General features: G+C 47.7%; 2 long non-coding RNA genes across 3 annotated transcripts; both read right to left on the bottom strand.

Moving 5' to 3' along the window:
- Positions 1 to 15,289: 15,289 nt before the first annotated feature.
- Positions 15,290 to 66,488, bottom strand: LOC119977860. 2 transcript variants are annotated; one of them, XR_005463299.1, is made up of 4 exons: positions 66,403 to 66,488; positions 44,112 to 44,255; positions 41,939 to 42,112; positions 15,290 to 16,228 (listed from the first exon to the last, which is right to left on the bottom strand). It is a non-coding gene; the product is annotated as an uncharacterized LOC119977860 (long non-coding RNA). The 2 variants fall into 2 exon arrangements; XR_005463300.1 differs by lacking the exon at positions 66,403 to 66,488 and adding an exon at positions 66,179 to 66,389.
- Positions 28,222 to 28,877, bottom strand: LOC119977862. The gene is made up of 3 exons (XR_005463301.1): positions 28,810 to 28,877; positions 28,462 to 28,597; positions 28,222 to 28,348 (listed from the first exon to the last, which is right to left on the bottom strand). It is a non-coding gene; the product is annotated as an uncharacterized LOC119977862 (long non-coding RNA).
- Positions 66,489 to 72,089: the final 5,601 nt, after the last annotated feature.

The raw sequence follows: 72,089 nt of genomic DNA, 5'->3' as shown, positions 1-72,089 counted from the left end.
AAATGGGTCTGACTCTTACCCTGTTCAACCTGCTGCCTTTAATATACTTATAAAACAGCTTTAAATTTTCCTTTATTTTATTTAATGCCAGTACTTTTTCATGACCCCTCTTCACTCTGCTAATTTATTTCTTAAGTCACCCCCTGCACTTTCTAAATTCCTCTAAGGATTCTGCTGTTTGAGCCCTCGGTATCTGCCATAAGCCTCCCGTTTTTCCTCAATCCAACCCTGGATATCCCTGGATATCCAGGCTTCTCTAAACTTATTGCTCCCGCCCTTCACTATCACGGGAACATGTTTGCCCTGTACTCTCTCTATTTCCTTTTTAATGAATCCCACTGCTCTGATGCAGATTTTTCTACATGTTAATGTTAATCATTTACGGGATGTGAGCGTCGCTGGTTAGGCCAGCATTTATTGCCCAACAAGAGTTGCCCTTCAGAAGGTGGTGCTGAGCTTCCTTCTTCAACCCCTGCAGTCCCTGAGGTGTAGGTACATCCACTGTGCTGTTAGGGGGGACTTCCAGGATGTTGCTTGTGTTTGCTCCCAGTTAATCTTGGACAGATCATGTCTTATTTTATTAAAATTAGCCCTCTCCCAATTAAGAACCTTAATTTCCGGTCTCTTTTTTTTTTAAATTTAGATTACCCAATTATTTTTTCCAATTAAGGGGCAATTTAGTGTGGCCAATCCACCTACTCTGCACATTTTTGGGTTGTGGGGGCGAAACCCACGCAGACACGGGGAGAATGTGCAAACTCCACACAGACAGTGACCCAGAGCCGGGATCGAACCTGAGACCTCAGCGCTGTGAGGCGGTTGTGCTAACCACTAGGCCACCGTGCTGCCCTATTTCCGGTCTCTTAATGATGTTGTGATCATTGGACGTTGGTCTCCTTATGCACCAACTGAATCCAGAATGTTACCTTAGCTCATTTTGGACCTGAGACGGAGGGAAATGTCGGAGCTCTATTGCCTGGGCATCTGCCTCTTTATATTGGGTAGTGATCACCTTACTGACTGACCCATCCCTCCCACTGACCAAATGTCCATTCTCCCGCATGTCCTCTAGCCGACGGCTCCGGCCCATCCTGGGCGGCTCCCCTCTCCTGACTCCCAGGAGAAGACCTCAGAGGAGAGCTCCGAGGATGCGATTGTTGTAGTCGCGGCACAGCTGTACCTCCCCCAACGCAGATCCGTACCTCGGTGGGACAAGTTAGTGGACGGGTTTCGGGGGCACAATCTGGTGAGCACCACACAGCTGCTCTGGTGTACATCAGGTGGAGGCAGGAATCCCCCCCCCCCCCCCCCCCCCCCCCCCCCCCCCGGCGAGGCAGCAGTCGGAGGGCTGCTGGGTCCCAGCACCCAGCTGGGTCCCAGCCTGATGCTGAGCCTCTGGAACAGGGTTACCCGGAGTTGATGGAGACGTTAGGGAGCGGCCGGAACATTCGGAGGGAGATATCAGTATCTCTCCAGCAGATCCAGAGCTGATTGGAGGAGTCCAAGAGGCTATGGGCACAGGAGATGGCACCGGCACTGAGGCCAACACTGATAGGGTGGCGACCACAGTGGGGAGCATGGTGCAAGATGTCGGCAGCACAGTGAATGTGCCCAAGGCGTTGCGCAGTCGGTGACGGCCACGACTGAGGGTCTCGGCAGAATGTCCAACTCGCTGGGGGACTGTATGTTTTCGAGAAGGAGTTAGATACAGCTCTTGAAGCTAGTCGGACCAAAGGATAAGGAAGGAAAGTGGGAACAGGTTATTGTGGTGGATGCTAGCCATGATCAGAATGGAAATAGGAGCAGACTTGAAGGGCTGAAATGCCTCCTCCTGCTCCTATGTTTCTATGTTTCTATTGCACAATTAGAGAGGTGGTCACACCACAAGCTAAGACTCCATGGGGTAGGAAGGATGTGGGTGACCATCTGGCAAAGCAAGAGGACTGGGCAGGCAGTGCAGGAATCGCCTGTGGCTATTCCCCTGTATACAGATATACTTTTGGGAGGAATGGCCTGTCAGGGGAAAGCAGCAGCAGCCAAACTTGTGGCACCACGGTTCAGCTTCGGGGTGGGGAGGGAGGGGGGGGGGGGGGGGCACGGTTCAGCTTTGGGGTGGGGAGGGAGGGGGGGGGGGGGGGGGGGGGGGGGCACGGTTCAGCTTCGGGGTGGGGGGGAGTAAAAAGTGGAATAATCATCAGAGATTCAATTGTAAAGCCGAATAATGTTACAATCCCAGCTGATGTTGTAACTGGACGGGAAGATGCCAGGACAAAATCCTGGCTCAAAAGTACTTAATCAAACATGGAGGAACTGAGTTACAGAACCACAAATTAGTTTTAACAGCAAGAAAAAACATTTTTTAAACATGGAAAAATTGGATTGTAACACAACACTTCTTTACTCCCTCCCCCTATAGTTTAACAAGATTAAAATGGAATGATAAAGTCCATTGAAGCTACAATGGTCTCATTGACACACAAAATGTCTGTGGTCAAATGCACACTTCTCTCTGAAACTCCAGGTCAAGGTCTGTCGGTGGCTCCTCAGAATCCCACCAGGTAATTGTCACCAAAGTGCCCCCAAAACATGCTTCAAAATCTTCTCTCATAATCATGTTTTCCATTTACGATGGCGCTGCCCCCCACCCCCCAACTCCCACCCCACTCTCCCCATCCTCTACATACCCCCCAGACCCCACCCCCCAACTCCAACCCCACTCTCCCCATCCCCTACATACCCCCACCCCCACCCCTCAACTCCCACCCCACTCTCCCCATCCTCTACATACCCCCACCCCCACCCCCCAACTCCCACCCCACTCTCCCCATCCTCTACATACCCCCCAGACCCCACCCCCCAACTCCAACCCCACTCTCCCCATCCCCTACATACCCCCACCCCCCACCCCTCAACTCCCACCCCACTCTCCCCACCCTCTACATACCCCCACCCCCAACTCCCACCCCACTCTCCCCATCCTCTACATACCCCCACCCCACCCCCCAACTCCCACCCCACTCTCCCCATCCTCTACATACCCCCCACCCCCTACCCCCCAACTCCACCCCACTCTCCCCATCCTCTACATACCCCCACCCCCAACTCCCACCCCACTCTCCCCATCCTCTACATACCCCCACCCCCAACTCCCACCCCACTCTCCCCATCCTCTACATACCCCCCACCCCCTACCCCCCAACTCCAACCCCACTCTCCCCATCCTCTACATACCCCCACCCCCAACTCCCACCCCACTCTCCCCATCCTCTACATACCCCCCACCCCCACCCCCCAACTCCCACCACACTCTCCCCATCCTCTACATACCCCCCACCCCCTACCCCCCAAACTCCAAACCCACTCTCCCCATCCTCTACATACCCCCCACCCCCTACCCCCCAACTCTCACCCCACTCTCCCCATCCTCTACATACCCCCCACCCCCTACCCCCCAACTCCAACCCACTCTCCCCATCCTCTACATACCCCCCACCCCCTACCCCCCAACTCCCACCCCACTCTCCCCATCCTCTACATACCCCCCACCCCCTACCCCCCAACTCTCACCCCACTCTCCCCATCCTCTACATACCCCCCAAACCCCACCCCCCAACTCCAACCCCACTCTCCCCATCCTCTACATACCCCCCAAACCCCACCCCCAACTCCAACCCAACTCTCCCCATCCCCTACATACCCCCACCCCCACCCCTCAACTCCCACCCCACTCTCCCCATCCTCTACATACCCCCCAACCCCACCCCCCAACTCTCACCCCACTCTCCCCATCCTCTACATACCCCCCAAACCCCACCCCCCAACTCCAACCCCACTCTCCCCATCCCCTACATACACCCACCCCCACCCCCTCAACTCCCACCCCACTCTCCCCATCCTCTACATACCCCCCACCCCCACCCCCCAACTCCCACCCCACCCTCCCCATCCTCTACATACCCCCACCCCCTACCCCCCAACTCCAACCCCACTCTCCCCATCCTCTACATACCCCCCACCCCCTACCCCCCAACTCCAACCCCACTCTCCCCATCCTCTACATACCCCCAACCCCCTACCCCCCAACTCCCATCCCACTCTCCCCATCCTCTACATACCCCCCACCCCCTACCCACCAACTCCCACTCCACTCTTCCCATCCTCTACATACCCCCCACCCCCTACCCCCCAACTCCAACCCCACTCTCCCCATCCTCTACATACCCCCACCCCCTACCCCCCAACTCCCATCCCACTCTCCCCATCCTCTAAATACCCCCCACCCCCTACCCCCCAACTCCCACCCCACTCTTCCCATCCTCTACATACCCCCACCCCTACCCCCCAACTCCAATCCCACTCTCCCCATCCTCTACATACCCCCACCCCCTACCCCCCCAACTCCCACCCCACTCTTCCCATCCTCTACATACCCCCACCCCCTACTCCCCAACTCCCACCCCACTCTTCCCATCCTCTACATACCCCCCACCCCCTACCCCCCAACTCCCACCCCACTCTCCCCATCCTCTACATACCACCCACCCCCTACCCCCCAACTCCCACCCCACTCTTCCCATCCTCTACATACCCCCCACCCCTTACACCCAACTCCCACCCCACTCTCCCCATCCCCTACATACCCCCACCCGCTACCCCCCAACTCCCACCCCACTCTCCCCATCCTCTACATACCCCCCACCCCCTACCCCCCAACTCCAACCCCACTCTCCCCATCGTCTACATACCCCCACCCCAACTCCCACCCCACTCTCCCCATCCTCTACATACCTCCTACCCCCCAACTCCCACCCCACTCTCCCCATCCTCTACATACCCCCCACCCCCTACCCCCCAACTCCAACCCCACTCTCCCCATCCTCTACATACCCCCACCCCCAACTCCCACCCCACTCTCCCCATCCTCTACATACCCCCACCCCCACCCCCCAACTCCCACCCCACTCTCCCCATCCTCTACATACCCCCCACCCCCTACCCCCCAACTCCCACCCCACTCTCCCCATCCCCTACATACCCCCACCCCCTACCCCCCCCAACTCCCACCCCACTCTCCCCATCCTCTACATACCCCCCACCCCCTACCCCCCAACTCCAACCCCACTCTCCCCATCCTCTACATACCCCCTACCCCCTACCCCCCAACTCCCACCCCACTCTTCCCATCCTCTACATACCCCCACCCCCAACTCCCACCCCACTCTCCCCATCCTCTACATACCCCCACCTCCTACCCCCCAACTCCCACCCCACTCTCCCCATCCTCTACATACCCCCCACCTCCTACCCACCAATTCCCACCCCACTCTTCCCATCCTCTACATACCCCGACCCCCACCCCCCAACTCCCACCCCACTCTCCCCATCCTCTACATACCCCCCACCCCTACCCCCCCAACTCCCACCCCACTCTCCCCATCCTCTACATACCCCCACCCCCACCCCCCAACTCCCACCCCACTCTCCCCATCCTCTACATACCCCCCCACCCCCTACCCCCCAAATCCCATCCCACCCTCCCCATCCTCTACATACCCCCCCACCCCCTACCCCCAACTCCCACCCCACTCTCCCCATCCTCTACATACCCCCCACCCCCTACCCCCCAACTCCCACCCCACTCTCCCCATCCTCTACATACCCCCAACCCCTACCCCCCAACTCCAACCCCACTCTCTCCATCCCCTACATACCCCCACCCCCTACCCCCCAACTCCCACCCCACTCTCCCCATCCTCTACATACCCCCCACCCCCAACTCCCACCCCACTCTCCCCATCCTCTACATACCACCCACCCCCCACCCCAACTCCCACCCCACTCTCCCCATCCTCTACATACCCCCACCCCCTACCCCCCAACTCCCACCCCACTCTTCCCATCCTCTACATACCCCCACCCCCAACTCCCACCCCACTCTCCCCATCCTCTACATACCCCCCACCTCCTACCCCCCAACTCCCACCCCACTCTCCCCATCCTCTACATACCCCCCACCCCCTAACCCCCAACTCCCAGCCCACTCTCCCCATCCTCTACATACCCCCCACCTCCTACCCCCCAACTCCCACCCCACTCTCCCCATCCTCTACATACCCCCCACCTCCTACCCCCCAACTCCAACCCCACTCTCCCCATCCTCTACATACACCCCAACTCTACCCCCCAACTCCCACCCCACTCTCCCCATCCTCTACATACCCCCCACCCCCCAACTCCCACCCCACTCTCCCATCCTCTACATACTCCACCACCCCTACCCCCAACTCCCACCCCACTCTTCCCATCCTCTACATACCCCCACCCCCTACCCCCCCAACTCCCACCCCACTCTCCCCATCCTCTACATACCCCCCACCCCCCAACTCCCACCCCACTCTCCCCATCCTCTACATACCACCCACCCCCCACCACCCCAACTCCCACCCCACTCTCCCCATCCCCTACATACCCCCACCCCCTACACCCAACTCCCACCCCACTCTCCCCATCCCCTACATACCCCCACCCCCTACCCCCCAACTCCCACCCCACTCTCCCCATCCCCTACATACCCCCCACCCCCTACCCACCAAAATCCCACCCCACTCTCCCCATCCTCTACATACTCCCCCACCCCTACCCCCAACTCCCACCCCACTCTCCCCATCCTCTACATACCCCCCACCCCCTACCCCCCCAACTCCCACCCCACTCTCCCCATCCTCTACATACCCCCCCCACCCCCTACCCCCCAAATCCCATCCCACCCTCCCCATCCTTTACATACCCCCCCACCCCCTACCCCCAACTCCCACCCCACTCTCCCCATTCTCTACATACCCCCACCCCCAACGCCCACCCCACTCTCCCCATCCCCTACATACCCCCCACCCCCTACACCCAACTCCCACCCCACTCTCCCCATCCCCTACATACCCCCACCCCCTACCCCCCAACTCCCACCCCACTCTCCCCATCCCCTACATACCCCCCACCCCCTACCCACCAAAATCCCACCCCACTCTCCCCATCCTCTACATACTCCCCACCCCCCAACTCCCACCCCACTCTCCCCATCCTCTACATACCACCCACCCTCCACCACCCCAACTCCCACCCCACTCTCCCCATCCCCTACATACCCCCACCCCCTACACCCAACTCCCACCCCACTCTCCCCATCCCCTACATACCCCCACCCCCTACCCCCCAACTCCCACCCCACTCTCCCCATCCCCTACATACCCCCCCACCCCCTACCCACCAAAATCCCACCCCACTCTCCCCATCCTCTACATACTCCCCCACCCCTACCCCCAACTCCCACCCCACTCTCCCCATCCTCTACATACCCCCCACCCCCTACCCCCCCAACTCCCACCCCACTCTCCCCATCCTCTACATACCCCCCCACCCCCTACCCCCCAAATCCCACCCCACCCTCCCCATCCTCTACATACCCCCCCACCCCCTACCCCCAACTCCCACCCCACTCTCTCCATTCTCTACATACCCCCACCCCCAACTCCCACCCCACTCTCCCCATCCTCTACATACCCCCACCCCCACCCCCCAACTCCCACCCCACTCTCCCCATCCTCTACATACCCCCCACCCCCCAACTCCCACCCCACTCTCCCCATCCTCTACATACCCCCCACCCCCCAACTCCCACCCCACTCTCCCCATCCTCTACATACCCCCCACCCCCCAACTCCCACCCCACTCTCCCCATCCTCTACATACCCCCACCCCCACCCCCCAACTCCCACCCCACTCTCCCCATCCTCTACATACCCCCCACCCCCCAACTCCCATCCCACTCTCCCCATTCTCTACATACCCCCCCACCCCCTACCCCCGTGCCCTCAGTGATCCTTAACGTGCTTGGCCTTCTTAGTTCTACCAAAATGTCGAAGTGTTTCTCCTGTATGCACATCTGAGGTGCGGGCAGCCAGCTGCTTACCTGGTCCCATGGCCTTCGCTGCCCGTGGCGGGCATCCTCTGGGGGCTCTGGGGCCGGAGAGCCCATACTCAGCCGTGCCTCCCTGTCCCGGATGCTGACCCCAAGGCGTGGCCTCATCAGGTGGGGTGGAACTCAGGGAAGCAGGTGGCCATCGTCGCCACTCCATGGGACGGGTCCAGGGTGGCACTCAGCATCCCCTCCCCCCAGTCGGTGCCATAGGACCCTGGAGTTCACCATGGAATGGAGGGGCAGCTGATTCGAGCCCCGGCTGCCCCTGCATCATCTGGCTCTGTCAACCCTGGTGGCTCCCCATGGTCTGCACCATTGTGTCAATGCCCTCAGCGATGCCCCTCAGTGATTGGGCCACGCTCTGCAGCGCATGTGCAATGCTCACCTGAGAGCGGGACATGTCCCACAGAACCTCATCAAGTCAGCCTGGTACTGGGTGACGTCCCCCAGTGAGGTGGACATTCTGCCGAGACCCTCAGCCATGGCTGTCACCAACTGCACAACGCCTTGGACACCTTCACTCATGCTGCCGGCATCGGGCACCAGGCTCTCCATTGCGGTCGCCACCCGAGCAGTGTTGGCCTCGGTGCCACCCATTGCCGGCTCCATCTCCTGCGCCCGTAGCCTCTGGGACTCTTCCAATCGGCTATGGATCTGCTGGAGTGACGCTGCAATCTCCCCCTGAATGTCCCGGCTGCTCCCTATTGGCTGCATCAGACCCAAGTATCACTGGCTCAGCATTGGATTGGATTGGATTGGATTTGTTTATTGTCACGTGTTCCGCGGTACAGTGAAAAGTTTTTTTCTGTGAGCAGCTCAACAGATCATTCAGTATATGAAAAGAAAAGAAAATGCATAGTAGGGCAACACAAGGTACAGAATGTAACTACCCCATGAACACCGGCATAGGGTGAACCATACAGGGGTGTAGTATCAATCAGGTCAGTCCATAAGAGGGTCGTTTGAGAGTCTGATAACAGCGGGAAAGAAGCTGGGACCCAGCCGGGTCCAGGGATCCCAGACCCCCGACTGCTGTGTCGCCTGGGGGTTGCTCCTTCCACCTGATGTTCTACAGCAGCAGTGTGCTGCTCACCAGATTGTGTTCCCGATGGGGAGGGTGACAGCTATGCTGCGACTATTACAGGGGTATCCTCAGAGCTCTCCTCCGAGGTGGTCTCCTGGGAGGCTGGAGAGGGGGCCGCCCAGGACGGGCCAGCTCTGTCGGCTGGAGGACCTGCGGGAGAATGGACGTGTGGTCAGTGGGAGGGATGGGTCAGTCAGTAAGGCAACAACTCAGGTTTGACAGGTCCTCCAGGTGGAGGCTGGTGGTTCCTCACCTCTGCGGCATCCACAAGCCTCCGCATTGGTGACCGCTCTGTCCTCATCACACCAGTCAACTCCAGGGCCCACTCCTCGAAGGAGGTGAGGATTCTCAGGTCCAGCACCCCACCACCAGTCTGGGCCATCTTCCGACGGTTATGGGAGACTTTTCCTCAGGGGTCACAGAAAGGGCATCGGTAGCCACAAGCGTGGTTCACAGTGATGGTGAGGGGTGGGGTGGGAGGATGTGAAGGAGGGGTTGGGGACATTGAAGGGGTAGTGGTTGGAAGAAGGGCTGAGGGTTGTATAGTGAGTTGGGGAGTGGATGCCCTCTCGGGGGGGGGGGGGGGGTTGAGCGGGGTGGGGGGAGGTCGTTGGTGTCTACTCACTCGTGCTGCCCCCCCACCCTTTGTATAGGCATGGCGTCCCCTCAGGCCCCGACCCTTGGGAGTGCCACCCTGGCACCTGGACAGTGCCAAGGTGGCAGTGCCTCGGTACCTGGTGTCAGAGGGAGAGCTAGTAGGCCACCCTACCCTGTCCCCGATTGCCCAAGGGTCTCCAATGACCAGGAAACTCCTCCTTGTGCCGTTATGCTGGGCCCACATTTGTGTGGACCAATACTGAAGGAAGCCTGATCCGGGCCTGACTGGGAAGGACATTAGTTTCCAGAAGCCGAGGGTATCCGGCACAGACATATTTAAATATACCTACTGGCTCATTTAAATATACTGATCACCCAGTGAGGTTGAGATCCAGATTGTGATGTCTCCTGAGGTTCGGTTGAATCTCGTGAGATATCTCGAGCGCTGCAAATCTCGTGAGGCGCCTCTCATGAGATTCAACATCACGTTGCGACACCAAGTCAGGTGTGACGAGGCGGTTAAACCCCGCCCAGTGTTTTGGCCTCAACTATTTCTTGTGGTAGCGAATTCCACAGGCTCACCACTTACTGGGTGAAAATATTTCTCCTCATCTCTGTCCCAAATTCCTTACCCTGTACCCTCAGACTGAGACCCTGGTTCTGGCTTCTTCCACCACTTTTTCCATGTGGTAGACAGACTATTGGGATACCGCAGGGATCAGTGTTTGGGCCACAACTAAACATCCTTCCTGCATCTACCCTGTCCAGTCCTGTTAGAACTTTATAGGTTTCTGTGCGACCCCCCTGCCCTCCTTATTCTTCTGAACTCCAGAATATAAAATCCTAACTGGTTCAATCTCTCCTCAAATGTCAGTCCTGCCATCCCAGGAATCAGTCAGTCAGGACTCTCTCCACCTTGCGGATGCTCCAAGTGTCTTCAGGCACCCCCCCCACTTCTGAAATGCAGAATTCCGAAACTACAGCTGAAGACACTTCCTACCCACATGTTGGCACAGACATTAGGAATGTTCCTGGCTTCCCACGTTGGCTGACAAATCATCAGAGCCTGACAATCTACATCCCAGAGTGTTAAAGAAGTGGCCCTGGAAATATTGGATGCATTGATGGTCATCTTCCAAAATTCCATAGACTCTAGAGCAGTTCCTACAGATTGGAGGGTGGGAACTGTGACCCCACTATTTAAAAAGGGAGGGAGAGTAAAAAAGGGAGAATTACAGACCAGTTAGTCTGACATCAGCAGTGGAAGATGTTGGAGTTGATAATAAAAGATGTGATAATAGAACATTTGGGAATGGGATTGGACAAAGCCAGCATGGGTTTATGAAATCATGCTTAACAAATCTACTGGAGATTTTTGTGGATATAACAAGTACAATAGATAAGGGAGAACTAATAGATATAGGGCGGGATTCTCCCGTACCCGGCGGGGCAGGGGTCCCAGCGGGACAGAGTGGCATGAACCACTCCGGCATCGGGCCACCCCAAAGGTGAAGAATCTACCGCACCTTCAGGGGTTAAGCCTGCCCCGGAGTGGTTGGCGCCCCGCCGGCTGGCAGGATAGGGGCTTGGCAACATGCCAACTGGCGCCAAAGGGCCTCCGCGAGTCAGCGCATGCACGGGAGCGTCAGCGCGTGCCGGCGTCATCCCCACACATGCGCGGGAGGGTTCGTCTCCGCATCAGCCATCACGGAGGACCACAATAGTTGATGCGGAGTAATAGAGTAACCCCACGGCACAGGCCCGCCTGTAGATCGGTGGGCAGGGAGGATTTTTTTCCCTCGGTGGGGAGTCTAGAACCAGGGGACAGAGTCTCAAGATACGGGGCAGGCTATTTAGGACTCAGATGAGGGAAAATGCCTTCACTCAAAGGGTAATAAACTGTGGAATTCTCTACCTCGTGAGGCTGCAGAGGACAGGTCAGTGAATGTATAGAAAGAGGTAGATAATGTTTTTAGATTGTAATGGCATCAAGGGGTATCGGGAGAAAGCAGGAATATGGTATTGAGATTTAGGATCAGCCATGATCACACTGAACGATGGAGCAGGCTCAAAGGGCTAAATGGCCTCCCCTACCCCTAGTTTCTTTCTTTCTCAGTGGAGGAGGCTGTGCACTTGATGTTCGGGTTCAATGCAATACTAATGCTCAGCACGGACACTTCATGACAGAGACCATAGCACACAGGACCTTATGGGTCTTCCACAGATCTTCCCACACATCCCGCTGGACATCCAGCTTCTGCCACCTAATGGACAACTACAGAGGCTAGTCATCTGTCTTGGACACAGAATTGTCCTATTGACCAGCAGTGCTCCCACTGTTGGGGTCTGGGACGACCTCTCTGCCTCTACCAGCTCCTCAGGCCAATGTGAAGGGCCCTTGCCATTGTATGTTATCTGTGGAGCTGATGATCTCTCCAGAGAGGTGAAGTTGAGGTATCAGAGGGAGTGTACAAACCTCCAAATATCCCACCTACCCAACCCTTCAAGCACCTACATGTGGCAGAGTCCTGCAGATCACATATCGCACTGATCAACCATCTGAAAACTCAACAAACCTGAGTAGATGCAAGTCACCTCCGATCCTGAGGGACTGCTTAAGAAGCAGAAGGAGAAGAAGAAAGGAACCTAAAGCTGTGTTTTTTGTTGATGTTGCCAAGGAGAAACTTGTAGACAAAAAATAGGAGAGGACCAAGGATTGAATATTGGCAATTCTGATTGAGTTCTTCCAGTAAGTGACAGCTATGATAGATAGGGAAATGCAGCACATTTGATATATGTGGACAATGTGATGACCCATGTTCTGGGAAAAGTCTGTATTATATTTTGTGCAATGTCCCTTTAAGTCCAATAAGAACTGCAAAGTATTCTGAAAGAGCGTTGATAGGCTTCTTGATCATTGACAACATTAGGTTCCAAGAAACGCTAAATGACCTGAGGTTGCCATGGGGATGAATAGCTAAGTAGCAAAAGGTAAATAGGAAGCTACTTGCATGGGGATTGGGTCAGCCTATGTTATTGCTGTTAGGAAATTCAGAACACATTGAGAATTCCTGCAAGGACGGAACAAGCAAGAGTGTCTCCAAATGGAGCAGCTGTCTGTTTGGCAGGCTTTGAACAGACTCTGGTGTTGAAGATCTCTGAGCATGAAGCAGATACTGCATGATGCTGTGCACTGGAGAGAGCAGAGAGTTGAAGACAGGAAGAGCAAACAATTGTGGATTGAATACTGCTGCTATTTCAGAGTCCATCAGATCATTTAAAGAGATTGGAGAAGGGAGTTGCTGGGGTTTTGTGCCATCAAGTCTGTCATGATCTGAGTGCGGGAGGGTTCGTAGACATGCACATTGTTGGTAGTAACCATGTTCAGATGCCTTATTATTTGAAATAGCCTTCACCTGTTAATTAATGTTTGAATTATGTTGATTTCAGTTGGTTTCTTACAGTAAAAGTTTAAAAATATGAAATCTGGTTCTTTGATTTTCTTTCCTCCCACAGTCCAAGGATGTGCAGGTTAGATGGGGTAAAGGGGTCTTGGGGAGGGGGCTGGAGAGTAGGATACTCTTTCCGAGGGCCGGTGCAGACTCGATGGGTCAAAGAGCCACCTTCTGCACTGTAAGCATTCCATGGAATATGGCTGCTGGTGAATGTTACTCATGAGCTGAAATGATTGAATGGGAAGTAAGAGACCCTACATAGGGGAGGTCAAGTTGGAAAGACTGTGAGATTGCTCATGGTCCTATGTTTGTTTGAGAAGTAACGAGAGTGTCTGTAACTGCATATCTTTGTTGATTCAACTAATTACAGTAAAATTTATCTTTGTGTTTGAAATATCCTTCACCTATTAATTAATATTTTAATTAAATTGATTTCAGTTGGTTTGTTGCAGGAAAAGTTTTAAAATCTGAAATCTTGTCCTTCGATTTTTTTTCCATTGGCTTTGTGGGCGCTCCTCTCTTTTGAAAGTTTTAGCCTCTATCAGGCAGGCTTGTAACAGGACTGACAGAGGAGCTTTGATTAGACACCATATGGGAGACTATTGCAGGAAGTTGAGGGAAGGGAAATTAAGAGGAGCATTGAATTGCATTAAGAGGAGCGTTGAATTGGATTAAGAGGGAGGAAACAAAGGTTGGAAGTTACAAACTATTTTTCAGAGAGGTTGGACATAGATAGTAGTGCCCTAAGTGTTCTGTTCTGTAATCGGGCAGCACAGTAGCACAGTGGTTAGCACTGTTGCTTCACAGCTCCAGGATCCCAGGTTCGATTCCCGGCTTGGGTCACTGTCTGTGCGGAGTCTACACGTTCTCCCCGTGTCTGCGTGGGTTTCCTCCTGGTGCTCCAGTTTCCTCCCACAAGTCCCGAAAGACTTGCTGTTAGATGATTGGACATTCTGAATTCTCCCTCTGTGTACCCAAACAGGCGCTGGAATGTGGCGACTAGGGGATTTTCACAGTAACAGCGTAAATATAAGCTTACTTATGACAATAAAGATTATTATTTTATTTAAATTATTATTAATCACACCTGTTCAGTTTCTAACAATGGTTTAGAGATCGAAGGAGTGATGCTCAAAAATGAAGATAATATAAGATAGAAAACAATTATAAATAGACATGGAAACATGTAAGAGGCGATATAAGGTAACGTAATTCCCCTCACTCCACCCCCATTTCATTGTTGATCACAATTGGGTGCCTTACAGTTACTGACGGTGAATTGTCTCACAATTGTTTTTTCCCATTGCACTGGTTTAATAATGCTGAAAAACACTGGACAACCTTAGCAGATCTGGGTGATTCTTTGTCAAAGGTTCAATAATGTCCCCTGGCCTTTCAGGAAAAAAATCTGCTTCTTATTTTAGTATCAGTTTGCTTCGGAGGTGGTGACATAGTGGTGTTGTCACTGGACTAGTAATCCAGAGACCAGGGTAAAGCTTTGGAGACCCAGGTTCAAATCCCACCACGGCAGATGGTGAAAATGAATTCAATAAAAATCTGGAATTAAAAGTCTAATGATGACCCAGAAACCATTGTCAATTGTTGTAAAAAAAACCTATTCACTATTGTCCTTTAGGGAAGGAAATCTGCCGTCCTTACCCGGTCTGGCCTACATGTGACTCCAGACCCACAGCAATGTGGTTGACTCTTAAATGTCCTCAGGGATGGGCAATAAATGCTGGGCCCAGCCTGTGTTGCCCACATCTCATGAAAGAATAAAAGGATTTTCAAATTATTTCTGTATCCAGTTGCCCCCCCCCCCCCCCCCCCCCCCATGCTGTTAACCGAATGTTGATGGTGGCTGGTGTGAACAGACATTTTCATTGGTCATAATAAAAACAGCAAGTGCTGGAAATCCTGGCAGCTTCTGGAGAGAGAGGCAGAATTAACTTTCCGAGTCTGGGGACTTCTTCAGATTGAAATGGGCTGCTGAGAAAAAGCTTTACACATTCTCCAGTTGCTGTGGTCCGTGTTGTAAATCAGGAGCTTTGTGGAACCGCAGGGGGTGAAGATGTTGAGAAAATCATTCTGAAGGTGTGGGGGATTTGTGATGTGCATCCCCCCCCCCCCCCCCCCAGGGACTGAACCCGCAACGATTCTGTCAACAGTCCCCAGAACAAAGAACAAAAGCAACCCAACCAGCGCTAATGCACCTTTATTGAGTATCAAATCTGGACTGGATGTGTCTGCTGTGAGTCTATTTATATTAAATCCTGAACTAAACAATAATCTAAATGTAACAGCTGCAAACAACTCCAGATTTATGGAAGATAAACATTGGCCTTCTCCTGGGTCAACTTTCCAGTGTTAAAATTGTACTTCTACGTTTTTCTGAAAATTTCCTAAAAGTGGTCAATTCTTGTCTATTTGGGACAGTTTTCACATCAAAAAATTAACGATGTTCGCCCGGTTTGAAGTTTTTTAAATGGCTGAAAACTGGAGTGTCAATAATTCCGGTAACCGAGGGAGGGGAGAAATTCGAATGAAAGAGAAAAGAGATACCGGAGATTGAATTACTATTTCACTCATTTGAAAGAGATTGCTAACCCCAATCTGACTTAAATGTGTCTGTTTAGTTTGGTAACATTCCTCAAACCAGCCTATAATTTACAGGAAATACTTTCTTAACTCTCAATTTATCAAGTGTTGCCTTCCAACCAGTGTGTTCAGAATGTCAATGTTAAATCTCCAGGGGTGCAGTATGTTCAATATATTTTATGAAGGTGATATTTTTACGCCAAGTTCAGCCTTTTAGCAATAAATAACAAAAAGAAAAAGTCAGAAAGTCGCGTGGAAGCTGCCTGAACCGATATTGATGCCAAAGCAGATCACTGGAGAGCTTTCCCCGTCTTTATGGCTCTTCCCGTGGCCACCCGCCCCGTCTCTTTCTGTTGAGGTGGACGCCGCTTTCTTTGGCCGCGATTTTAACAGGACCCCGTTCAGCAAGTTCAGCTTTATCGCCGCCAGTTGGAGTTAATGCACAAAATCCGTCCTTTTCCCACCGAGAGATTTGGGTTCGAGGTTGCTGCATTTGGAAAATGCGTTTCTGTTGCCATTCTGCGGAGTAGCGTGAAAAGAACAGCAGGAAACTTGGGATGTCAAAAAAACCCGGGGGTCCCGGACACACTCTGCGCCGGGGTCCCGGACACACTCTGCGCCGGGGTCCCGGACACACACTGTGCCGGGGTCCCGGACACACTCTGCGCCGGGGTCCCGGACACACTCTGCGCCGGGGTCCCGGACACACTCTGCGCCGGGGTCCCGGACACACTCTGCGCCGGGGTCCCGGACACACTCTGCGCCGGGGTCCCGGACACACTCTGCGCCGGGGTCCCGGACACACTCTGCGCCGGGGTCCCGGGTGGAGCTTTACCATTCAGCTGGACCGAGGCCAAGCAGTGAATTCTATTATTCATCAAAATGTACAACATTAGTTACTTGATGGCGGAGCACAATATTAAAGAAACACAACCTTACTGAAAGTGATAAAAATCTTCAATAAAACTGTAATGAATCTTGCCCGCTACCTTTAATGAGCGGTTCTTTGACAGTTTGACATTAAACTCTAGCAGATGACATTAAGGTCTGACTACTCAAAGAAATCTGAAATTAAGGCTTCAGTACATGTTAATACAGCTATTAAAAATCCAAACCTTTGCACTCCAGGCTAGACAGCCGATCTAAGTACAAGTTTATAAAAGGTAATTACACTCACATTTAAATGCAAGGTGCGCGAGAAAGAAAATGGGGACGGGACTCGTTTAAATGTGTTCTTTTGAATATTTATTAAGCATAATATTGACAGGTAAATCATTTACCAAGTTTCAGTGAGTGCATAAAAGCAAAGAGATTGATTTTGCAATTACCCTTCACATCCATATCACAGGATTCTTATTAGTGCTGAATGTCCTAATTAAATACCTTACACCTCGTTTACACTCTAGAAAAAATTCTATTCAGATTGCATTTATCCAAATTGAACTCGCTAATTCTGACGTGCTGGAGTGTTGAAGAATCACCTAAATGGCAAAAAACAGCTGTAGCGAATATTTTATAAGATATAAAACGTTAGAATATCATAACCTCCGGGGGAAACACTCCGAAATCAGTTGCTCTGAAATCTCACCCCTAAAATTAGCTGCCCAGTAACCTCATCTGCACCCAGTATAATCACTAAAGAAAATATTTTTATTGTATTTTTCTGAAAGATCACTTTGTGTAGGATGCATACCTGAGACATTACATTTCCAAGGGATAATGACTTATGATTGGTGAACAAATATTTATCTGTTAGATTGCTTATTATAAGCTCCAGGGTCCCAGGTTTGATTCCCCACTGGGTCATTGTTCATGAGGAGTCTGCACATTCTCCCCGTGTCTGCCTGGGTTTCCTCCGGGTGCTCTGGTTTCCTCCCACAGTCCAAGTTAGATGGATTAGCCATGTTAAATTGCCCTTGGTGTCCAAAACGGTTAGGAGGGGTTATTGGGTTACGGGGCTCGGGTGGAAGTCAGGGCTTATGTGGGTTCTATGCAGACTCGATGGGCCAAATGGCTTCCTTCTGCACTGTATGTTCTATGTTGTATGTTCTGATCATAAATTGCTGGAGGTTTTGACGAGGTAACAGAAAGGGTTGATCAGGGTGATGTTGTTGATGTGGTCCTCAAAAGAAGTTTGCAAACCAAAGAGAAAATGCTGGAAAATCTCAGCAGGTCTGGCGGCATCTGAAAGGAGAGAAAGAGCAAACGTTTTGAGTCCAGATGACCCTTTGTCAAAGCTGTCAAAAGATGTTTGATACAGTGCCACACAAAAGTTGTGGACAGAGTTACAGCTCATGGAATAAAAGGGACAGTAGAAACTGGGGATCTAATAGAGTTCTTACATCTTGAGAAGGGGAAATTTACTCTAAGGGAGGCAAATGAGGGGTTACACAAGAGATGGAGTCTGTTTCTTTAGTATTTTCATAGATTATCATAGAATTTACAGTGCAGAAGGAGGCCATTCAGCCCATTGAGTCTGCACCGGCTCTTGGAAAGAGCACCCTACCCAAGGTCAACACCTCCACCCTATCCCTATAATCCAGTAACCCCACCCAACACGAAGGGCAATTTTGGACACTAAGGGCAATTTATCATGGCCAATCCACCTAACCTGCACATCTTTGGATTTTGGAGAACAAGTTACCGTCAAATGTTAGTGGGGCGCAGGGAGTTGGTGCAGGGCTTATTGTATTTGGGGGTGTAATGTTTTTGTTTTGTTTGTAAAATGTTAAAATGCTAAAAGTTCTAATAAAAATACTTTTCAAAAATTAACATGGCCAATCCACCCACTTGCACTTCTTTGGACTGTGGGAGGAAGTCGGAGCACCCGGAGGAAACCCACGCAGACAGGGAGAGAACATGTAAACTCCACACAGACAGTCACCCAAGGGTGGAATTGAACCCGGGTCCCTGGCGCTATGAGGCAGCAGTACTAATCACTGTGCCACCGTGCCAGCCTAGACTCCAGAAGCAACTGACCAATCAACAACAATAATGTATATTTAGAAAGTGCCTTTAATGTAATGAAATATCCCAAGAGTTTCACAGGAACATTATAAAACAAAGTATAACATTGAACCACGTAAGGAAAGATTAGGTCAGGTGACAAAAGTTCGGTCAAAGTGATGGGGTTTCTAAAGGGGGAAAGTGAGGTCGAGTGGGGAAAGGTGTTAGGATGGAATTCCAGAGCTTTGGGCCCAGGTTCTTCCCTCTGGCTGGGGGTCGGGGGGTGGGTGGGGGGGGGGGGGGGGGTGGCGGCGGGGGGTTCTAATATAGGTACACAATTTCAGGATAATGAGCCAATCATTTAAGAATGAGATGAGGAGGAATTTCTTTACTCAGAGGGAAATGCCACAGGGATCTGTGTTGGGGCCAGAGCTATTTCTGATCTATGTTAATGACGTGGATTACGGGACATTGTGCATTGCACTCGTGTGCTGATGAAACAATGATAACGAGGAAAGCAAGTTGTGGGGAGGAGGCAAAGCGTCCACAAAGGGAAGCAGATAGGTTAAGTGAGTGGATAAAAAATTGGAAGATGAAGTATAACGTTGGAAAATGTGAGGTTGTCCATTTTGGGAGGAAGAATAGAAAAATATAACATTATTTGAATGGAGACTGCAGAATACTGCAGTACAGAGGAATCTGGGTGTCCTTGTATGTGAATCATAAAATGTTAGCATGCATGAACATCAAATAATTAGGAAGGCAAATGGAATGTTTTTATTGTAAAGGGGATGGAATATAAAAGTCGGGAAGTCTTGCTGTAACTGGACAGGGCACTGGTGACAGCAGGTCGAGAAAATTGCAATGCAGTTTTGGTTTCCTTAAAAAGGCACCTCAGGCAGTTCAGAGAAGGTTGACAAAGTTGATTCCTGGGATGAAGGGGTTGTCCTTTGAGGAAAGGTTGAGCAGGTTGGGTAGATATTCATAGAGGTTTAGAAGAATGAGAGGTGATCTTATTAAAATAATAAGATTCTGAAGGGGTTGACAGGGTGGAGAGGATGTTTCCCCTCATTCTAGAATCTAGAACTAGGGTGTAGAGTTTCAAAATAAGTGGTCTCCCATTTCAGCGGCGATGAAGAAGAATTTCCTCTCTCAGAGGATTTTTAATCTTTGGACTTCCCTTCCATAGAGAGCAGTGAGGCTGGGTCATTGAACACATTCAAGGCTGAGTTGGATGTTTTTATCTATGAGGGAGTTGAGGTTTATGGGCAGGAATGTGGAGTTAAGGTCACAATCAGATCAGCCATGATGTTTTTGAGTGGTGGAGGAGGCTCGATGGGCCAAATGGCTTACTCCTGCTCCCATTCCTCATGTTTTACATGTTGGTGTTGTGAATCTTTGGAATTCTCTATCCCAGAGGGTTGTGCTCCATCATTGAAAATGTTTAATGATGAGATAGACAGATTTTTGGTCTTTCAGGGAATCAAGGGATATGGGGAGTAGGCAGGAAAATGGGATTAATGTGAATGATCAGCCATGATTGTAAGTGAATTGCAGAATGAGCTCAAGGGGCCGTATGGTCGGCCCCTGTAACTATTTCTTATGTTCTTATGAGATACAAGTTTTGAATGCGATAGGTATTTAGTACTCTCAGCTTTGGTGGCCCATTATATGGCCAGTTGGCAAGTGATGCGCAGAGAGGGTTGAAGCTATTGTATTATCAGCCTGATGTCTGTGTTATGCTATCTCCTGCTCAGCTACAATAGGTTTATATTCTGTTATCAGGCCATGTGCAGCACTTCATATAAACCTGGGCAAAGCGGATTTGACTGTGCCCCTGGGAGTTGGGAGACTCAGAGACAGAAGCTCGAAAACGCATTACAAGAATTTTAGTATATGTTGCGGGGAGGGGAGGTGGTGGGTGGTTAACCACAGATACACTGACAGATCCAGGATTGAGGGTAACTGCCCCTGAATATTGATAAATTGACTGTCCCGTATTCAGGAAAAGGCCAGGAAAGTGCAAATAGAGCATCTGCTTCCCTGACCGGGGCAAGCTACATTGACAGTGCCCAGGATGTAGGCAAAGCTGATCAACAATGGCGAGCGGATCAAGAGCTTTCATCTTCTGCCAAATGATTTACAAAAGCAGCAAGCTTAACTTACACAGACCTGCTGCCAGAGAGAATACATTGGCAAGAGCGGCGGTGCATCGTATTCAACGTAGTACAGCATCTAGCGGAGTTTGGCTGTGAAACATGGTGTGTAATTCAGATGTACCTGGTCATGCTGTGTACCATGCAGTTGTTTCTGGACACAGCACACAATACGGCTGTAACCAGGCACATAGAGGACAATATGGTTGCTCCCTGGGAGCCATCAAATAATATGGGTGGACCATGGCGCAGTGAATAATACAGCTGATCCTGGGAGCACAGTGGTACCATTGATACCGATGACTGTATCTTCATATCACCCAGACTGTGGCCTTCAAAGGATCATTGGCTGTTTTCAAAAGTTACTGATGACAATTAGTTAACCATCAGTTGAAGGAAGACAGAGACAAATCACCACAAAACTCTGACTATAGCCCACTTACTATAACTATCAACGACACATCCCTGCAGACTCCAGATAACAACCCATCGCAGAAGCACCATCTCCACAAATATCTGCATTGGCAGCAAAGTTGAAAATATAATTGCCAGAGAACCTCAGAATTTGCCCATTTGCATAAGCAACTTTGGAGGAAATTAGGTGATAAACTTATAATAAAATTTGATGTGCACAAAGTTGTGGTAATATCCAATTTCATATTTGCCTGTGAGACACGCCCGACAAACTCCAGACATATTAAACAGGTTCCACATGAGGAGCATTTGGAACATCAGGTGCATCAAATGGGAGGATGAAGTACCCAATACTGCGGCACTTCAAAGAACAGAAATGTCAGGAATTAAAACACTTATCAGAACTCAGTTCAAATGGAGTGGACATGGAGTATGATTGACAATAAAATTCCTAAAATGGCCATGTATTCACAACTTTAACTTGGACTCCGCTTGCAAGGTAGGCTGAGATTAAGCTTCAGAGACTCCTTGAAGGCAAACCTCAGGAAATTGACATTCCCACTACTGATTGGGAAACAATTGCACAAGAAACGGAATCAAACTCTGGTCGTGTCATTGTTGTTTCCTTCAAACAGCAAAGAGAGGGGGCGATCCTGGATTTATTAGGTAATGAAGCTGGGCAAGTGGTTGAAGTATCAGTGGGGGAGCATTTTGCAGACAGTGATCATAACTCAGTTAGATTCAAGATTGTTATGGAAAAGGGCAAGGATGGGTCTGAGATCAAAGTTCTAAACTGGAGGAGCGCCAATTTTAATAAGATCAGACATGATTTGGCCAGAGTGGACTGGGAGCGGACACTTTTAGCTAAATCTATGACAGAACAGTGGGACACATTCAATGAGAAAATAGTGAGAGTACAGGGCCAACATATTCCAGTCAAGAAAAAGGGTGGTACCAGCAAATGCAGTAAACCCTGGATAGTGTGGGATATACAGCATTGGATAAGAAGGAAAAGGGAGGCTTATAGCAGATATTGAGGGCTCAAAACAGCAGAAGCTCTGGAGATGTATAGAATGTGCAAGAGGGAACTTAAAAAGGAAATTAGAAGAACAAAAAAGGGACATGAAAGGATACTAGCAGGTAAACTAAAGGACAGTCCTAAATTGTTTTTCAACATTAAGGGTAAAAGAATAACTAGGGAAAGAGTCGGGTCCATTAAGGATCACAGGGTAATTTGTGTGTGGAGCCGGAGGATGTAGGTAGGGTTCCAAATGAATACTTTGTGTTGGTGTTCACACATGAGAGGGAAGGTGTGGGTATAGAAATCAGGGAGAAGGACTGTGATAAAATTTTAAAAATTAACATAGACAGAGATGAGGCTCTGAGTGGTCAGGCAGGCTTAAAAGTAGATAAACCTCCAGGACCAGATGAAATGTATCCCAGGCTGTTGAGTGAAGCAAGGAAAGAAATAGCAGGGGCTCTGGCAATAATTTTCAATTCTTCTTTGGCCACAGCAGAGGTGTCAGAGGACTGGAGGATAGCCAATGTGATACCATTATTCAAGAAGGGAGGAAGGGATAAACCAGGAAACTACAGACCAGTCAGTCTAACCTCAGTGGTAGGGAAACTATTGGAAGCAATTCTGACTGGTAGAATTAATATGCATTTGGAGAGACAGGGACTAATCAAGAACAGTCAGCATGGTTTTGTTGAGGGGATGTCAGGTGTGACCAACTTGATTGATTTTTTCGAAGAGGTGAGCTGGTGTGTATATGAGGGGAATGCATTTGATGTAGTTGATTTTGACCGGTGCAGATGCGATGGGCTGAAGGGTCTTTTCTGTTCTGGGGACCTCAATGACTCTAACAATACAGGCAGCTAAGGGCAAAAATCAAGCTCAAAACCCTGAGCAGTTTCATCAAATTAAGGTAATTTATCCGAGCCTGCACCGTGGAAAGCCATTGCAATCAGGCTCCACATCCTTGTTAGAATGCACAATAGATGATTCTATGCACACAAGAAATGGCCACCTTAGATAATAAAGTATAAAATACAGTTGTACCCAGGGACACAGAGAAAATCTTCAAATCTGGAATACAACACGCGTCTCATTTATAATAACTATGACACTACTAGATTATCAGAAAATCCCTCTGATTTACCATGTCTTTCAGGGCTGAAAACCTGCCTCCCTAACTAAGGCTGGTCCTATCCGAGACTCCAGACCCAAAGCAATATGTTGTTGACTCTTATCTCCCCTCTGAAATGGCCCAGCATGCCACTCACTTGTATCAAATTGCTAGAGAAAAGATAAATAAGAATAAAACAAGGTGGATCAACAAGCATTGCCATTGGCACAAATGACAGAAGCACACCCTGCGTTGCCAACCCTGCAAAGCCATTCTGACTAATGCTATGGTGTGCAGTTATGATATTACACATTATTAGAAAAAATGTTTAAAGGTTATATTTTTTTTAATTCCTTGGACTGAGTTTAAAGGCTGTTTGAAAATGGCACAAAACTACCAAACAGAATTGTGCATTCCAAACTGTGCTCCTTGTCCAAGAGAACAAACGTCAATCCTTAATTTAATACTGATTCACTGTCTTGTCCAGGAAATAACAACGTTTTGTTGACCCCTCATTATAAGAATGTAAATTGTTCTTTGGCCAAAAGCTAAGAGTGACAAGTGGGAGGACTGTTTAAAGTGACAATGCCTTATTTGCGGATGACTTGCCATTTTGTACATGCCTTATAAAGGGCAGGAAAAAGTCAAATCCACAGAGAACCAACTTGAAAAGGCTTCAACGCAGGGAGAAACAGGTAGATACCTAAAAACAGCTGCATGTCCACCTGTAAAGTAGCTAGGTAGCTAAAAGTGCCTTGATTCCAGAACGGAATAAAGAACCTTCGCTCATCCCTGTGAATTCTGATTCCACCGACTAAGCTCACCTCATAAAGCAACTGCTGGCAGTTCAACAGTGGAAGCCATCGCTGCAGCAGAGACAACTCTACCACCTCGAACCTTTCACTTCAGACAACACAACATATTGACATCAGGAAATATGGACTAATTTGATTTATCATTTTATCTTCATTCATAACTAATATTTCTGTGTGTGCATTGGTACAGGCCTGTCCCACCCTTTGACATGGGAGCCACGTTGCATAGTTTTGCTCATTCAGGGCCAAGGAACAAATTTCAGAAAGGTGAAGTTTGACACAGCATAAAGCATGATTTAAAAAAACTGAGATATGAAAACTTGCTGAGCAAAAAATATGAGTAATAAATATCGTTGATAGTTAGAGTGTGTGTGCGCCCAGCTCATTCCCAGAATCAGTGTGCTCTCTCAGTCACTGTGCGAGTGGACGGTGGTGTGGGGGTGAGGGGGAACAAGCACCTTGAGACGAGGAGTAAGCCAGAATTATAGACATACTCTTCCCCACCACAGACTCCCTCTTTCGCCCTCTCCCCCTCACAGTCTCTCTCTCTCTCCCCCACCTCTAGCATTCTCTTTTTTTAAAAATGTATTTTATTACAAACATGTATTAACGCAGGTTACAGCGAATAAACATCCCAGGAAACATACTTCCCAGCATTTAACTATGCAGTCTGCACAGATTTTTCCCTTTTTTCAACCCCCCTCCCCTGCGACAAACAGCCCCTGAAACAGTCACAAACATCCCCCACCTTTCCTCAAACCCCCCTGAAGAGCTCCTGAACTCATACTTCATCTTCTCTAATCGCAGGAAGTCGTACAGGTTACCCAACCATGCTGCTACCCCCGGTGGCGATGCCGACCGCCACTCCAGCAAAGTTCGTCGCTGTGCAATCAGAGGCAAAGGCCACGACATCGGCCTTCCTCCTCTCCATGATCTCCGGCTTCTCTGAAACCCCAAATATCGCCACCAAAGGGTCCGGGTCCACCTCCTCCTCCACTATCCTGGCTAAGACCGCGAACAGTCCCGCCCAAAATTTACCAATTTTTCACACCCAAAAATATGTGCGCATGATTCGCTGGCCCCCGCCCCCACCTCTCACACTCATCTGCTACCCCCTGAAAGAACCCACTCACTCTCGCCCGAGTCATATGCACCCTGTGCACCACCTTAAACTGTATCAGGCTCATCGTTGCAGAAGAGGAGGTCCCGTTTACCCTACGCAGTGTCTCACTTTGTCTATGTCTAGGTGTGTCCCAAGATGCACATCCGAGGTGGAAGCAGCTGCTGTTTTCCACGCCATGTGGCCATTGATGTCCTCTGGAAGTCTGGAGCTAGAGGACCCTGGCTGACTTACTGGAATCACTGGCATCACCATGCAACCCTGTTCTGTCTGCTGCCCTTGAGATGCGCTGGTGTCAGGAGGAGAGCTATTTGGGAGAATGGAGACCACCACAGTAACCTTGTGGAAAGCCCCCTGTAGGCTTGCGGAGCTTCCTCCTCCCTGACGGTGCCCGTAGGGCCCTGGGGTCCCCATGGGATAGAGGGGCAGCTGGTGTGAGCTCCAGAGGCCTCTGAGTCATCTGGCTCTGCTAGTCCTGCCGGCTCCCTATTGTCGGCACCATGGTGTCGGCACCTCAGCGATGCACCTCGGTGACTGGGCCGTTCTCTGTTGTGTCCCAGCAATATCCATACGCATCTCTCAGTGACTAGAACATGAGAACATAAGAACTAGGAGCAGGAGTAGGCCATCTGGCCCCTCGAGCCTGCTCCGCCATTCAATGAGATCATGGCTGATCTTTTGTGGACTCAGCTCCACTTTCCAGCCCGAACACCATAACCCTCAATCTCTTTATTCTTCAAAAAACAATCTATCTTTATCTTAAAAACATTTAATGATGGAGCCTCAACTGCTTCACTGGGCAAGGAATTCCATAGATTCACAACCCTTTGGGTGAAGACGTTCCTCCTAAACTCAGTCCTAAATCTACTTCCCCTTATTTTGAGGCTATGCCCCCCTGGTTCTGCTTTCACCCGCCAGTGGAAACAACCTGCCCGCATCTATCCTATCTATTCCCTTCATAATTTTATATGTTTCTATAAGATCCCCCCTCATCCTTCTAAATTCCAATGAGTACAGACCCAGTCTACTCAACCTCTCCTCGTAATCCAACCCCTTCAGCTCTGGGATTAACCTAGTGAATCTCCTCTGCACACCCTCCAGTGCCAGCACGTCCTTTCTCAAGTAAGGAGACCAAAACTGAATGCAATACTCCAGGTGTGGCCTCACTAACACCTTATACAATTGCAGCATAACCTCCCTAGCCTTAAACTCCATCCCTCTAGCAATGAAGGACAAAATTCCATTCGCTTTCTTAATCACCTGTTGCACCTGTAAACCAACTTTTTACGACGCATGCACGAGCCCACTCAGGTCTCTCTGCACAGCGGAATGTTTTAATATTTTATCATTTAAATAATAATCCCTTTTGCTGTTATTCCTACCAAAATGGATAACCTCACATTTGTCAACATTGTATTCCATCTGCCAGACCCTAGCCCATTCACTTAACCTATCCAAATCCCTCTGCAGACTTCCGGTATCCTCTGCACTTTTTGCTTTACCACTCGTCTTAGTGTCATCTGCAAACTTGGACACATTGGGCGGTATTCTCCGCTAAGGCCAAAAATCGCGGAGGCCGTCGTTAACTCGGCCGTGGTTCACGACGGCCTCGGGGCCCGCTCCCCGCACCTAATTCACCCCCACCCGGGGGGCTAGGAGCGGGCTCCCATCGTTCCCGGCCGCGACCTCGGCCGCCAGAAGTGACGCGCGAACGGCGCTTTTCATGATGTCATCCGCGCATGCGCGGGTTGCCGGTTCCAACCCGCGCATGCGCGGTGCCGCCTTTCTCCACCGCCGCCTGGCAAGACATGGCGGCTTGATCTTGCCGGGCGGCAGAGGGCAAAGAGTGCGTCCGTTTTGGACGCAGGCCCGACGATTGGTGGGCACCGATTGCGGGCCTGTCCCCTCCGGAGCACAGTCGCGATGCTCCCGTCCAAATCGGGCCCCTGGAAGCCCCAAACGGGCATCTGGCGCCCGTTTCACGAATGCAGCGACCACGTGTGGTTGCTGCCGTGGTGAACGGGCGTGAAGGGCCGGCCGCTTGGCCCATCGGGCTCGGAGAATCGCCGTTCGCCGTGAAAAACGGCGAGCGGCGATTTTTCCGAGAGGTGGGGGGGGGGGGGAGAATCGCGGGGGGGGGCCAGGGGGCGTAAGAAATGTCGGAGGCCCTCCCGCGATTCACCCAGGCCGTGTGGGGAGCAGAGAATTCCACCCATTGCCCTTGGTCCCCAACTCCAAATCATCGATGTAAATTGTGAACAATTGTGGGCCCAACACTGATCCCTGAGGGACACCACTAGCTACTGATTGCCAACCAAAGAAACACCCATTTATCCCAACTCTTTGCTTTCTATTAATTAACCAATCCTCTATCCATGCTACTACTTTACCCTTAATGCCATGCATCTTTATCTTTTGCAGCAACCTTTGTGTGGCACCTTGTCAAAGGCTTTCTGGAAATCCAGATATACCACATCCATTGGCTCCCCGTGAGGACATGATGTCGACGCTCGCAGCCATGGTGGTCACAGACTGAGCCATGCCTTGGACACCACCACTCAAGACTTCGTGTTCCAGGCTTTACACTGCGTTCGCCACCCTGGCAGTGTTGACCTCGGTGCCATGCATTGTCGACACCATCTTCTGCAACTGAAGCCTTTTGGACTGCTCCAATTGGCTATGCAGTCACTGGAATGTACCTGACATCCCTTCATGAATGTCATGGCTGTGGTCTATCAGCTCTGGGACAACCGTGTCCAGAAGCTCGGCATCTGACTGGGATCCAGCTTCATCCTGGGCTCCAGCAGACCTTCGACTGCGGTTTCCCTTGGATGTTCCTGCCTCGACCTGATGTGTATCAGCAACTGTGTGGTGCTCACCAGATTGTGCCCCAGATCCTGTCCAGTGATGTCGTCCACCGAGGTGTGTGTCTGCACTGGTGGGATGTTCCGGTGATAGCTGTGATGCTTCAATAGGGTGGTCTCCCCAGAGCTCTCCTCCAAGGGGTCTCTTGGGTGGGGCAGCGACTCAGGATGGCCTGGCCCAATCAGATGGAGATCCTGCGAGACAATGGAAATGTGGTCAGTCAGAGAGAAGGATCATTTTGTCTGACATGAATAACTCACTTGCGAGTCAGGTCACCTGGGTGAAGGGGCAATGAATGAATCCTCACCTTGCTGACCTCACTGCTCTCTCCTCAGACAACTTCACAATTTCCAGGGCACGATCCCCATCGGTGGTGAGGAATTTAATCTCTGGGATTCCTCCCCAGTCTTGGTACTTTCCCATTTATTATGGGCTATCTTGTCCTGTGGGGACAAAGAGAGGGCATTGTGAGTCGCATGATTGATGGGTCAGATCAGTCACCGATGGGACTGATGATAGAATTTGTGTTCTAAATGATTTGATGAAAGAATAGGAATAATATTCATGGTATTTCTGAAGCTGTTCCCTTGTATAAGGTCAATTCATGAACTAACTTACCAAATTAATTGTTGCATGACAATTATTCTGAGTTTACCTGTGAGAGCGGTAGTTTCTGTAATGGCTAATGATTTGGCCAAGGTAGATGATAATATGGTGATAGCTCATTCTTGGGACTAAGTGCCATGGAATATGGGTCATAATCTCGTCAACATGACTATCGAGGAACACTCCTCCAATCACAACCAAAACGATTCTTAGAAATGTTTCTGTTGAATCCCACCCTTAAGAAACAAATCCCTTCAGCCATAATACAATAGTCAAGGTGTGGCGAGACATGAGCTAATCAATTGCCATCGGAATCATTATAGGATGAGAGGTTATGTGACCTGAATAACCACTTTGAAATGTAATTTATTATAATAGACTTCTTGCTTTTAGCAACCTACAAGAAAGCAGTATGATCATCTCTTTCTCCTCAAGATCGGAACCTTTTTCTGTCAGAGCTTGAATCCATCACAGAGATAGAGAATTTCAATCTAAAGGAACCTCAGGTGCAATATCGTTGGCTTGTGGAATTTAAAAAAGAGACAGATCCAGAAATTGCAGTTTATGTTGGTCTCTACTCTATTGGAATTTCAAGGCTACAGTAAAAACAATCTGTCTCTGGCATGAACACTAGTGAAGGACTCAGGGCAGCAAACTCACTTTTTATCATTGAATTTTAATTTAGCCAAAAAGTAACCTTCTACTGTATAACTTGTAATTTTTCATCACCTGTGTGTGTGTTGGGCAGATTGGGACTTGGGTTTACCTTTTTAAATATATTTATATCCTTACTTCGATGGGTATTTAGCATAATAAAGACACCTTTGAATTTAAACTCAAGGAAGCCTGTCAGGTTGAGCTCTTTGCAATCAGAACATAAATGGCTAAGTGCAGGTATTGAATGAATACCTTCATTTTTATAAATGACAAAAAACCCGCCGTGGGATTCTCCGTCGACGGGATCCTCCACTTCGCCGGCAGCTCACTCATGCCCGTGGGTTTCCCGACGACGTGGGGTGGCCACAATTGGAAATCCCATTGGCCGGGTGCTGGAATGGAGGATCCCGCTGCTGCCGAGGGTGCATCCCAAACGGGGCTGACGGGACGGACAATCCCATGGGTCCTCTCTTATGATCAATCGAGGAGTGGGAGAGGAAGACAAATCCTGACACCAGTCGTCACTGTTGTAACAGGTGTGGAGTGTGGAGGATTTGTCGTTCAATTCACATCAACCTCAAATTAACACTAAATGTTAGAGTATAAGCTAGATATTGTAAATTGTTTTATATTTCTGCACTTGTATAGTAAAGTTTATTTTTGTTTGTTCAAAACCCCGTTGAATCTTGTGGCTTTATTTTCCTAACAAGTGTCTTGAATCTCAAAATTTGTCTACTTAAAACAAAAGTAATTGGTCCCGAACTAGATTGTACCAAACATTTGGGTCTGGTCTTGGTCAGGGATTTTAACATAAATTGTGGACTTTTGCAGGATTTAGAATCCACAGATAAATATGAGAGCTGGTATTTGCTGAGATTAAGTTTGATAAGATACCTATGGTGAATTTTACTACACTAATTGAAAAGCAGAATGATTTGGCCAATTTCTATGGTTTTTCTGGAGAGGGAAGATTTATCCCTGAGTGATTTGCAACAATTAACCATAGCTCACCAGATATAAAAGCAGAAAAGCTGAAGTTAGAGTTAAAAGTAGCGGCTAAGAAAGCAAAAATAATTGATGTAATCGCACTCCATTTGGAATTAGAAGAACAAACAGTTCATCCAGATAGCAATTCAGTTGGATTAGCTAGAATTCAATTGCAGATGAAACAACTTGGGGTAGAAAGATGAAGAAATGAAAAAAAACATCAACATAAAAAAGAAAAGGACTGAAAAAGCTTGAATTGGAAAAAGAGGAAATATAAAAAGAAATAGCAAAAGAGCTAGAACTGTGAAAGCTTGAATTTGGACACCAGAGAGAGAGAAATGAATCAGACAGTGTGTACCGTGCCTGGCTACATTCACTGAGGATGGCTTTGAGAGATATTTAATATCATTAAAAAACATGGCTACAAAGTGAAAGGGCACATGCTGTCACAATTTGCAAAGCGTTTTGGTCGGGTAGGCTATGGGTGTATAATCTAGCCTTTCAAAAGAGCAATCCTCAGATTATGAAGTAGCTAAAACTGTGGTACTTGATGCAATACAAGTCTGCCCCTGAAGCATATAAGTTTGAAATGTTGGACTTTAAAGAAAAGAACAAATAAAACACTTATCAAGATTGCTCAGGAGAAAGAAACATGGTGGGACTGATGGCTCCAGGTGCTGAAACTGGAACAGAAGTTTGAGAATGCGAGGGAGCTAATGATATCGAAAGAATTTTAAAACAGAATCTTAACGGATATGAGATCAAACCTGGAAGACCGTGGGGTTTCTAAGATATGGGAAGCAGCAATTTTGGCAGATAGGTATGATATATCACATAGGCAACGAGGGGACAGTAAATCTCCATTTGCAAACCTACAGAAAACTGGGGCAATAAAAACAAGTAATTTTATGGAGAAGACAATAAAAGTGTAGAGGATAAAAATGATATAAATATTCCAGTATCCTTTTATGGCCACATGACAGAGCATATAAAAGCCCACCTTTAGAAGCTGAACAGTGAACCGGTGGCAGTAATAGGAATGGTTCAGGAGTCTTCAGAAAAGGTTGCACCAGAAAAGCAAATAAGGGCTAAAACAGTGGCAATGGTACATGTGAAGCATGTTCCCTTAGAACCTATTAGCCTGGGGAATGTGGCTCAGGATAGTCAAGGGAATTCTTCCTTGAATACTGCAAAAGTGAGTCAGGTTACTGGATAGAGATTTTGTGTCTAAGGGAGAAGTAACCTCTTATTCCACCAACTAAACAAATAAACAACTTAATATTTTGAAATATACTGGGGCAGATCAGTCATCGATGGGCTGATGATAGAATTTGCGTTTCAAATGATTTTGATGAAAGGACAGGAATAATATTCATGGTAATATTCTTGTATAAAGTCAATTTATGAACTAACTAACCAAATGAATTGTTGCATGACAATTATTCCGGGATTACCTGTGAGAGGGGTAGATTCTGTAATAGCTAATGATTTGGCCAAGGTAGATGATAACATGGTGATAACTGTGCTGAATTGATCGTGCTGATCTTGTCAAACTCCTCAAAACTATTATGGCAAAACACAAGAAGCTTATTGCCAATAATGAGCAATTTAAGGAAAATCTGTTCAGCGAAGAGAACCCACCTAAATGCATGAAGGGCGAGTTTGTGAATGGAGAATTGGTGAGGATACTGGAGTGTTGGCCACAGGAAGCAGAACATTAGAATAAGGAATTGAAATCTCTAAATTATATACTGGGAGAAGTAAATTCAACAAAGATGGATCTTCACTTGAAATTTGATGAATGTCAAATATCAAAAGTCTCTGTTAAATATGATGAAAAATGCTCTGAACAGGAAAAGGAATTTCTGATGAATCAGAAGAGTTGGTTGAATGCAGAATTAAAACCCATAGACTGACAAAGTGTCGGAACTTCAGTGTGAAAAGAGAAATGACGTTTTTGAACTCTGATGCAATCTGGAGTTCAAGAAATATGAGGTGTTCAGTCTGGAAGAGCAGATTGAAAATTTTAAAAGCAGATGAGGAAAATGTTGAGGAATAGATTGCAGATCTGATGAGTGAATTGAAAGGGTCTAAGGGCTGTTGGTAACCATGGAACAAAGATCTCAAAATGAACCAAATGCCCACGTGAAGTTGTTAAGCTTGTATAAGGGCTCCACAGATGGCTCGTGAACAAAGACAGTTGATCTCATCAGAGCAGTTGCTGAGTTGAATGAAAAGAATAATATGCTTCGAAAAGAATTGGGAAATTGAATGAGCCCAGATTTGGATGAAAGTATGGAAGAAATGCAGATGAATGTTCCATTTTTTAAGTGCCAGTGAGAAGGGTATGGACATGTGTTGAAGGCTGTGGCACATTCCAAAGTTAATCTGGAAAATTACTTGAGTAAAGAGAGGAAATCTCTCTCGGTGCAGATTTATTCATCTGGTGTGAATCAAAACAATGAAACAACAAAATTGGTTCTGGAGGAAGTGAGTGAGGAAGATAATTCTGAAACTGGTTGTCAATCAGACAAACTTGCTTCTGTAAAAATCTTAAAACATCCTTTGAAGGCATATTTCTATCAACAGAAGAGAAGGAAAAAAAACATATTCCCCTGTATTAAAGTTGGGAAACCTGTGCAAAGGTCATTTGGATCAGTGTGACTAATGTGCATCCATATGTGAAGAGGGGAAGACCGCCTGAGCATCAGTTTGCAGTTATACTAAAAAGGTTACACCAGAAAACCTATGGTATGAAATAGAAATACAAACTGGTCAAGATGTTTCTGAAGAAAACTGAAATGAATCTTCACTACCTTTAGTTAATCATGAAAAGATGTGGAAAGAACTATGGAACAGTTTGTGTTATGTCTAGAATGTGGATGACGGGCCTGGAAATTTGCAAGGTCTGTTTGTTAATATTATGATGTTTAAGTATCTGTTAATCATATTTGTTACAGGTCCTAGCTTTTGTTTGATTGAACCTTTCTAACTTTAGAATACAATATGCATAATTGTGGAGCAAAATTAAAGTTCATCTGTACAGTTGAAAGTTAGAAGTTTAGAATGTTAGGTACTTCTTGTAAAGATATTGTAAACAAACCTTCATTATGGGAAACTTTCTTTCTTCCCAGGGTTAAAGGTGTTACACAAGCTTGTTGGAGTGAGTGGGGTAACTGGGAACTCTAAGTCTTGACAGCCTTTGGGAGTCTCCATGCAGGAGCAGGCTGGGAATGAGCTGTGGGTGGGAAGTGTAGCATTTGACAATCTATGGGCCCAGGATGGACCCAGCGCACTTGCTTGAAGGAAAAATATGAAATGGCGTGAAAAACCAGGTCATATGGCCCAGAAGCTGGAAAACATTTTGGAAAACAATCCCAGGCATGGGACAAGGATAGGGGACAGGGAGAGGTCACAAAACAAGAGGGAAAAGGCAAAGGTCCCAGTAAAGAAGAGGAGCAGAGAAAGAGGCACCAAGCAGGAAAAAAGCTACAGTTGTCATACTTCAAGTGAAGAGGGCTAAGTAGAAACCCTGGTAATTGAAACAGCTCAGGAGATGCCTTGATGATCAAAGAAGGCAGCATAGGGTTGGTGATTCCATGCTGCAGGCCATTGGGGAAAAGATACCCCTTTGGAGCAGTAAGATTCAGCTTGGCCAAAGAGCTGAAGTGGCCTTGTGAGTTGGTGCTTAAGTGAAGATTCAGGAATCCAGGGGAACAGAGTCTTGAGAGATGAGATTGAAATTCTGCGAGGTGGACCATTGTTGTGGCAGCCCGAGTTGGTGTGACCTCTGGCGAGAATTCCAAGGCTAGATCTTCAAAGGTGAAGACTAGAACCCCTCATGAGAGAGATAATCCAATGACTCTGAGCTGGAGAGATTCAAGATGGAGACATCTCCTTGCTGCCCACAAATGTCCACATCTGCAGCCCAGACACTAAACCTGGTCTGCTATACTTACACTAGCCCCTTATTTTATTTATTTCATTAACAAAAGCATTTATTCAGTGATCATTTTTAGTTCTCTTAATTAGTTCAACTGGTTAAATTACACATTTAATACGATATTTATATTTTCCCATTTATAGTTCAGCACCTGAAACTATCAGTCCCATGATATTTCTTTCTCCTCAAGCAAATTTGACAAAGTGGACTTTGGGAACTGCCAAGGTACTGCCTACTCTCCATTGCAAGGAAGATTATCGCCTGAATCCTCACAAGCTGCCTTCTTCCAGTCTCTGAAGAAATCCTTCCAGAAAGCCAGTATGGCTTCTGACCAAACCGTAGAACAACGACATGATTTTCACTGCTCGACAACTTCAAGAGAAATGCCAGGAGCGACATCAACCACTCTCCATGGCCCTCATCGATCTGACCAAGGCTTTTGACTGAGTCAATCGGAAAGTGCTGTGGAAGACCCTGTCAAAGGCCGGCTGTCCTGAAAAATTCATCACCATCCTCCGACTCCTCCACGACAAGATGTCGGCGACAGAGTCACTGACGGCAATAAGACAGAAACCTCCAAGGGGGAGTCTGGAGTCCAGCAGGGATGTATCATCTCCCCCACGCTTTTCTCCATCTTCATCACCAAAATCCTTCACCTTGTCAAGAACAAGCTTCCCAGTGGACATCATCTACAGGATGTTTGGAAAACTTTCCAACCTCAATCAGTTGAAATCCAAGAAAAAACTACACTGACGTTGCTCGTGGAACTTGAGTATGTGGATGACATCGCCATCTCCACTCTCAGAAGAGAATCTCCGAGACATGCTTGACACCTTCAGGGAAGCGTACCAAATAATTGGTCTCAACCTCAAGAAGACTCAAGTCCTTTACCAACCTGCCCCAGGGCAAGATCTGGTCTCTCCCTCCATCAAGATCAATGGAGAAACCCTACCAAACGTGGAGCATTTCCCCCACCTGGGAGCCACCTCTCATCTAAGGCTGACATCAAGGTGGAGATCCAACACATATCCTATCGTACTTTGGACGCCTAAGCATGAGAGTCTTTGATGGCCACAACATCCGTGCTGATATCAATATCCTTGTGCACAAGGCAGCCATCCTTCCAATTCTTCTACTTTTTTTAAATTTAGAGTACCAAATTATTTTTTTCTAATTAAGGGGCAATTTAGCGTGGCCAATCCACCTACCCTGCACATCTTTGGGTTATGGGGGTGAGACCCACGTAAACACGGGGAGAATGTGCAATCTCCACATGGACAGTTACCCAGAGCCGTGATCAAACCCAGATCCTCCGCGGCCTGAGGCAGCAGTGCTAACCACTGCGCCACCGTGCCACCCCTTCCAACTTTCCTATCCAGCTCGGAAATTGGACAACATACTGATGCCACCTCAATGCACTGGAGAGGTACCATCAATGCTGCCTGAGACGGATTCTCTGCATCAGCTGGGAGGACAGGGGTACAAACGTCAGCATCATTGAAGGGGCAAAAACACCAGCATCGGCCGAGATCATCCAAAACCAACTCCGCTGGGCTGGCCTTGTGTTGAGGATCTTCTTCACCCAGCTCAAGGAAGGCTCCCGAATAAGAGGAGGGCAAAAGAAGTGCTTCAAAGACACCCGTAAGGCTTATCTCAAGAAAGGAAACATAGACGTCAATGCCTGGGAGACTCTTGCACGGAAGAATCTGCTGATTGAAGGGTCACAATTCTTCGAGAACACCCAATGGTAAGAGGAGGCCAGAGATCTAGACTCCAAGGATCGATCCCATCTCCCGGTAACAGCTGCCAAGTGTGCGGTGGAAGATTGGGCTCATCAGCCACATAAGTACCCACAGAACCCACGACCAGTAGCACAGGGTTTCTTAGGAGGACAATTATACTCATTAGCGAGTGATCCCCAAAGAAGAAGGATTGATGGAAATCTTTGATCACCTAGTACTGGATGCCTGACAAGCTGTTTGACAATTTGGAGGCAGTGGAGGGGTTGAAAGAGGTGGCAGTGAGGTAGAACTGGTTGTTGTCTTAGTGTATAGGTGGACACGAACTATGTTTTCAGATGATGCGATGAAGGAGCAGCATTTGGATGAGAAATACTCATCTTTGGGGCACACAAGTTAATAGTTTGAAAGCAAGAAGGTAAACCATGAAAAGAAGAGAAACAAATGATTTGATTTGTAAGAGTGGAATCAGGCAAGTGCAGTCCCTCCCAGCTGGACAACAAGGGAGAGGCAATGTAGGAGGATATTGGTCACCCTTGTGAAAGGTTGCTGACAATTTGAGTTTATGAGGAAGGATAGTTGTTAGTGGTTGGAGTCACACAGGGTGTCATTGGTGACATTGATGCAAGCTGTTCTGAATGGAAACCTGATTGGCTGGGTTCAAATATGAACAGAATAATATATAGTTTATTATGATAATTATGCCTGTAATGATGTTTATTATAATATAATTATCATCTGAAAGTTATCTGATTCAACTTTGGCTAAGATGCATTTCCAAGGTTTATTGGGGACAAGATTGCCTTCGTCTTTCAGATTCCACTTTATCGATTTCAAACGCAATGATAATGCTCACAGATATATTCAATTTATCACCCGACCTTTTTATTTTCTGAGAAATCTGCTCGAGTTCATTTTATTCCCAAAGAAAACTGGGAACATGTTTATATGCCAGCTCAGATAAATCGAATATTCCCTATTTTACTGTTTGATATTTTATTTGCTAGCTGATATCCCTTCTTAAAACTTTGTTCTGGATTGGAATTCTTAAACATCTCCCATCATTCCTCAAACTTTCTACTCAGGATCAATTATGTTTCTGCTACCTTTTCCAATATCGGTGTCTTTTTGAGGTTTGTATTCCTGTTTTACATAAGAACATAAGAACATAAGAACTAGGAGCAGGAGTAGGCCATCTGGCCCCTCGAGCCTGCTCCGCCATTCAATGAGATCATGGCTGATCTTTTGTGGACTCAGCTCCACTTTCCGGCCCGAACACCATAACCCTTAATCCCTTTATTCTTCAAAAAACTATCTATCTTTACCTTAAAAACATGTAATGAAGGAGCCTCAACTGCTTCACTGGGCAAGGAATTCCATAGATTCACAACCCTTTGGGTGAAGAAGTCCCTCCTAAACTCAGTCCTAAATCTACTTCCCCTTATTTTGAGGCTATGTCCCCTAGTTCTGCTTTCACCCGCCAGTGGAAACAACCTGCCCGCATCTATCCTACCTATTCCCTTCATAATTTTAAATGTTTCTATAAGATCCCCCCTCATCCTTCTAAATTCCAACGAGTACAGTCCCAGTCTACTCAACCTCTCCTCATAATCCAACCCCTTCAGCTCTGGGATTAACCTAGTGAATCTCCTCTGCACACCCTCCAGTGCCAGTACGTCCTTTCTCAAGTAAGGAGACCAAAACTGAACACAATACTCCAGGTGTGGCCTCACTAACACCTTATACAATTGCAACATAACCTCCCTAGTCTTAAACTCCATCCCTCTAGCAATGAAGGACACAATTCCATTTGCCTTCTTAATCACCTGTTGCACCTGTAAACCAACCTTCTGTGACTCATGCACTAGCACACCCAAGTCTCTCTGCACAGCGGCATGCTTTAATATTTTATCGTTTAAATAATAATCCCGTTTGCTGTTATTCCTACCAAAATGGATAACCTCACATTTGTCAACATTGTATTCCATCTGCCAGGCCCTAGCCCATTCACTTAACCTATCCAAATCCCTCTGCAGACTTCCAGTATCCTCTGCACTTTTTGCTTTACCACTCACCTTAGTGTCATCTGCAAACTTGGACACATTGCCCTTGGTCCCCAACTCCAAATCATCTATGTCTGACCAATGCAACTTAAAGCATTAGCAGAACTATCACTGACTTTAAAAACTTCACTGTTCAGACTCTGTATCCTACCTGTTTTAAAAAATTTGTTCACAATATTGAAAGCATCAAGTCTATTATTGTCTCATGTCCCAGTGTTAATCCAATCACATTCGTTGTGTACTTGATTGCTGCACTTTTAAGAACATCCTTCAAGACTCCAGTGACTGCACTTTTTTGACAAACAGTTGTATAAACGCAGAATACTCAGTAGGAAAGGAAATTCCATCACTTCATGAGAAGAATAAAATGCCAGTCAGGTTGCGTGAATATTTTTGGACAAGACAGTTAAACTGTCAGAAAGATCCACTAATAAATACTGAAATAGCTACCAGTCAGAATGCTGGGAAGGGTTCTATTGCTAATCTGTTTTAAACTTATACATAATTTATGATGAATTGCAAATCACATGAAATCAGATTGCATTACAGTAAATAGAACTTTTGCATAGCTGTCTTAATCAAGACATTTGGCAATATTTACTGATGGAAACTTGCATGTTAAACAACAACTAATCAGAAGCACATTTCTGGTGCAAGTTTAATGTTTTAAAGACATTACTGGCCTGAACTAAATAATCTCTTATGGGAACAAATATCTGTACGCCTCCCCTGGTGGCTGAGCTCATTAAGATCTCCTTGTAGATCGAGCGAGATACTCATTTGATCAGGAGCTTCAGAGACAATCTGATTAAGGCTCCATTTGCACAGCAGGTTTCCAGCTCTTAAAACCCCAGCTGACAGTCTGCTTGAATAGACGTGATTTAGGGTTTGAACCACTGGACTTGTTAATGTCAGAGTTATTGAGGACAGTACGTTTCTCAGGAGAATGGACTATTTTTACCCATGTTCAGATTAATTTGCATTTTAGAGCACAGAACCAAATAGTTTGATACTTTCGTACAAAGGCCTAAAAATAATTGGAATTTTCACTGGTACAGTGAAAACATTTTCATTGTCTTCACAATTCTTAATTCTCACATTTATATGACATTTTCAGTATATTAGCGAAAAAGGCATCATGAGTTCAGAATGTAACCGACCTTAGAATATGTTGCAGTTCATTAAAAAAAAGTATCAATTCAATCCACACCCTCATTAGGATTTGCTAATTAATCAGAAATACAGTTAGATCCATATTCCCTGTGAAGTGTGAGTGAAGAATACGGCACAAAAACGCATGAGCCTGTTTCCTGTGATGGCTCAGTTTATTATATCGAGATGATATTTGAGTCCATCTGAAATTTGGCTGCATTTACACCAGAGAGGAAAATAATTTTGCTTCAGCGACATTGTAAGAATCAAGATTTGACCTGACACTGGAATGAGGCAGATCGAGGAAAAGATTACACAGCTCTTCACTCTGGAGTCACTCTGAACCTTAACACTAGTTTATTGCTGATAAAAATGACAAAATTACTTTGGACTGACTCTGGACTTGTAGTTAAGTTCATCTTCAAAGTAAGTGATATCTGACCTGTATATAGTTGCAGCTTTTACTGTATACAGTAGGAGGACAGAATTGCACAAAATTTATTTTTAATTCATTCATATGATGTTGGCATTGTTGACAAGCCCAGAATTTGTTGTCCATCCTGAATTATCCTTGAGCTGCGTGGATCTCCCTCAGTTCTTCCCTCTCACTAAAACTTTCATTCTCCAACATTTCTGGTATCTGATTTGTGTCCTCTTTTGTGAAGACAGAAGCAAAGTATGTAGTCAATTGCTCAGCCATTTCTTTCTCCAGACACGGGGAGAACGTGCAAACTCCACACAGACAGTGACCCAAGGCTGGAATCAAACCCAATCCCTGGTGCCTAAATATCTCAAATCAGATTTTAACTTGATTAATGCTCTGAATTATAGAATCACAGAATTTTTCCGGGGCAGAAGGGAACATTTGGCCTACGACTGCACCAGTTCTCCAAGCGAGAATCCTGACTCAGTACCCATTCCCCTACCTTTTCCCTGTATCCCTGCACATTGTTTATATTCAAATAATCATCTAACACCCTCTTGAACCCCTTGATTGAACCTGCCTCCACCACACATCCATGCCGTGCATTCCAGACCTGAGTCACTTGTGTGAAAAAGTTTTTTCGCACATTTCATTTGCTCCTTTTGCAAATCAGTTCAAAGCTGTGCCTCTCATTCTTGAGCCTTTAACAAGCGAGAGCAGTTTCTCCCTATCTACTCTGTCCAGCCCCCTCATGATTTTGAATACCTCAATCAAATCTCCTCCCAGCCTTCTTCTCTCCAAGGGGAGCAGTCCCAACCTTTCCTCGGAACTGAAGTTTCTCATTCCCAGAACCATCCTTGTAAACCTCTTCTGCTCCCTCTCCAATGTGTTCACATCCTTCCTATAGTGTGGTCCCCAAACTGCTGACAATGGTCTGGATTCTCCATTTCAGGGACTATGTCCCTACGCCCTCGTGAAAACTGTGGCCTTTCACACCAGGAAAACTGGCGTCAAAATTCACAGATTCACAATCTGGGGGCTAGCAGGGAACCATTGTCAAGCTCCCAGTTCCAGCTGCCGATATGACCCCCGCACTTCTGGGTCAGAGGCCGCGCATGCGCATGGCGACGGCCTCCAGAAGCTGCGGCGTGCTCCATGGCGGACTCAGACCGCGGAGCTGGACCATGTAAATAGTGCCCCAATCAGCCGCGTGCCTGACTTGGAACGCCCACCCAAAAATACTGTATGAGGTCCCCCCAGCCCTCCGATCGGACCGCCCCCCCCCCCGGCCATGGCAGCCGCGGACACGAGTATCCCAAACGGCAGGACCAGATTAGAACCGCGTTGTCGGGATTTAGTCGGTCGGGGGCGGGGAATCATGGGGCGAGCCTCCAGCAATGGCTGCCGGTGGGGGATACGCGACGCGGCGTACTCCCGGGTCCGCTGCTTTTCGGGGGCCGGAGAATCGAAGAACCAGCGCCGGTCCCGATTCCATGCGTGGAAATGGATTCTCCGCCCCAGCGCCGGACGGAGAATCCAGCCCAGCATTCCAGCTGAGGTCTAACTAGCATCTTATAGACATTCAGCATAACCTCCTTGTTTGTGTATTCTATGCACCCATTAATAAAGCCCAGAATACTCTCTGCTTTATTAATCGCTCTCTCCACCTATGCTGCCACCTTCAATGATCTGTGCAGATACACCCAGCTCCCTCTGCTCCTGCAACACTTTGTCTATCCAAGTTCCTCCTACCAAAATGCACCACCTCACACTTCTCCGCATTGAACTTCATCTGTCACCTATCTAATTACATAGAATGCAAAACCCTCAGTGTACGGGGTGAGCCAGTGTCTTATCATAATGTCAAACACTTCTACCAAACCCCTGATTGTCTCCTTTTCATTGTTTGCAGGAATTTAGCCCAAGATTATATATGCAAATTTAAATTTTGTGTCTGTTATTTCTGTTGTAAAACTGTAAAGGCAATAAGTATCTGAAATTCACAGAAGTCTATAATTAGAGTTAAATTACTGCTTTCTATTAATTATCTATTAAGTAGTTAGTACTTTGTATGTTCTCGTGTACTGGCAGGATCATTCCTGGATCATACCATAGCCGTGTTTCAGTGAAAGTAACTGTCTGAACTTCACAATAATCTCAAATTACCAAAAGTATTTTACTTCTGAATCTGACCAAAACTCCATTTCACTCACCGTGGTTGTCAGGATTTGATAAAGTAATGGGACTGTGATCCGTACTAGGTGTTGGGAGAGGTTAATCTGCCCTTCCGCACAGGGGCAATCCCTGTCCTCCCCAGCGAGGTCAGCTGCTGCCTTCTCATATTTGGTGGGGCATAATCTCGGCCGTTTGTTGCACGCCATCTTGTCCTGTATGAAGCCAAAATAAAGGCATCCAATCAGAGGTGCTGGAGCAGAGGGTGGATGTGATGCATGTCCCCTGTGTGTGGTGAAACCTCCCCAGAAGGGTCAGAGGTTGGAGTGTGAACAACCTGCTAGATGGGATGTTGGTGATGTAAACGTCTCAGTGAGCGAATGAGTGTTGATATGTGTGCCCCACTAATGGATGTGTGAGATCCATGAAGAGAGTAGCTGTTTGAGTGCATGATGTCATGGTGAGAGTTTGATATTGGAGGGAATTGAAGGATGACTTATCCTGGCAGAATGGACCAGATCATTCATCCTCTTCCTGCACTGGAAGGTGCTTTGGGTGCGGTTACAGCCTTGCTGACCTCCTGAGCTGCTGAGGTGACATTTTTATGCTTCTTTGAGACACCCCTGGAGTAGAGGACATCTCTTTATACCTGGACTCTTTACATCAAGGCCCTGAGGGCCTGGAGAATTAATTGGGGTGCAGATTTCTTCTGGGGCCTGCTAGCCTTCTGCTTCTGGTGTGAGGATGTGTTGCATGGATCAATGAAGATGGAGGCTGGAGGGAGTGAGGTGTATGTGTTCAATAGGCATTTAAACATGGTGCCGAGAACTTTGAACCCACCAGCTAATGGGTGGGCAAACAAATTAACTCTCGACTGGCCAGGTGATTTGGTCCGATGCTTGCATGTGCATAATTAATTCGCTTCCAAACATGGAATATGCCATAATTATCCCGACCACTGGGCAGGTCACCAACGGAACCACACTTTGTAACAAAAGTGAAAAATGTTTCTGAATGAAATGTTTTTTTTTTCTATTTATAAATTTAGAGTACCCACTTCATTTTTTCCAATTAAGGGGCAATTTAGCGTGGCCAATCCCCCCAGCCTGCACATCTTTGAGTTGTGGGGGAGAGACCCACACAGACACGGGGAGAATGTGCAAACTCCATACGGACAGTGACCCAGAGCCGGGATCGAACCTGGGACCTCGGCGCCGTGAGGCTACAGGGCTAACCACTGTGCCACCGTGCTGCCCCTGAATGAAATGTTAATGTCCGGGCTTTAGGTGGATGTTAAAGGTTCTCTAACTCAAAAAAAAATATTTAAATGTTGCAAGAATCTTTATCTCCTATTTTTCACTTTAATGTTTAGACCTCTTTATCATAGAATCTACAGTGCAGAAGGAGGCCATTCGGCCCATCGAGTCTGCACCAGCTCCTGGAAAGAGCACCCTACCCAAGGTTAACACCTCCACCCTATCCCCATAACCCAGTAACCCCACCCAACACTAAGGGCAATTTTGGACACAAAGGGCAATTTATCATGGCCAATCCACCTAACCTGCACATCTTTGGACTGTGGGAGGAAACCGGAGCACCCGGAGGAAACCCACGCACACACGGGGAGGATGCGCAGACTCTGCACAGACAGTGACCCAAGCCGGAATCGAACCTGGGACCCTGGAGCTGTGAAGCGATTGTGCTATCCACAATGCTACCGTGCTGCCCACCTTTACATTTCTTCCACGTGATGTTTTCCACCCTGAATCTGTGATTAATAATGGAAATGATCTGAGCCACGAATATTAAGTAAATGAACGTATCACCAATCTGGTAAATTTTGTGCAGTCCATTTGAAACCAACCATCTAGAAAAGGCACCTTCCTTCTCTCTCATACTTTTATTAGATTCAGTTTGATCTCTCTTCATTTTACAAGGCAGAGGTGCAGAATGACGTGAAATGTTGCCCTGTTGCAAGTCCCGTCTAATCTTTGTCAATACAGAAGTAACATTGATAGATGCTAGATACAATAAATGATTGGGAATTGAAGAACACATTAATGACAGCTGATCAATAACCTTGTCTGATTATGATTGAATAAATTCCTATGAACACGACAGAAAGACATCTGCCAATAAGTATCAGAGGAAATAATTGAACAGGACACGATAGAAATGGAACAGATACTTCAACCTTTAGTCGCACATCTTTACCTTTGAGTCCCTATCGCTCCAGAATGCTTTTGGTTTAGTTGTATTTCAGGTCACGTGTCCTCGACATGTTGCAGATCCTTCTCCTCAATATCACGTTAATGTACTGTAGGCTTGGCAGACAGGAGGCTTCAGGGCAATTGGAATCTGAGATGACAACACAAGAATACCTGATCAATAAAAACTGAAATATAGAAAGGCCGCGTGCAGACACTGGGACATTCACAATGTAAAAATAGCTCCCAGAAAAAACAGTAATTTAATTTGTCACAAGTGTTTAATGTTTAGAGGGAGAATCAAAAGAGAAAAGTAAATTCTAAATTTAAATGTAAAATAATTCAGTTAAGAATTTTATGATCATGCCTAGTTTTGAGGAAGCAGGAGAACGGTACTTTCAAAGTCTGCAAGTGAGGTTTGTGAATGGGGCCCAGTGAATACTTTTGAAAATGTAAATGTGCCGCTCATGTTTCATTGCTAAATCACCAGAGTACGGTGGAAGCTCAGGAGATCCCGGCTGAAAGACAACCCTTATGATTCTCTGAAGATGTGTAGGGCATAACGGTAGCACAAGTGGCTAGCACTTTGGCTTCACAGCGCCAGGGTCCCAGGTTCGATTCCCGGCTTGGGTCACTGTCTGTGTGGAGTCTGCACGTTCTCCCCGTGTCTGCGTGGGTTTCCTCCGGGTGCTCCGGTTTCCCCCCACAGTCCAAAGATGTCCAGGTTAGGTGGATTGGCTGTGCTAAATTGCCCTTAGTTTCCAAAGGGGTTAGGAGGGGTTATGGGGATAGGGAGGAAGTGAGGGTTTAAGTGGGGTGGTGCAGACTCGATGGGCTGAATGGCCTCCTCCTGCACTAAATGTTCGATGTTCGAGGTAACTTCACCACAAGGATGACAGAAGTTCAAGGTCCACTACTTTCTCAGAAAAACTCGGGATGGACAATAAATTCAGGAGGTGCCCACATCGCAAAAATATTATAAATGTATAAAGAATGAAAGTCTATGTAACTCCTATGTAACTTGATCTGATCAGCTGAAGAGAACCAGTTGCTTAAGGTTTATGTTAAATTGTTATTTAAACCAACAATTAATATGATCTCAATTCTTAAAAACAAGAATCATGGGTAGAATAAAGACTGAGAATTGACCCTGGCAAAAAAGATGAAATTATTCTATTTTAAGGAACATCTGAGCAGAGGTCATGGGTTCAATCCTTACTCCAAAGACTTGAGTCTAGAATCTAGGCTGAGATTTCAGCTCGGTAATAAGAGAGAGCTGAACTGTCAAAAGTGCTATTTTTCAGAGGAGATGTTAAACTCAGACCTCAGTTGCCTTCCCGTGCATGTAAATGGTTCTAGGTCATTACTCAAAGAAGGGTTGGGATGTTCTCCCAGATGTCCTGAGCAATATTTACCCCAAATACCTGAAAACAGACTAAGTAATTAACAGTGCTATCAAGCGACATTTCCTCAGCAATCTGCTCACGGACGTTCAGTTTGGGTTCCGCCAGGGTCACTCAGCTCCTGACCTCATTCCAGCCTTGGTTCAAACATGGACAAATGAGCTGAATGCCAGAGGTGAGGTGAGAGTGACTGCCCTTTGACATCAAGGCAGCATCAAGGAACCCTAGCTAAACTGGAGTCAATGGGAATCAGGGGGAAAACTCTCTGCTGGTGTAAGTCATACTTGGCACAAAGGAAGATGGTTGTGGTGGTTGGAGATCAATCATCTCAACTCTAGGACATTACTGCAGGAGTTCCTCAGGGTAGTGTCCTCGGCCCAACCATCTTCAGCTGCTTCATCAATGACCTCCCTTCCAGCATGAGGTCAGAAGTGGGGATGTTTGCGGATGACTGCACAATGTTCAGCACCATTCGCGACTCCTCAGATAATGAAGCCGTCCATGTCCAAATGCAGCGAGACCTGGACAATATCCAGGCTTGGGGCTGACAAGTGGCAAGTCACATTCTCACCACACAAGTGCCAGGCAATGGCCATCTCCTACAAGAGAGGATCTAACCACTGCCCCTTGACATTCAATGGCATTACCATCGCTGAATCCCCTACAATCCACATCCTGGGGGTTACCATTGATCAGAAACTGAACTGGACCCAGTCACATTAATACTGTGGCTACCAGGGCAGGTCAAAGGTAGGAATCCTACATCGAGTAGCTCACCTCCTGACCGCCCGCCCCCCATCCCCCCCAAGCCTGTCCACAATCTACAAGGCACAAGTCAGGAGTGTAATGGAATACTTAGTGGCCAGCAAGGTAGCACAAGTGATTAGCACTGTGACTTCACAGCGCCAGGGTTCCAGGTTCGATTCGCTGCTGGGTCACTGTCTGTGTGGAGTCTGCACGTTCTCCCCGTGTCTGCGTGGGTTTCCTCCCGGTGCTCTGGTTTCCTCCCACAGTCCAAAGACGTGCGGGTTAGCTGGACTGGCCATGATAAATTGCCCTTAGTGACCAAAATATGTTAGGACGGGTTACTGGGTTACGGGATAGGGTGGAAGTGAGGGCTTAAGTGGGTCGGTGCAGACTCGATGGGCCGAATGGCCTCCTTCTGCACTGTATGTCCTATGTAAAAACTACGTAAAACTCTCCACAGCAGCAGATACCTGGGAACCCTACCACCTAGAGGTTCCCCTCTCACCACCCTGACTTGGAAATATATTGGCCGTTCCTTCACTGTCGCTGGGGCAACATCCTGGAATTCCCTCCCTAACAGCACTGTGGGTTTACCTACACCTCAGGACTGCAGAGGTTTAAGAAGGCAGCTCCCCACCACCTTCTGAAGGGCAACTAGGGATGGGCAATAAATGCTGGCCTAACCAGCGACACTTACATCCCATAAATGAATTTTTAAAAATGTGGTCATTTATCACCTGGCTGTTTGAAGGACATTGTTGTGTGTAATTGGCTGCTTGTTTCCCAAATAACCAGAGCAACTTCAAAATGACTCCATTCCTGTACGGCACATGGAATGTCCTTTGGGCATGAAAGGTGCTGCATAAATGCAAGATGTTTCTTTTTATTTCCAAATACAGGAATCCAACAAGTGTCCCTTCTTGTTTTGATAATGGGTGGGATCAGCCACACTTTATTTTATTCTTTATAATGCATTATTTTGGTGCAGTGCAAAGATTATATAAAGAATGTGGATTTCCCAGCAAATTGATGCAATGTAATGGGTGGTGATACCATATAATAATTGCTTCAATAAGTCACCATTCCAGCTCTGGCTTTTTCCCCCAAATACCTCTGCGTATGTTCGGAACAACACAACAGTTTTTGTAAGCAGACTTTATTGAGTGAACTGTATGGTTTGGTGTTGCCCAGGTGTACACTGGGAATATGTGGGATGCCCACCACCTGACCTCATTTTTGCATTAGAAATTATCACGTCGTGAAAGCAATGTGTAAAGGCTAAACTACAGGGTCAGATTTATTTACAAGTAAAATAACACTGAGGCAACAAGAAAAGACGAATCTAGGAGAAACAATGGAGGGTGTTTGAAGAAACATTTAACTCAATACAGAACCAATTCATGCCCCTGAGGGGGTAAAGCTGCACGCCACTGAAAAAGACAGTCATGGACAACAAAAGAGATAAGGGACTGTGTAAAGCTAAAAGGAAGGGTTTATAAAAATGCAAAAAAAGCACAGATCCTACCGAAGGGTAATATACAAACAGCAGCAAAGGGCCACAAAGCAGTTAAAAAGAGCAACTATAGGGATTATGAAAGGAAACTTGCAACAGACATCAAAATCAATAAGAGGTTTGTTAGTTACATTAAAGGAAAGCAGGTGGTCATATAGGCCGGCTAAAGACTGAAAATGGGGATATTGCAGTGACTATGTGGAGATGGCAGACATGTTAAATAATTGCTTTGCCTCAATATTTACACTAGAAAAGTGTAGCCATCTCAGATGGCCATCTGCAAAGGACCATGGGAATTATGGCCAACCCAGGACTCAGACACACTCAGAGCTTGTGTGTGTGTATTTGCAACCCAGATAGCTAGATGCGATCGAAACCCCCACTCGTTTGCATCCTAATGGCCAATTTCCCCATAACAAAAGGACTGTACTCAGGTAACCGATACCGATGCAGACTAACCGGTGCCACTCCCTTTGCTAAGAAAGCTCAAACAGCCAACCGCTCAGGACACACCCAGCCATCAAGGCACCCGCCCCTTTATTGGCCAAAATCGAAGGCAGTGGTTGAAGCCTGTTGAATTATTGGGTCCAAAGCTAAAGACCGGCCCCAAGAGCACAAAATCCCAGAGGGATAAAAAGAGACACAGCCATGTGTTCGGTCTCTCTTGGCCCCGGCCTACTCCTAAAACCAAGTGTAGCATTTTGATAAGAAGACAAGTTCAAGACCAATTATTGCTACCAGACAGATGAGCCCAGCAGAAACGAAGCCACTTCTTCTACCCAGCCACGCAAAATCCAAACAAAGGCCTTATTCATCTGCAAAGAGCCGGTTGCCCTGAAGTTAAGTATAGGTTATTGTAGTTGTTAGGTGTAGTTTAACTTGTAGTGTTTTATGTTGCATGTCGAAGTAATCCTTGTTTGTAAATAAACTATCTTTGAACTTGAACTGACTAACTGGTTGTTTGGTCTTTGATCAATATCTGGTAAAGCCTTGTGGTGGTATCATTTGATACATGGCGACTCTGAAAAGCAATATTATCATTAATAATTGCCATATTTAGTTAATTTGGCAACATTATTGGTGACGCTGGTGGGATAGTATTCCACTCATTAAAAAGAGCAACATTATTGGCATCTCCGGTGCAAATTGGCAACAAAAGGCGGATAGCTACCTCACAGCGCCAGGGTCCTGGATTCAATTTCTGGCTTGGCTGACTGTCTATGTGGAGTTTGCACTTTCTCCCTGTGTCTGCGTGGGTTTCCTCTGGATGCTCCGGTTTCCTCCCATAGTCCAAAGGTTCGGTGGATTGACCATGCTAAATTGCCCCTTAGTGTCCAAAGATGTGCTGATTAGATGGGGCTACAGGGATAGGACAGGGGAGTAGGCCACGGTAGAGTGCTCTTTCAAAGGGTCAGTGGAGACTTGATGAGCCAAATGGCCTCCTTCTGCATTGTTGGAATTCTATGGTTTACAAGAATGATACCTGGACTTCAGGGTTAAGTTATGAGGAGAGATTATACAAAGTAGGCCTGTTTTCTCTAGGGTTTAGAAGGTTATGTTGTGATCTGATTGAAGTCTTCAAGGTATTCACAGGAAAAGACAGGATAGATAAAGATAAACTATTTCCACTGGTTGGAGTTTCTAGAACTAGGGGGCATCGTTTAAAAGCTAGGGCCAGGCCGTTCAGGAACGATGTTGGGAAGAACCTCTACACACAATGGGTGGTGGTGGTTTGGAACTGTCTCCCACACACAGCAGCTGAAGTGTGATCAGTTCATTTAAAATCTGAGGTAGATAATTTTTTGTTAAGCAAAGATGTTAAGGGATATGGGTCATCGGCAGATATATGAAGTTAGGTCACAGATCATCCATGATCTCATTGCATGGAAGAGCAGGTTCGAGGGGCTGAATTGCCTCCTCCTGTTCCTATCTTCCCAGTAGTTCAGTAGAACAGGAACAGCTGCATGATGCATAGTTAGCCCTTAAAAAGGTGTTCCTTGCTATTTCTGATGTGAACAGATTATTTAATAAGAATAAATAGTTGTTCTTTTTCATAGCCCTTCAAGAGGCAGATGGAAACACTGTATGAGGGGCTGTTGCTTCTACGGTGGAACTATGAGCGAGCAGCTAGAGCTATGATTTCATATCAAAGGATTTCTTTCAAGTTGCAGCAACTTTATTTGATGTAAATGTGTGAACAATGATCCACACAGTCTTTAGATCTCTTAAGATGATTTATTAATGGCTGGAAATTGCAACTTTCTTTCTACAGTTCCCCACCCAGATTGAGTTCCGTGCTTTATAATAGCTTTTCCTAATGGTTTAGTAATTGGATAGAGCAGGGTTGCACACATCCTTCTCTGTAACAGTGGACACGTTATCACCCGAAGCCTATTCCCCAGCCATCAAAGAGGACTGCTTTATTGAATGTTTTCGCACTAATACTGTCACTGAAGGCGGTCCTCTGATGAGAAGCTGAGTAAATTGGGTCTGTAGTCTCTACAGTTTAGAAGACTGAGAGGTGATCTCATTGAAACTTACAAAATTCTGAAGTGCTTGACAGGGAAGACTGGGAGACATTGTCTCCGCTTGCTGGGAAAGCTGGACTACGGGAGGCAGGGAACGGGGGGAACCACCTCACGATAGGGGGAACCATCATTTAGGATTGAGATGAGGACAAATTCCTTCACTCAAAGGGTTGAGAATCACTGGAATTCTCTACCCAAGGGGATTGTGGATGCTCCATTGAGGAATATATTTAAGGCTGAGATAGATGGATCCTTGGGGCGGGATTCTCTGGCCACGTTCGCCTGGCGACGGAGGAATCCCGCCCGAGGTCAATGGACTTTTCCATTGTCCACATCTCCCCCGTTTCGATCTTGTGGTGAGCGGGGCTGAAGAATCCAGCGCTTGGTCTCTCGGGAGGATTATGGGATGTGGGGAGTGGGCGGAAAAGTGCAGTTTTCCAGAATCCCAAGATTATTGAATGGGACAGCAGGCTTGATGGGCAGAGTGGTGTACTCCTGCTCATGCTTACTGCAGAGGTTATGATCCAAGTTTTGCTTTGTATTTGTTTTGCTTTTCTCATTTCGTTCTTTATTCCTTTAGATTTATGCAGCCGCTATCCAGCATTTCACACCTCACTCAGACTCACCTTTTGTTTCTTTACTTTACCCATTCACACTCCCATTAGCTTTTGTTATTTAATCTCTTGCCCTCCACCCAATCACAGATCTCCCCTTTTGTTATTCTTGCCACCTTCCCTCCTTTCACTTGTTAAGAACCTATTATATTTGTAATTTCCTACAAGTGTGATGAAAGATCATCAATTTGAAACAGCAACTCTGTTCCCCTCTCCTGATGCTGTTTGACCTGCTGACTATTTCCAGGACTTTCTGTTTTTACTTCAGATTTCCAGCATCTGTAAACGTTGGGCGGCACGGTAGTAAAGTGATTAGCACTGTTACTTCACAGTGCCAGGGTCCCAGGTTCGATTCCCAGCTTGGGTCACTGTCTGTGCGGAGTCTGCACGTTCTCCCTGGGTCTACGTGGGTTTCCTCCGGGTGCTCCGGTTTCCTCCCACAAGTCCTGAAAGATGTGCTGTTAGGTGAATTGGACATTCTGAATTCTCCCTCTGTGTACCCGAACAGGCGCCAGAATGTGGCAACTAGGGGCTTTTCACAGTAACTTCATTGCAGTGTTAATGTAAGCCTACTTGTGACACCAATAAAGGTTATTATTATTATGTTGAATTTGTATTTGAGCAATAGGATAGTCAAGTCTAAAAGCAATTGGTGATGGTTTCAGCAGCATGAACTAAGGCAAGGTTGGAGTTATGGAGGTAGGAGTGCACAGTCTTTTGATGGAGTGGATATAATAATATAATATAATAATAATCTTTATCATTGCAGTAGGCTTACATTAACACTGCAATTAAGTTATTGTGAAAAGCCCCTAGTCGCCAGTCCGGGTACTCAGAGGGAGAATTCAGAACGTCCAATTCACCTAACAGCACGTCTTTCGGGACTTGTGGGAGGAAACCGGAGCACCTGGAGGAAACCCACGCAGACACGGGGAGAACGTGCAGACTCCGCACAGACAGTGACCCAGCGGGGAATCGAACCCGGGTCCCTAGCGCTGTGAAGCAACTGTGCTAATCACTGTGCTACTGTGCTGCCCGTAAGAAGCCCATCTCAGTGTCAAATATGAGACCAAGATTATGGATAATCTGGTTCAGCTTCAAGACAGTTGCCGGAAAGAGGGATGGACTCAGTGGTGGGGAACCAAAATTGTGCTGGAGTTTTCTCTTCCCGATATTTAGATGGGACGTCCATAAAGGAGAACATTAAGATCGCTTGATTGGCATAAACAAAACTACTGGATATTGTAGCAACTCTAAAGTTACATTATGAAATGCACACGTTCTGTTTGTCATCAGATAACAGATAAAACCTCATTATCCAAGAACCATATAATATTACACAGGGTGCCATGGACAAGCCAGAGTTCTGACAGGTAAGGTCTTCGTTTGTGATGAGAAAGCAATAGGAGATGGTGGGAGAACGGTGAGAACTTCAACAGAAACAGCTTTCATCAATGTGGGGAGTTAATAGGCCAGGAGGGGGCCATGGATTCAATGGCAGCTCTCCAGAATCCAGAGAGAGCAGCAACAGCATTCGAGAACGATACAAGATGCTGGGCATAAACTGCAAAAACCTACTGCGGTGTTTAAATCCAATTTTCAAAGTACATGTAACCAATGTGATGCTCTTAAATCCCAATAGATAAATTACGTTCTAAGTACAACTCTGCAGAAGGGGTATAACAAAATTGCCTTATTATCCCCTCCTGCCAATCAGGGAATGTTAACATTTGATTTTGTGGATGTCACATTCGTGTATTTACCTACATTACATGACTTGAGCTGAAGTGCTTTTGTACAGAGGAAATGGCATTTGAATGTCCTTTTACTGTTCTCTTCACAACACTCTGTCTGAGCAGCAATGAGGTTATAATGACAGACATTGGTGACTTTTTAAACCTTTCACTTTCATGTTATATGGAATAATGGAGGATTTTTGAAAGCTGTTATAAGCTCAATTCAACATCTGCAATCTGTCATTATCCTCTGTATCATACACAATATCCACAAGCTTGTGAACATTTCAGTAAAACACATCTTCAGCGAATAAATATCCCTTCTTATCACAAGAAGTGAAAGCAGAACAATGAATGATTGGATAGTTCCAAAAAAACAGTGAGTTCTGAGCGAAGATATGAGAGTGAATAATGAACTGCTCCCTAACATTCAGTTTCATTGAATAACAGCACGTGATCCTTGTGACAAGTATCTGTGGCAGTTTGAAAAATAACCATTGGAACCAAAAAACTTCAAAACTCACCCCTCTATTAAGATTATCAAATTGCTTCCTTATTCCATCCTGAAATCATGTCTCCTTACACCAGAAATAAAGCAGGAGTCGGCTACCAGGCCCGTCCAGCCATCCCACCATTCAATTTAATCACAGCAAATCCATGCTGACCTCAACTCATTCCTCATAGACCTCATTTCCTCCATCTATCAAATATTTATCCACGTCCAATTTAAATACTTCTAATGATTCAGCCTCCGGAACAGAGAATTCCAAACATTCCCCTCCCTCTGGGACAGAGAATTCCAGAGATTCCCCTCCCTCTGGAACAGAGAATTCCAAACATTCCCCTCCCTCTGGGACAGAGAATTCCAGAGAATCCCCTCCCTCTGGAACAGAGAATTCCAAACATTCCCCTCCCTGCAGGACAGTGAATTCCAGAGATTCCCCATCCTCCGGTACAGAGAACTCGGGAAATTCACCACCCTCCGGGACAGGGAATTCCAGAGATTCCCCACACTCCGGGACAGAGAATTCCAGACATTCCCCACCCTCCGGAACGGAGAATTCCAGAGATTCCCCACCCTCCAGGACAGTGAATTCCATAGATTCCCCATTCTCTGGTACAGAGAATTCCAGAGATTCCCCGTCCTACGGGACAGAGAATTCCAGACATTCCCCACCCTCCGGAACAGGGAACTCCATAGATTCCCCAACCTCCAGGACAGAGAATTCCAGAGATTCCCCTCCCTCCAGGACAGAGAATTCCAGACATCCCCACCCTCCGGAACGGGGAACTCCAGAGATTCCCCGCCCTCCGGGACAGAGAATTCCAGACATTCCCCATCCTCTGGTACAGAGAATTCCAGAGATTCCCCGCCCTCCGGGACAGAGATTTCCAGACATTCCCCACCCTCCGGAATGGAGAATTCCAGAGATTCCCCACGCTCCAGGATGGAGAATTCCAGAGATTCCCAACCCTCTGGGACAGAGAATTTCGGAGATTCGCCACCCTCCAGGACAGTGAATTCCAGAGATTCACCACCCTCCGGGACAGAGAATTCCGGAGATTCCCCTCACTTCGGCACAGAGAATTCCAGAGATTCCCAATCCTCCGGGACAGAGAATTCCAGACATTCCCCACCCTGCGGAATGGAGAATTCCAGAGCTTCCCCAACCTCCGGGACAGAGAATTCCAGACATTCCCCACCCTCCGGAACGGAGAATTCCGGAGATTCCCCACTCTCCAGGACAGTGAATTCCAGAGATTCCCCGCCCTCTGGGACAGAGAATTTCAGAGATTCTCCACCCTCCGGAACTGAGAATTCCAAACATTCCCCTCCCTCCAGGACAGTGAATTCCAGAGATACCCCTCCCTCCGGGGCAGAGAATTCCAGAGATTCCCCACCCTCCAGGATGGAGAATTCCAGAGATTCCCCACTCTCCAGGACAGTGAATTCCAGAGATTCCCCGCCCTCTGGGACAGAGAATTTCAGAGATTCTCCACCCTCCGGAACAGAGAATTCCAAACATTCCCCTCCCTCCAGGACGTGAAGCCCAGAAATTCCCCACCCTCGGGGCAGAGAATTCCGGAGATTCCCCACCCTCCGGCACAGAGAATTCCAGACATTCCCCACCCTCCGGAACGAAGAATTCCAGAGATTACCCACCCTCCAGGACAGTGAATTCTAGAGATTCCCCACCCTCTGGGACAGAGAATTCCAGAGATTCCCCACCCTCCAGAATGGAGAATTCCAGAGATTCCCCACCCTCTGGGACAGAGAATTCCAGAGATTACCCTCCCTCCGGGACAGAGAATTCCAGAGATTTCCCCATCCTCTGGTACAGAGAATTCCAGAGATTCCCCACCCTCCGGGATGGAGAATTCCAAAGATTCCCCACTCTCCAGGACAGTGAATTCCAGAGATTCCCCTCACTTCGGGACATAGAATTCCAGAGAGTCCCCACTCTCCAGGACAGAGAATTCCAGAGATTCCCCACCCTCCGGGATGGAGAATTCCAGAGATTCCCCACTCTCCAGGACAGAGAATTCCGGAGATTCCCTAACCTCCAGGACAGAGAATTCCAGAGATTCTCCACCCTCTGGGACAAAGAATTCCAGAGATTCCCCTCCCTCCGGGATGGAGAATTCCAAAGATTCCCCACCCTCCAGTACAGTGAATTCCAGAGATTCCCCTCCCTCCGGGACAGAGAATTCCAGAGATTCCCCTCCCTCCGGGATGGAGAATTCCAGAGATTCCTCTCCCTCCGGGACAGAGAATTCCAGAGAATCCCCATCATCCGGGACAGAGAATTCCAGAGATTCCCCACCCTCCGCGACAGAGAATTCCAGAGATTCCTCATCCTCCGGGACAGAGAATTCCATAGATTCCCCACCCTCTGGACAGAATTCCAGACATTCCCCACCCTCCGGACAGAATTCCAGACTTTCCCCACCCTCCGGGACAGAGAATTCCAGAGTTCCCCATCCTCCGGGATGGAGAATTCCAGAGATTCCCAATCCTCCGGGACAGAGTATTCCAGAGATTCACCTCCATCCGGACAGATTTCCAGAGATTCCCCACCCTCCAGGACAGAGAATTCCAGAGATTCCCCACTCTCCAGGACGTGAAGTCCAGACATTCCCCACCCTCCGGGACAGAGAATTCCGGAGATTCCCCACCCTCCAGGACAGAGAATTCTAGAGATTCCCCACCCTCCGGGACAGAGAATTCCAGACATTCCCCACCCTCCGGAACGGAGAATTCCAGAGATTCCCCACCCTCCGGAACAGAGAATTCCAGAGATTCCCCACCCTCCAGGACAGAGAATTCCAGAGATTCCCCTCCCTCCGTGATGGAGAATTCCAAAGTTTCCCCACCCTCCAGGACAGTGAATTTTAGAGATTCCCCACCCTCCGGGACATAGAAATCCAGACATTCCCCTCCCTCCGGGATGGAGAATTCCAAAGGTTCCCCACCCTCCAGGACAGTGAATTCCAGTGATTCCCCGCCCTCCGGGATGGAGAATTCCAGAGATTCCGCACCCTCCAGGACAGAGAATTCCCGAGATTCACCTACCTCCGGGGCAGAGAATTCCAGAGATTCTCCACCCTCCGGAACAGAGAATTCCAAACATTCCCCTCCCTCCAGGAAAGTGAATTCCAGAGATTCCCCATCCTCCGGTACAGAGAACTCTGGAAATTCACCACCCTCCGGGACAGGGAATTCCAGAGATTCCCCACACTCCGGGACAGAGAATTCCAGACATTCCCCACCCTCCGGAACGGAGAATCCCAGAGATTCCCCACCCTCCAGGACAGTGAATTCCAGAGATTCCTCTCCCTCCGGACACAGAATTGCAGAGATTCCCCTCCCTCCGGGACAGTGAATTCCAGATATTCCCCTCACTCCGTGACAGAGAATTCCAGAGATTCACCTACCTCCGGGGCAGAGAATTCCATAGATTCCCCACCCTCTGGACAGAATTCCAGACATTCCCCACCCTCCGGAACGGAGAATTCCAGAGATTCCCCACGCTCCAGGACAGAGAATTCCAGACATTCCCCACCCTCCGGAACGGAGAATTGCGGAGATTCCACACTCTCCAGGACAGTGAATTCCAGAGATTCCCCGCCCTCCGGGACAGAGAATTTCAGAGATTCTCCACCCTCCGGAACATAGAATTCCAAACATTCCCCTCCCTCCAGGACAGTGAATTCCAGAGATTCCCCATCCTCCGGTACAGAGAACTCTGGAAATTCACCACACTCCGTATTACTTGATCCCTTGTGATTGAGATTTTTGTAAATTCCACCGTGTTATTTGAAATCAGCCCATCTGATATCTTCGGATAATTTGCAATGTTTTCCACAGTGAAGACTGATGTGAAAAATAGCTTTGTTTTTTTACAGTTGTTTGCAACTCTGGATTTTCTCTGTGCTGCATATTTTTGTTTAAGCTTCCTGCCCCGGCCTGTCACACTAATAGTCAAGATCCCACTCAATATCCTGTGCCACTGCTACCTTTACATCCCTGATTTTCTAAACCTTCCATTCTTGGAACCCTCTCCCTCCTAGTTAGGACTCTTGTATGAGTCCTTGGTGCAATATAATGATCATATTATCTGCCCTACCTGTTGTTTTCTGTTGACACTCGGATTAGTTACTAACGTGCTCTCCTACCTTTAGATTTGACTGTCTAATTTTCCAAACAACGGAAGTCTCACCCCCCCCCCCCCCCCCCCCCCCCACTCTTTATTTTGAAGCCCTCTCTACTTCCCCAGTTATGGGATTTGCAAAAGGATCCCAGCACAGTTCGATGTCGGCCGTTCCAATGGTATGGCCCCCACTTTCCCCAACACTGATGTCAATGCCCCATGAACCGATACCCATTTCTCCCACATCATCTTTGAGCCATGTAATCATCTCTCTAATTTTACCTACTCTGTCAATTCATACGTGACTAAGGTAATAATCCAATGATTATAACCTTGGAAATTCTGTACTTTAATTCAGTGCCTAACTCCTCAAACTGCCAACACAGAACCTCCTTTCTTATTCTACGTTTGTCGTTGGTGCCTACATGGAGCATGACCACTGGATCTGCCCCCCTCACAATGCAAGTCTTGATCCTCAAAGATTTATGTTTCATTCTTACATCATAGTTTTCCAGCTACCTTCTTGCAACAGCCCAATCTATCTTTCTTTGCATGTGAAACATTTTCATTTAGCTTTGATCTCATACAGATCTATTATAGTATTATTCATTATTCCCAAGTAAGACATAGGCTGCTGTTGTTCTGTGGTGTGAGGGTGCAATGCAGAGAAAGATTTGAAACCATCTATTATAACCTGCCAGAAAGCCTCTCTTGGGAACTTTACTGGGATGGAAGTGCTATTGGTGAGTTAGTAAGACATTTTGGTCTGTTGGATTGCATTCGACAAAAATGGATCGCTAACTATTACAGTTACACTACTTTCTGAGTAAGTATTTAAATTTTAAAATACTGATTCTGGACAATTGATAAAGAGTTTCAATGGAAAGACACTGTAGTGTCTGTTTCCCAACAAGTGCTGGTAAATCTCCATTGATTTCAGAGTAACAGCAGGAGGGGGTAGAGGGCTTTGTTTGCTGAAGCACCTTAGTTGGCCATGTGACTGGGAGTGAATTTGTCAAATCATCAAACTTTATCAGTTATATAGAAGTAAAACCTCTGTACAAATGGGAGGGAGTGCTTTAAAAATGTTGACACTAAAAGTGTTAAGGTAACAGATGTGTGGAGAGCAAAATATTATTATTACATCATTATCCATTAATTCTGCAAACTACTAAAGTCCAGAGTTTAAACGCAAGCTCCCACTAACTTGGAAATAGATGCAGCCACATCTCAACGAGCATATGGATCATTCCCCAACACACATGAACCCTATTATTTTCACCCTAGGGAATACTAAGAATAGACAGATTATTGAGTTGTTAAACAAACAAGTTGAAATTAAAAAGGTCAACATGAAAAAGAACATAAAGGAGCCAGTTCCCCCAAGAATTCAACCAAAAGGAGCATCTCAGAGTAGCAAAGCAATATATAATTACACTCAATCTTATTTCTGCACAGTTGATTGGTGTGAACATTAACCTGATAATATCAAGCTAAACTGTATTACTGAAAGAGAAGTCTGGAGTTTATTCTTCTCCCTCCACTCTCTGCAGAAGGAATGTATATTTAATATTACTCTTATTGCTCAATCGTACTTAGACGTTTCTGGGCTTCACAATCATTTTCTCCATTTTCTTTGCGCAAAAACGAATGTCACCGGATTAGAGCTCAGAGAAGCATTTCACAGCATTATTGAACAAACGAAAATAATGCAGGGAAAGTGGGCAGTGCAGTAAATCACAGGGAGAATTCAGAAAGGATATTGTGGGTGGAATTATCATTGTGTACCATTGCTCTTATCACATGTAAAACATTTTAATACTGGAATTGGTTTTGCATTTCTGAAATAGATTATCATTTGCCTTAATTGTAGAGAAATAATTCATGAAAGTTAAATGATGCAATAAAATGCAATGATAGAATTTTTAGTGGACTAGTAAAGAGGCACCTGTTCTGCAGTGTCAAAACTAGAGTACTTTAACTTGATGATATCACAAAAATGCTTTAATGTAATAAGGCTGCTTTTTTACAATATAAAGAAAGGTTAACCAACTGAAAAAAATCAATTAGTATTCATAATATCCATAATCAAACATATTCTCCGCTGGCTGAGATCGCTCCTTTCGAGAGGATCCCTAACTATGAGATCATTAATTATTCCTGTTTCATTGCACTGGACCAGATCTAGGATCGCTTGCTCCCTTGTAGGTTCCATTACATACTGCTCAAGAAAACTATCGCGGATACATTCTTTAAACTCCTCCTCAAAGCTGCCCTGACCGACCTGGTTTGACCAATCGACATGTAGATTAAAATCCCCCATGATAATTGCCGTACCATTTTTATATGCATCAGTTATTTCTTTGTTTATTGCCCATCCCACCGTGATGTTATTATTTGGTGGCCTATAGACTACGTCTATCAGTGACCTTTTCTCCTTACTATTTCTAATTTCCACCCAAATGGATTCAAACATTTTCTCCATAGAACCTAAATCATCTCTCACTACCGCCCTGATGTCATGCTTAAATATCAGAGCTACACCACCTCCCTTATCTTCTTGTCGGTCCTTCCGAATAGTCTGATACCCCTGGGTATTTAACTCCCAGTCATGACCATCCTGCAACCATGTCTCTGTGGTGGCCACTAAATCAGACTCATTCGTGATGATTTGTGCTGTCAACTCATTTACCTTGTTTTGAATGGTACGAGCATTCAGGTGAAAGCTAGTTTTAATACCTTCTTCTTGAATCCTAACACCTTCACGGAGGCCCTAAATTCCCCGTTAGCACAATACATCCATTTCAATGTGGACTGAGCCCACCAAGATGCCCGGGCAGTGGGGTTCACTGCTATCACCAATATGGCCCCGGCCCCATGGGCGATTGACAGGGTGCATGCCCCTCTATGACAGGGTGCATGCCCCTCTATGACAGGGTGCATGCCCCTCTATGACAGGGCGCATGCCCCTCTATGACAGGGTGCATGCCCCTCTATGACAGGGTGCATGCCCCTCTATGACAGGGTGCATGCCCCTCTATGACAGGGTGCATGCCCCTCTATGACAGGGTGCATGCCCCTCTATGAGCACCTGCAGTTGACAGGCCAATCTACACAAACCGAAAGTGGTTCCACTCGACATACATGCAGCTGTGACCATCAGCTGCGTATCATGCACATCTGCGCCCGATACCCGGGCACACTCACCACCTGCCGATACCCACCCACCCCCACCCCCTCGGCAATCCCCTTTGTGATACATGCCTGCGGTGCTACATGCTGGGGGCACTGGGTTGACAGTGACACCGGGTCTGGTCCATGGGATGGAGGATGATAACAACCCGCTCTGTGACGAGCTCTGGTGCTCTACATCGTTTGACAATGTCTGACTCCTGCCCATGTCAGCTCTGTCCATCGTCCAACTGGATGATCCCTTCATGCGAGCTGGCCATTTCATCACACAGTCCCATCGAATCCCTGGGGATGTGGAGGTCTGGGGGGGGTGTTGGTGGTGGTGGTGCACCAGAGCGGTGAGCACTGGCTGAACTATGGCCCTGAGCCCAGCCAACACCCAATGTCCTCCCATTGTCCCCACCCCATCCTCCATGCCTACTAACTGGCCAACCCAGACCACCCCACTCCTCACACCCGTCTGACAGAGCACCGAGGCAGGTTGTGACATTGTGAATGTTTAATGTGAACAAATATAAGCAGAATCATGCCCTGGTCCCTATCACTAAACTGTGCCCTGCCCCCGTGCCAATCTAACTGGTGTTTAATTTTCTGACCTCACACGATGTCTAGGTGGTTCCCCAGACAGTACAGCATCAGTGGAGGCGGCCTGCTGTGACTCCCGCCCTGAGACCTGAGTTCCCATTGACAGCCGCCTTCTCAGGCGACCGGGCCTGCAGTCCGAGCTGCTGCGGTTATCCGGCTCCTCCTCTGTGGATGTCACCGGCATGGGTCCCTTCACCTCTTCCTCCATCAGGCAGGCTCCCTGGCCACCCGGCACTGCCAGTCCTGGAGGCCCGCGCTCGTCCTGGCTAGGGTCTGCATGCTTGTGGCAATGGAGCACAGGGAGTGGATTATCTCAGTCTGGGACTGCGCCACAACTCACTGCGACTGTACCACCTTCTGGGTCTGTATCACATCAGCCAGTGACTGCGCATTCTCCCTCTGGGACTAGGCTTTATGTTCTGTGTTGTGGCCACAGTACAGATGCACACAGAACATCTAGTTCTTTGAATAGTAAGATAGTTTATGAACAAAATGAACATGTAGACACACAACTAACGAACTTTAATATAAACCATAACGAATAAGTGAATTCTCCTGGAGCTACTTCTAGCTGCACGATAGCACATTGATTAGCACTGTTGCTTCACAGCTCCAGGGTCGCAAGTTCGATTCCCGGCTTGGGTCACTGTCTGTGCGGAGTCTGCACATCCTCCCCGTGTGTGCGTGGGTTTCCTCCGGGTGCTCCGGTTTCCTCCCACAGTCCAAAGATGTGCACGTTAGGTGGATTGGCCAGGCTAAACTGGCCACGCCTGCACAAAATGCCCCAGAATGCTGATCCATAGCCAAAACCCTCGCCCCAATGCCTCCACCTCGGACACCACCCGTGCTGTGTTGGCCTGGGTGGGACGCATGGTCAGCAGCATCTGCTGCTCCTGCACGTGGTTGGACCCATCCACCCCCACCTGTGCCAGGTGTTGGATGCTCGCCGAAAAGCCCTCATGTAGTCCCTGGCTCAGTGACTGCATTTCCACAATGAAATGAAATGAAATGAAATGAAAATCGCTTATTGTCACGAGTAGGCTTCAATGAAGTTACTGTGAAAAGCCCCTAGTCGCCACATTCCGGCGCCTGTCCGGGGAGGCTGGTACGGGAATCAAACCGTGCTGCTGGCCTGCTTGGTCTGCTTTAAAAGCCAACGATTTAGCTCAGTGAGCTAAACCAGCAATCGATGGGACTGTCCATTCTAGAGGCCCGAGACCCATCTGGACGGCAGCAAGTCCCTGGGATCGGTCTGCCCTCTGACTGTCCCCCCCCCTCGGGAGTTCCTCCCTCCACCTGCTGTAACGGAGCAGTTGTGTGGTGAGCTCTAGATAGTGTCCCAGGAGCCTCTTCACTCAAGTGCCAGCCGAGGTGAGTGTCTCTGGGATGGTGCAGGGTGTTGGAGAAGATGTGACGGGCGACCCATGTCGGAGTGTCCTGGGTCTCAGCCATATTCGTCCCCTCTGTGTCGGTGTCGTCAACGCTGATCGGCGCATGGACGGTTTCTGGTTGTGGCAGTGGCTGGTGGGGTGGTGGGCGTGGTGTGTGTGTGGGGGTGAGGGTGGTGTGGGGGTGAGGGTGGTGTGGGGGTGAGGGTGGTGTGGGGGTGAGGGTGGTGTGGGGGTGAGGGTGAGGGTGGCGGTGGGGGTGGGGGTGGTGTGGGGGTGATGGTGGTGTGGGGGTGAGGGTGGTGTGGGGGTAAGGGTGGTGTGGGGGTGGGGGTGGGGGTGAGGGTGAGGGTGGAGGTGGCGGTGGAGAAATGCGGAACCGCGCATGCGCGGGTTCTGTCAATGGTGTGATGACGTCACCCGCGCATGCGCGGTTCCGCATTTCTCCACCGCCGCCCGACAGGATGTGGCGGCTTGATCTTGTCGGGCGGCGGAGGGGAAATAGTGCGTCCCTTTTGGACGCAGGCCCGACGATCGGTGGGCACCGATCGTGGGCCTGTCCCCTCCTGAGCACAACGGTGGTGCTCCCGCCCCAAACGAGCATCCAGCGCCCGTTTTTACGATGGCAGCGAGCAGGTGTGTTTGCTGCCGTGAAAAAACGGGCGTAAAGGCCCGGCCGCTCGGCCCATCGGCCGCGGAGAATCGCCGCTCGCCGTAAAAAACGGCGAGCGGCGATTCGTGACGTGGGTCGGGCGAGGGGGGGGGGGGAGAATAGCGGGAGGGCGTGAAAAATGTCGGGAGGTCCTCCCGCTATTCTCCCAACCGGCGTGGGGGGGCGGAGAATTGCGCCCTATGTATCTATGTATCTATGCCTCTCCTCATATGACAGTCCCGTCATCCCAGGAATCAGCCTGGTAAACCTTCGCTGCTCTCCCTCCACAGCAAGAACATCCTTCCTCAGATAAGGACACCAAAACTGCACACAATACTCCAGGCCTCACTAGTGCGCAAGACAGTTGCAGTAAAACATCCCAATTCCTATACTCGAATCCATTTGAAAACATACCATTTGCCTTCTTTACTGCCTGCTGTGCCTGCGTGCTTGCCTTCAGCGACTGATGCAGGAGGCCAAGGTCTCACTGAGTGTCCACCTCTCTCCATTTACGCCCATTCAAGTCTAATAATCCTATGGTGAGTAACTCACCTCCTGAGCCTCCCCCAAAGCCTGTCCACCATCTACAAGGCACAAGTCAGGAGTGCGATGGAATATTCCCCACTGGCCTGGATGAGTGCAGCTCCAACAACACTCAAGAAGCTCAACACCATCCAGGACAAAGCAGCCCCGCTTGATTGCTCCTCCTTCCACAAACATTCAAACCCTCCACCACCGATGAACAGTGGCAGCCGTGTGTACCATCTACAAGATGCACTGCAGTATCTCACCAAGGTTCCTTAGACAGCACCTTCCAAACCCATGATCACTACCATCTAGAAGGACAAGAGCAGCAGATGCCTGGGAACCCACGACCTGGACGTTCCGCTCCAAGTCACTAACCACCCTGACTTGGAAATATATCGGCCGTTCCTTCAGTGTCAAAATCATGGAACTCCCTCCCTTACAGCACAGTGGGTATACCTACACCTCAGGGACTGCAGCGGTTCAACTCACCACCACCTTCTGAAGGGCAACTAGGGATGGGCAATAAATGCTGGGCTAACCAGCGACGCCCACATCCCATAAATACATTTAAAAAAAAACATTCCAGAGTCCAAAGTTTTTTGGGAAATGATCACCAATGGATCTACTATTTCTAGGGCCTCTTTCTGAAGTATTCTGGGATGAAGATTATCCATCCCTGGAGATTTACCTGCCTTCAATCCATTAATTTCCCCAAAACCATTTCTTTACTAATACTAATTTCCTTCAGCTCCTCACTCAAACTTGTTTTTCTCAGAACTTTGGTACATTATTAATGTCTTCCTTCATGAAGATAGAAGCAAAGTATGAATTTAGTTCCTCAACTATTTCCTTGTTCCCTGTTATGAATTCCCCCGTTTCTGACTGTGAAGGTTCTACATACCTACAGAAACATTTACAGTCAGTCTGGTTAACACAAAGAAAGAATGTAAGAAAATACAAGATAACATTAATAACATGCAGAATAGGCATGTAATTGGCAAGTAAATTTCAATATAGATGAATGTGAGGGGGGGCTGGTTTGGCACAGTGGGCTAAATAGCTGGCTTGTAATGCAGGACAAGGCAACAGCATGGTTCAATTCCCGTACCAGCCTCCCCCAACAGGCGCCAGAATGTGGCGACTAGGGGCTTTTCACAGTAACTTCATTGAAGCCTACTTGTGACAATAGCTATTATTATAGATGAATGTGAGATGGTGTATTTCAGTCAGAAGGATAAAGAAGCCACAAATATAGAGCACAATAAGATTCTGAAAGACAGAGCAGTAAAGGGACATGTTTAGAAGTGCATATAAATACTAAAACCATAAAAGTGAACTCACCGATGGATTTATTTCTGGAGTGATGGGAGTAAAACACAGATTAGTTACGTTAAACTTGCACAGAACTTTGATTCAGGCCACACTTTGCGTACTGTGCACGCTCTGGTAACCTCCATATAAAAAGGATACAAAGACATTGAAAAAAAAGTTCACAATGCGATTCCAGAATTGAGAGCATATACTGTCCTGCAATGAGGAGAACACCAAGGGGGTAACCTGATAGAGATCTTTATGGTAATGCCAGGTTTGATGGGACAGATGTACAGAAAACTTTTGCACCAGACTCACACTCGAATCACAAGCATAAGACACTCACTAGTAAATCCAATTGGGATTTTTAAAAAAATTTAGAGTACCCAATTCTTGTTTCCCAATTAAGGGGCAATTTAGCGTGGCTACCCTGCATATCTTTGGGTTGTGGGGGTGAAACACAGGGAGACATGGGGAGAATGTGCAAACCACACGAACAGTGACCCGGGGCCGGGATTTAATCTGGGTCCTCGGCACCGTGATGCAGCAGCGCTAACCACTATGCCACCGTGCCGCCCACCAATAGGGAATTTAATAGAAACATTATCCAAAGAGTCGAAAGAATGTGGAACTCACTGTTGAACATAGAACATGAACATAGAACAGTACAGCACAGAACAGGCCCTTCGGCCCTCGATGTTGTGCCGAGCAATGATCACCCTACTCAAACCCATGTATCCACCCTAGACCCGTAACCCAACAACCCCCCCATTAACCTTACTTTTTAGGACACTACGGGCAATTTATCATGGCCAATCCACCTAACCCGCACATCTTTGGACTGTGGGAGGAAACCGGAGCACCCGGAGGAAACCCACGCACACACGGGGAGGACGTGCAGACTCCGCACAGACAGTGACCCAGCCGGGAATCGAACCTGGGACCCTGGAGCTGTGAAGCATTTATGCTAACCACCATGCTACCGTGCTGCCCTAAACACTTGAGGTGAGTAGTCTCACTGCATTTCAGGGATGTTTGGCAATTCCAAGAAAGGAATGAAGGATATGGTGATTCATTGAGGTGAAGTAGACTGGGAGGAAGCTTGTGTGGAGCATCAATGCTGGTACGGACCAGTTGGGCTGAATGGTCTGTTTCTGTGCTGCAGATTTTATCTAACTCAATGTAAGCATTAAATACATTTTAAGGTTACACTGTAATATGCTACCTCAAGTCACTCCCAGGTAATGCCATCCTGGTCTTCAATTAAAGACTTAGAATCAATCTGAGAATAGTTTGAGCACAGAATTGGCCATTGGTCCTGGTGTGTCGAAGCTGGTTCTTTGCAAGAATAACTTTTCCAAACTTTTCTCCCGAGCCCTGTATCTTTCCTCCTTTTTCTTCTTGATAATTCCCAGTTAGAAATTCTATTTAAAGTGGAAATATATTTACCAGAATGGCAAATCTTGGGGTTATTTCCATGAATGAAGAGGATTGAGCTGCTGTCCTTTCCTGGGAATAAACAAAGAACAAAGAAAAGTACAGCAGAGGAACAGGCCCTTCGGCCCTCCAAGCCTGCGCTGACCATGCTGCCCGTCAAAACTAAAATCTTCTGCACTTCCGGGGTCCGTATCCCTCTATTCCCATCCCATTCATGTATTTGTCAAGAAGCCCCTTAAATGTCACTATCGTCCCTGCTTCCACCACCTCCTCCGGCAGCAAGTTCCAGGCACCCACTACCCTCTGTGTAAAAAACTTGCCTCGTACATCTCCTCTAAACATTGCCCCTCGCACCTTAAACCTATGCCCCCCAGTAATTGACCGCTCTACCCTGGGAAAAAGTCTCTGACTATCCACTCTGTCTATGCCCCTCATAATTTTGTAGACCTCTATCAGGTCGCCCCTCAACCTCCTTCGTTCCAGTGAGAACAAACCAAGTTTATTCAACCTCTCCTCATAGCTAATGCCCTCCATACCAGGCAAGATCCTGGTAAATCTCTTCTGCGTCCTCTCCAAAGCCTCCACCTCCTTCTGGTAGTGTGGCGACCAGAATTGAACCCTATACTCCAAGTGTGGCCTAACTAAGGTTCTATACAGCTGCAACGCAACTTGCCAATTTTTATACTCAATGCCCCAGCCAATGAAGGCAAGCATGCCGTACGCCTTCTTGACTACCTTCTCCACCTGTGTTGCCCCTTTCAGTGACCTGTGGACCAAGATCTCTCTGACTGTCAATACTCTTGAGGGTTCTACCATTCACTGTATATTCCCTACCTGTATTAGACCTTCCAGAATGCATTACCTCACATTTGTCCGGATTAAACTCCATCTGCCATCTCTCCGCGCAAGTCTCCAAATGATCTAAATCCTGCTGTATCCTCTAACTGTCCTCATCGCTATCCGCAATTCCACCAACCTTTGTGTTGGCCACAAACTTACTAATCAGACCAGTTACATTTTCCTCCAAATCATTGATATATACTACAAACAGCAAAAGTCCCAGCACTGATCCCTGCGGAACACCACTAGTCACAGCCCTCCAATCAGAAAAGCACCCTTCCATTGCTACTCTCTGCCTTCTATCACCTAGCCAGTTCTGTATCCATCTTGCCAGCTCACCTCTGATCCCGAGTGACTTCACCTTCTGTACCAGTCTTCCATGAGGGACCTTGTCAAAGGCCTTACTGAAGTCCATATAGACAACATCCACTGCCCTACCTGCATCAATCATCTTTGTGACCGCCTCGAAAAACTCAATCAAGTTAGTGAGACACGACCTCCCCTTCACAAAACCGTGCTGCCTCTCACTAATACGTCCATTTGCTTCCAAATGGGAGTAGATCCTGTCTCGAAGAATTATCTCCAGTAATTTCCCGACCAGTAACGTGAGGCTCACCGGCCTGTAGTTCCCTGGATTATCCTTGCTACCCTTCTTAAACAAAGGAACAACATTGGCTCTTCTCCAGTCCTCCGGGACATCACCTGAAGACAGTGAGGATGCAAAGCTTTCTGTAAAGGCCTCAGCAATTCCCTCTCTAGCTTCCTTCAGTATTCTGGGGTAGATCCCATCCGGCCCTGGGGACTTATCTACCTTAATATTTTTCAAGACGCACAACACCTCGTCTTTTTGGATCTCAATGTGACCCAGGCTATCTGCACACCCTTCTCCAGACTCAACATCCTCCAACATCTTTGGTGAATACTGATGCAAAGTATTCATTTAGTACCTCGTCCATTTCCTCTGGCTCCACACATAGACTCCCTTGCCTATCCTTCAGTGGGCCAACCCTTTCCCTGTCTACCCTCTTGCTTTATATGTACGTGTAAAAAGCCTTTGGATTTTCCTTAACCCTGTTTGCCAATGACTTTTCGTGACCCCTTTTAGCTCTCCTGACTCCTTGCTTAAGTTCCTTCCTACTTTCCTTATATTCCACACAGGCTTCGTCTGTTCCCAGCCTTCTAGCCCTGACAAATGCCTCCTTTTTTTTTTGACGAGACCTACATTATCCATCGTTATCCAAGGATCGTGAAATTTGCCGTATTTATCCTTCTTCCACACAGGACCATGTCGGTCCTGAATTCCTTTCAACTGACATTTGAAAGCCTCTCACATGTCAGATGTTGATTTACCCTCAAACATCCGCCCCCAATCTAGGTTATTCAGTTCCCGCCTAATATTGTTATAATTAGCCTTCCCCCAATTTAGAAGATTCACCCGAGGATCACTCTTATCCATGTCCACTCGCACTTTAAATGCTGAGAGAAACAAGAACAGGGAACGCTGAGTGACACAGGAACAGGGAACGCTGAGAGACACCAGGACAGGGAACGCTGAGAGACACCGGGACAGGGAACGCTGAGAGACACCAGGACAGGGAACGCTGAGAGACACCGGGACAGGGAACGCTGAGAGACACAGGAACAGGGAACGCTGAGAGACACAGGGACAGGGAACGCTGAGAGACACAGGGACAGGGAACGCTGAGTGATACAGGAACAGGGAACGCTGAGAGACACCAGGACAGGGAACACTGAGAGACACAGGGACAGGTAACGCTGAGTGACACAGGAACAGGGAACGCTGAGAGACACCAGGACAGGGAACACTGAGAGACACAGGGACAGTGAACGCTGAGAGACACCGGGACAGGGAACGCTGAGAAACACAGGGACAGGGAACGCTGAGAGACACCAGGACAGGGAACGCTGAGAGACACAGGGACAGGGAACCCTGAGAGACACAGGGACAGGGAACGCTGAGAGACACAGGGACAGGAACGCTGAGTGACACGGGGACAGGGAATGCTGAGAGACACAGGAACAGGGAACGCTGAGAGACACAGGGACAGGGAACGCTGAGAGACACAGGAACAGGGAACGCTGGGAGACACAGAGACAGGGAATGCTGAGAGACACAGAGACAGGGAACGCTGAGAGATACAGGGACAGACAACACTGAGAGACACAGGGACAGGGAACGCTGAGAGACACAGGGACAGGGAACGCTGAGAGACACAGGGAACAGGGAACGCTGAGAGACACAGGAACAGGGAACGTTGAGAGACACCGGGACAGGGAACGCTGAGAGACACAGGGACAGGGAACGCTGAGAGACAAAGGAACAGGGAACGCTGAGAGACACAGGGACAGGGAACGCTGAGAGACACAGGAACAGGGAATGCTGGGAGACACAGAGACAGGGAACGCTGAGAGACACAGGAACAGGGAACGCTGAGAGACACAGGAACAGGGAACGCTGAGAGACACAGGAACAGGGAATGCTGGGAGACACAGAGACAGGGAACGCTGAGAGACACAGGAACAGGGAACGCTGAGAGACACAGGGACAGGGAACGCTGAGAGACACCGGGACAGGGAACGCTGATAGACACAGGGACAGGGAACGCTGAGAGACACAGGGACAGGGGAATCTGAGAGACACAGGGACAGGGAATGCTGCGAGACACAGGGACAGGGAACGCTGAGAGACACAGGGACAAGGAACGCTGAGAGACACCGAGACAGGGAACGCTGAGAAACACAGGGATAGGGAACGCTGAGTGACACAGGAACAGGGAACGCCGGGAGACACAGGGGCAGGGAACGCTGAGAGACACAGGGACAGGGAACGCTGAGGGACACAGGGAACGCTGAGAGACACAGGAACAGGGAACGCTGAGAGACACAGGAACAGGGAACGCTGAGAGACACAGGAACAGGGGATACGGGTGGTCGGGAGTAAGTGTGAGTGAGGGTGTTAGTGGGAGGATGGTGTGGGTGGTAGGGAGTGAGGGTGTGGGTGGTATGGAGTGAGGGTGTGGGTGGGAGGGAGGGTGTGGGTGGTAGGGGGTGAGGGGGTGGCTGGGAGGGAGGGTGTGGGAGGTAGGGGTCAGGGTGTGGCTGGGAGGGAGGGTGTGGGAGGTAGGGGGTGAGGGTGTGGGAGGGAGGGAGGGTGTGGGTGGTAGGGAGTGAGGGTGGTAGGGAGGGGGCGATGGTGTGGGTGGGAGGGAGGGTGTGGGTGGTAGGAAGTGAGGGCGTGGGTGGTAGGGTGTGAGGTTGAGGGTGGTAGGGGGTGAGGGTGCGGGTGGAAGGGAGTGAGGGTGTGGGTGGGAGGGAGGGTGTGGGTGGTAGGGAGTGAGGGTGTGGGAGGGAGGGAGGGTGTGGGTGTTAGGGAGTCAGGGTATGGGTGGTAGCACTAACCCATTCCAACACAAACCCATTCCAACACTAACCCATTCCAGCTCTAACCCATTCCAGCTCTAACCCATTCCAGCTCTAACCCATTCCAACACTACCCCTTCCATCTCTAACCTGTTGCAGCACCAACCCATTCCAACACTAACCCATTCCATCTCTAACCCGTTCCAACACTAACCCATTCCAGCACTAACCCATTCCAACACTAACCCATTCCAACACTAACCCATTCCAACACTAACCCATTCCATCTCTAACCCATTCCAGATCTAACCCATTCCAGCTCTAACCCATTCCAACACTAACCCATTCCATCTCTAACACATTGCAGTACTAACCCATTCCAACACTAACCCATTCCAGCACTAACCCATTCCAACACTAACCCATTCCAACACTAACCCATTCCATCTCAAACCCATTCCAGCTCTAACCCATTCCAGCTCTAACCCATTCCAGCACTAACCCATTCCATCTCTAACCCATTCCAGCACTAACCCATTCCAGCACTAACCCCATTCCAACACTAACCCATTGCAGCACTAACCCATTCCAACACTAGCCCATTCCATCACTAATCCATTAAAACACTAACCCATTCCATCTCTAAACCATTCCATCTCTAACCCATTCCAACACTAACCCATTCCAGCTCTAACCCATTCCAGCACTAACCCATTCCAACACTAACCCATTCCATCTCTAACCCATTCCAACACTAACCCATTGCATCTCTAAACCATTCCAGCACTAACCCATTCCAACACTAACCCATTCCAACACTAACCCATTCCATCACTAACCCATTCCATCTCTAACGAATTCCATCACTAACCCATTCCAACACTAACCCATTCCAACACTAACCCATTCCAGCACTAACCCATTGCAGCTCTAACCCATTCCAACACTAACCCATTCCAATACTAACCCATTCCAGCAATAATCCATTCCAACACTAACCCATTCCAACACGAACCCATTCGAGCTCTAACCCATTCCAACACTAACCCATTCCAACACCAACCCATTCCAACACTCACCCATTCCAACACTAACCCATTCCAACACTAACTCATTCCAGCACTAACCCATTCCAACACGAACCCATTCCAAAACTAACCCATTCGAGCACTAACCCATTCCAGCTCTAACCCATTCCAGCACTAATCCATTTCAACACTAACCCATTCCATCTCTAAACCATTCCATCTCTAACGAATTCCATCACTAACCCATTCCAACACTAACCCATTGCAGCAATAACCCATTCCAACACTAACCCATTCCAACACTAACCCATTCCATCTCTAACCCATTCCAACACTAACCCATTCCAACACTAACCCATTCCAGCACTAACTCATTCCAGCACTAACCCATTCCAACACTAACTCATTCCAACATTAACCCATTCCAACACTAACCCATTCCAGCAATAA

The sequence above is a fragment of the Scyliorhinus canicula genome, chromosome 14 (assembly GCF_902713615.1).
Source record: "Scyliorhinus canicula chromosome 14, sScyCan1.1, whole genome shotgun sequence".
NCBI lineage: Eukaryota > Metazoa > Chordata > Chondrichthyes > Carcharhiniformes > Scyliorhinidae > Scyliorhinus > Scyliorhinus canicula.
The sequence above is the reverse complement of the archived record's forward strand: the minus strand, read 5'-3'. Positions and strand labels throughout refer to the sequence as shown.